This window comes from Opisthocomus hoazin, chromosome 1, assembly GCF_030867145.1.
Source record: "Opisthocomus hoazin isolate bOpiHoa1 chromosome 1, bOpiHoa1.hap1, whole genome shotgun sequence".
Classification (NCBI taxonomy): domain Eukaryota; kingdom Metazoa; phylum Chordata; class Aves; order Opisthocomiformes; family Opisthocomidae; genus Opisthocomus; species Opisthocomus hoazin.
The window spans coordinates 116,097,269-116,169,357 of record NC_134414.1 but is presented as its reverse complement, the minus strand read 5'-3'; the positions used below and the strand labels follow the sequence as shown (position 1 = coordinate 116,169,357).

Here is a 72,089-nt window from a genome sequence, read left to right as displayed (position 1 = left end):
TTAATAGTAACATTAAAGAATTCATCTGTAATTAAATGTGATATATAAATCATGCTGTTTGCTAGAGCTATTGACTGCGCTTTTCTCATTCTGCCAAACTTAATATAAAATTAATTGTTAATTTTCAAAGCTGAGCTTTTTCACCAGTGTGTGTGCTGGTTGTTTAGATCTGAGTCAGTAAGGTATTAACACCACGACATAGATTTCTTCTTCTATTGTCATAAAGACGTTCTAGTCAAAACATGACCCTTTTTAATAAAATTGACTGTATATCACGGACAACGTTAAATACTCAAAAGATTTTTACCAGTCTTGCAGTCGATATAAACTCTCTGTTTTCCTCACACTTGTCTTAGCAAACAGTGGGCCCAAATCCTCAGCAGGCACAGCCAGAGCTCACACAGCTGTACATCTTGCATCTGTGGTAGATGTAACCCGTGTCTATATATTTCCTCCTTGAATAAACTGTTGTGTATTGAGAATACTAAACATAATCCAAGTTATTCTGGGGACTAGTCAAGGTTTATCTAGTATTAACAGTTATTTGACCTTCCTGGGCAGAGCAAGAAGAAAATGCTCTTTTACATACTCTTATGCAAACGTCTTAAATATTAAATGAACTGCACACAAAACTTCTCTTGTGTGAAGGACCGATAATGCTTTGGACCTCACTCTAAATCTAGGTCATTTTGACCTTGTGTAAATGAAATCTTGCATTTCACCAATTTTTCACATGCTTGTTCTGTCCTGAACAAAACCTCAGAATCAAACAAGCACCAGCTTCAATGTAGAGGATGATTAACTTAAGGAGTTCTTGGCTTCTTCTTCAAGAAGGTTAACATGACCTTGAATGACAGGAAAATATTATGGATTTGATTGTTGAATCTTATGTGGAGTGTTGTTATAAGAAGTTCACTTGAAAACATTATTTAAAAGCCTTAACAAACAGACATTTCTCTTTCACTGCTTTCTTGAAGTTATTAGTCCATCTACAAACTGAAAATAATCATTCGGTTGGCTCTTTGCTACCTTAGTGATACTCAGCCAAATTCACGCACGTATTTCCCGTTTGCTTCAGTAAGAGTTTTATCGATGGCAGCGCTATAAATTCTACCTCTACCTTCTTTCTAATTGGTACCAACATCAACTGTTAAAAGATGTCCTTGGAAAATCAAGAGGCCAGGAAGCAAAGATACACAGCTGAACTCAGTTCTCCATTGCACATATGGCTATCTATTAATTTCTGTGAGCTTATGCCACATCAGGGCTTTCTTCTTTCCTTGTTAAAGTCAGCAGTAAAAAATATTTTAACATGGACAGGGCAAATTGAGGCACATAAGCGAAAGTGAAGTCAAGTCTTGTCTGAAGAATTCCCACTTAGGACTTACAGCCTCACACAGTGGTCACTGAAGCATTTCTAAAGGTCATTGTCTTATATGATCTTTTCATAATTGTTAGCGGAATGAAGGCATCTTTATTCTGCCCTGCTTACTGGCAATGCTTATATAAAAGTGGATTATTCACAGCTCCTTTCCTTTTGAAAATGGGCATTATTTTTTTAGGGAGAAATAAAGCACACCCAGTGCGAACCAAACTGAAAACAATCAGTGGAGGTTTACATGCTAGGCAAACAGTGCCGTGTATATTTTCCAGCTGTAATTTGTATAGAAGGTCTGCCTATTTTGAAGAGCAGTGCCATCAGTTTAGGGAAAAAAGGTCTCAGAAGTTAAATTCTATTGATAATGGAAGAGCAGGAGTCATTCCAAATCATGGTAATGCCCTTAAATATGTCAGTTGCCGTTCTAGTCACATGGTGTATACTTGCAGCTCTTTGTTGAGCAAAGACATTCTCATTGTATTGCTGCTCTAGGAAAACATGCTTCTTAATATAGCTGCATCTAAGTATGATGTCCTTTCAGTTGAAAAGTGGAAAAGCAGTCAGATTTTTTAGTCCACATCTATTTTTCTAAACCTCTGATAAGAACCTTCTTCACATTTTTCCTAACCTCATGCATACACTGCTGAATTCCTCATTAGAGAGAAAATGAAAATTTTCTTTTTGACTTTCTCAAGCTGACATTAAGAAAACAACCTCTTTGACCTGGATATATCAGAGTGTTTGACACTATTAATAGTCTGTCAACATTGTTATGGATGTTGTTGTCAAATATATTCATGTTGTGATAGTATTGATGAGCACCGGCTATAGCTGAGAGCCCCATTGTGCACTGAAAATCTATCTCAGATACTCAAAGAAGTTCTCTATTACAATCTGCCAGGGTGCATAAAAACCTCTCCTAAGAAAGTAAATACTTACACTAGGGAGAAAACACAAGTGGTAGAAGAAGGACAAATTAAATAAAGGATTAGAAGAAAGAGAAGACAGATATTGCAGTAGAGAGAGAAAAAACTGAAGTGTAAACAAAATTAATCCAATTGGTCTACAGGGAAGCAGGGAAGAGAAATAAAACCTCAGCGGTTGGCTTGTTCAGACTGGCTAAGTTTCAAGTTGGTGAATAGTTCTAGTTCTAATGAAGTCAATAACACAGCCCACATCCTCATAGCTATGCATTTACACAAGTCCATTGCGGGACTGATGAATTTTGCACGTTTCAGAAGGTGTTCTAGTGTTCTCAAAATGAATCCTTTGAAAATAAAACAGATGTGTAGATAGACCAGAGGTAGAGAGCTAGATGCATTTTTGTGTGTCTCATAATAATTTTGATGTAATCAAGCTGACTTTTCAAGTCAAAATTGTTCAAATGTTCATACACATGTTCATACATATTCCATGTAAAGAATGCATTTACAATTTTTATGTGGTGGTTACCTCATAAGAGAATATTTGATTAAAATGTGCCTGTTGAGAGGGAGGATGCTACTAGAGTCACTGTCTGAAAGTTGTTCATGTAGGTCTACTTGCAGATGTGATATATCAGGCCAGTTCTCAGGAGCAAAGTGGCTGTTTTCAGAAGCAGATTGACTGTTTTCAACAAATTTGCTTGAAACGCTTAAGAAAATAAACATTTTGGATATGAAGGCATGTTAGCAGGACTGCAATTTTGAATAATTTTTAAGAAACAACATTACCCATGTTAGCACACTCATCTCGCTATTGCCAGCCTAGTTTCTTCTCAGCCAAATGAAAAAAGTTTGGAGGCTGCAGTTTGAAATTTGGCACCTGTGACAGTATGTGTTGGAGACAGCAGGTCTTGATTCCTTCCATGTAATAGGAACGCCTAACTTTTCTGTAGCCAATATTCGTTTCATTTGCCTGCAAACTGTATAAAGATGAATCATTTGTGAACATTCCTGCACTGAAGCACCTGCTAGCAGCTTTCAGATTTGAAACCAGAAGGGGTTTTCTTTAAAAAGAATATGTGTGTTGATATGGTGCTGGACCCTGAAATATCTTCTAGATCCTTTAGGTGAATAATTCACATAGTTAAGCTGGTTAGCAGCTGCTTTTTTCACAGCCAGTAGCTGAGGCAGCAAACTGGTCTCCATCTTTTTTTGTCTGCCACCAAAGTGATGAAATAAGGCACTGCACATGCATGTGCTTACATGTGACTGTCTAAGGATGCTTCGGTTGGCTTTCATGGAATGCAATACTGAAGGTATAAGTGGATATGGGAATGGGGCCTAAAGGATTTCTGGGAGCTGTCAGCTGAATGGAAAATGTATCTTACACAATTTCTCTCTCCTGTCAGAAGTGCCAGGTTTAGACCAGACCGGCGTAAGAGTAGAATGAACTTTATAGCCTACCACCGTGGCTATGACAGGTCTTTTATGCATATGTAAAATGGTGACATTCACATCTGCTGAACAGGAAATTCATATATCTGATGTCCGGTAGTGGTACTTTTTCCCATCCTTCTGGAAGCTTTCACTCCCTTTCCTTGCTGCCCCGCTGAAGGAAGCACCAAACAGCAGCAAATGTACAAGGTCCAACAACCATTGCCCTCACTGCTGCTGAGGAGAAGAGACAGCAACTCCCTAGAGGGACAGCGAGCAGGAGGCAGCAGTGGATGTGGCTGGGAAGAGCTCAAGAAAGGGGCCATACAAGCACCAGGCTGCAGAGACTTGGGCTCTGGGTCCACTCCAGGGACACCAATGCAAACGTGACCATTGCTGTGTCACCTCTGGCAGTCCAGTCCTGGTGATCTGGGGACAGTCAGACTTCTGCAGTGAAAAGGCCTCACTAACAGTATTGATTTGCCTGAAAGGGACAGGGAGCCTGCTCTGTGAACGTCATTTACTCCAGCTCTAACACCCCACCTCCACCTGCTTTAACACCCTTGCTTTTGGTTGTTGGGGGGGCTGTAATCCAGAGTTACACAGCTGAGCACAGAACGACTTTTTCCAGAAGTGGGTTGACTTGTTTGAAAGAAACAGAAGCAGCAAAGAGATGGTGTATTAATGAATGGTACAATGGGCCACTGCTACTGCCCCACTGAAACAAAGGGCTCTTTGCAAGAATTCTGTCTGTTAGCATGTGATAGACCTTATGCCCTGGGATCACAATGGCTCCCAGACAGAAACAAGAGAAAAAGGAAAAAATAGTGTCATTTCTTTTCCCCTTGGGATAAACAACATTTTATTCTACCTTTAACCCTGGAGGGAGACACTGCCACTTAGCAAACAAATCTATATTAAGTGCACTTGCTGGAATTATTTACAGTATCATTTGTTCCAGAAAACGACACCTATAATATATCACTGAATTCAGAAAATGGAGTTTGACATGGATAAAGGCCTTCTAAGGAGTAAAAAGCATCCTCTTGCAGCAGCAAGCCTTATTAAAGAATTCCCCATTTCCAAAAGAGAAGGAAAATACCACTCTTCTCACACAATACCCTTTTGCAGCTCAAAGACAAACTACTTTTGGCACCTCGGCTTTAACCACAGATGACTCCACAGCAAGCAAGAACAATTCCCCTACACCTTAGCAATGCGTTTCTGAGACAAGCAAATGCTCCACCTCGCTGCTCAAAGACCAATTTTTCTGCAGAAATAAGGATTCCTATGCATGTCTTTTACCACTTAGACAGCTGTATAGTTGTTTACTTCTTATGGAATCATAGAATCATAGAATGGTAAGGGTTGGAAGGGACCTTAAAGATCATCTGGTTCAAACCCCCCTGCCATGAGCAGGGACATCTTCCACTACACCAGGTTGCTCAGAGCTCCATCCAACCTGGCCTTGAACACTTCCAGGGAGGGGGCATCCACAGCTTCTCTGGGCAGCCTGTTCCAGTGTTTCACCACCCTCATGGTGAAGAATTTCTTCCTAATATCTAATCTAAATCTGCCCTCTCTTAGTTTAGAGCCATTTCCCCTTGTCCTATCACTACACACCCTTGTGAAAAGTCCCTCTCCATCCTTCCTGTAGGCCCCCTTCAGGTACTGGAAGGCTGCTATAAGGTCACCCCGGAGCCTTCTCTTCTCCAGGCTGAACAGCCCCAACTCGGCCTGTATTATATATTATTATATTGTACTTTATTACATTATTATATTATATATTATTATATTATTATATACTCTCTTAGCCTATATTATATATTATTATATTATATATAAATCTGTATTATATCAAATAATATTACTTATTGACCAATTAAAAGGGAGACTGTCACATCAAAAATTAAGCAAAAATTTTTTTTTTCAGATTATCCTAAGAATTAATTTATTTTGGTTGCTTCTTCTTCCGGTTTCCAGATATGCCTGTATAACTTCACTTTCATGTAATGTGTCAGGAGTTTATTCAAGAAATAGAGATATCCTGCTGGCGAAATCTGTTTTTGTAATGGTAGCCCTGCAGGTTGTATGCTACTAGCACAGTTTTTATGCCAAGAAGTCCCTGTGTTAAACAGGGGAGGTTAAAAGTCAATCTTGCCTTGCAGCAGCTTTTAGTGAGCTTTGGCAAAGGTTCACCAGTCTGTCCATATATGTATGGTGTCATTGATATATGGGAACATTAATCGGTGTTATCTGCTTCATGATGACCACTGAATTGTCTTGCATTGTGATTTGGATGGGGACTGCAGACAGAATCACGTTTTGATTATTTCTTATGTGTTTAGTAGAGCAGCTGTAAACATTTGTTAGCTTTAGGTTTATTTCAAGAGTGAATTTCTACAGTGATTCTTTCAGCAGAGGGCAAGAAAATGACCTACTGATAATATTTCCTCTCCAGAAACTCCTTTTATAAATAGTACAATGTGATACCAATTATCTCTCTGTTTTGGAAGGTTTGGATTTTTTGTTATTTAAATAATGTCTAGCCACAGTAAGCATTCCTTAAAAAGTACAATTAAAAGGAAGTAAAATATACACTAATGCATGTGTTTTGCATATGGTAGTTATATAGAAGACTTTCAGTTTTCCCACTGTGAAATGCAGATTTTTTTTTTACAATGAAAGAAAGTCAATGGTAATTTTCAAGACTACGTAGTTGGACCAGATTGTTGTAGCTCCCTTCCAACTGAAATACTCTATGCTGTGCTATGCTATGCTATTCCATTCCATTCTAGTCCATTCCATTGCAAGAGAAATATTCTTCCTGTGTACTGTCTAACTTAAGTGCTCAGATTTACTTCAGGAAAACTCCAGTTACCTTCATTGAGTATACAGGAAGCCAGGATCCCTGAAATAGATAGTCTGAGCAGCACCTTACTTTGATATCTAAGGTGAGCCATGTGAAGGCACCTACCCAGCTGTCACTATTTTGTAAGTGAGAGGAAGAAGAAAATTTAATCAGCAATGATCTTACTATCACCTCATGTTTCTAAGAAAGCTATAGTAGAATGTCAGGTTCAGCAGAGGGCAGTGATATATTCTGAGTTTAAATGGACATGGTTTTCAGAATACTTGTAGCTGAAACCCTGTGTCCTTTGCAAGACATATCATTGCTGAGATAAAGGAATGGTAAGGGGCATTCTAATACGTAGATGGAGAAATTAGACAATCTGTTTACATTTTTGAAGAAGAGATGTACTTTTGTGCCATCTTCTGAACTCCCAGGTTCCACAAAAGCCATTTTTCACCTTTTATGGTCTGAGGTGATCAAATACAATATTGTTTTGAAGCTTAGTGCATGTCATAGCACTTGTGTGCTTGACACATATGTAGAACTTACGTGTTTATTTTCAACCATTAAAAACCCCCAACATTTTCAACACCTGTTGTTGTTGTTATTATTACTAATAATATTATTATAGATTTAATCTTGACATCTCATAAACCAGTTCTTCAGTAACCTTGGTCATGTATAAACTGATAGTTCCTGACACTAGTGACACATTCTAATTGGATCATTCCTGTCTGCTGTGTGAAAAAATTATATTTATGCTCCAACATCACCATCTTACTTTTAGCTCACCAGTAACATCCTATTAAGGACACTCCCAAAAGAATGCTGAATCATCCAATCCTCCTCAACAGCTGGTCTTGCAGCAGAACACAACTTGCGTGGTGCTAGCAGCCTGCCCTTCTTCCCACAGTATTCGAAAGGAGCTTGCAGTTTCGGCCAAACCCTGCCTCCTTTACACAAGGTGGAAACAAACAAAAACCTGTTCAACACCAAAGTGAGAACAGAGAAATCTAAGCAAGGAGGGGTTAAGTGATGAGAGACCTGACTGCAGCTGGTGGTCACTGAAAAATCTGCTTGAAGAGGAAAAAAGAGTGAGTTAGGTGAAATAACGATACAGAAGAGGTTCAGCTTGTACCTTCATCCAGTGTAAACAGTGTTCGGCCTTTACGAATGCAGAAATGAGAGGTTCTTTTATTCCAGAGACCTTTCATAAAGAAACATATGCCCTTGAAAAGAAAGTGGAACTTGCATCTGTGTCCTTCAATATCGACCTGTTTCCATTGCCAATGACAGCAAGCCCTACCTGTTTTGTGTTCTGTAACAGAACTCAATTACATGCAAGGAAAATAGGTCTGTTTTCCAAATTAAATGTATTGCCTGGAATAAGAAGCTTTCTGTGCTTTGAGGAGAGAAAGATAATAGGCTCTTCTAATGTCCTGTTCCTTGCTGAGGTTACAATTTAGTAGTGCTGTCTGGTTGGGGCTGAACAAAAGGTTAAGCCTCCCTCCGTGTCTCACTGTTCTTGCATACAGTCCAAGAATCGGTGCTGCTTTTGGATGAGAAGGTTGCAAACAAGGTGTTGTCATAGAATGGATCTTAAGCCTAAGCTCTAGAATGGAGGATCTGCTGGCCTGTTTTGCCTCCTGATAACCTGATTTATTATCTTCTTACAACAAGAGTTTATTTTTGAAAGGCTTTTCTGTCTGCTTTGTCATACTGTTTGTTCCTAATACATCATACTATTTATTCCTAATTAGTTTCATCAACCTTACCGTGAATCAGGAATTACTGTTGCATCAATTTGTGTGGTCCTAATCATAAAGACAGGACTGTGAGTACATATTTCTCTCTGTGGTGTGTATAGTGCTGTATTAAGCATCTCAGAGAAATATATTAATCTTAACTGATTGAAATGATGGCTCAGCTACCTTGGTCTATCAATGCAACTTTGGTACATTTTTAAATAAAAAAAGAGTAGCTGCTTTTAGCAGTCTTTTTGTTGGCCATGCAATCATAATGCTAATTTAAAGCTGGTTAAAAACTGTTACTGCCTTAACAGAAGCTGAACTATGCTGACCAAAAAAGGGTATGTTTTTACCTGTAGGGCTGCACTGGTCAAGAAAAGAAATAAATGGAAAGATGGATCTAGTGCAAATATTTGTTATATCCTCAGATGATGCCTTGACTTCTACTATACCAAGGTACATATGAAGGTTTCCTAACCTTCATATATACCAGTGTTTAGCAAATTAAATATTTAATCTTTCAATTGTGGAAGAACATGGGCATAGCAAGTACAAATCATGCCACTCATACTTGCTGAAAGTTATCTACTGCAAAAGATTAGCTGCTGTATTCAACAATAATGAAGCTCTTGTTTGCACATAAAGAGGTTAATTGGCTTTGTTCAAAATATGCATATACAGCACGTAGGACTATTATTGGTTATGTGAAGCTCTTTGCAAAGGAATCTACAATTGTCTTTTATTACCATTTTTGCAATAATCTGTCCTTGATCAATAAATATACTTACAGAGCCCATGTTAGTATGTCGTTACAACTGCTTAACAAGACATCTGCACCTTCAGTGATTCTGTTGTTATGCTACAAATGTGTTACCACTTTTAAGACTTGGCGTTTCTTCTTTCTTTTCTTTTTTTTGTCATTGGAGTCATGGCAGAACTGATGACTTTCCACTTGCTTAGACTGTAAGCAGAAGTGGCTATGAACCAGGTTCTGATCCTCACTGATCTCTCAAGTTTTGGCATCGGTTTAAGAAAGTGGTGGCGGTCATCATGTGTCTATGTAAAATCTAAATAAAGACACATATTATGTATCTTCCTGACAGCTGAGAAACATGCACTTGCAACTTCTCTTTAATATTTCATGGTGATACATATGTGATATAATCCTTTCAGCAAAGATTTCAACAGTTTTGACACTGAGATGGTGGTCTCTGCCTATATGTGTTATCTTTCTATCGTCGCTCCAGAGGCACATAAGCTTGTTTTGACAGAGAGTTGGCTGGCACTATTCTATATTTGTTGGAAAAGACATACTAGAATTTTTCGATAGCCAAAAATCCAACTATGTTTACAAAAATACATCTCTCTCATGCAAATTTCATCAGTGATCATGGATCTTTCTGATTCTAAATGCTCCAGTTTTATTCACATTTCTTAGGTCTGTTCCTAGTGTTGATAACGCAAAGTTTTGAGAAGTCCTAGTGTAAAAAAAAATTACTGTCTCTTGTTCCTCTATTTTTATTCCTAGTTTTCATCTTATTTCTGATGGATTTCAGGTTTACCTAATTAACATACTGCTATGTCTCATCCAACTACTTTGCTAGATCCCAGTCTTGGAGGAATACTTAGTGAGTAGTTTAGTGATGCGCTTTTTTTATTTTATTGTTTTTAATTCTGTTCAAATAATGTTAGTATGCTGATGGTAAATAATGTATGTTTTCTCAAGTTTGTCTCCAGTGCCATATGATGAATAGTAATGAACTGTTAATTTTATAACAGTAAAATACATAACAGTATTACTGGAAAAATCTCAAAAAAAGTAAAAACTCATTTAGATAGTTGAAGAATGAGCAATGTCAGAGTCCTCAGAGCATTAGATTTGTCACTGGTGATAACCATTCCTTTCTTTCATAGTTTATGAAACTTTCAGAGCCACCTCCACACATATCTTGTAAAAGTCACAGGCATTTGTGAGATTTTTCTCATCAGCAAATGTAGATTTGCCATAGCTCCATTTATGCTAATGAAGCTTTACAGCTTACAGCAGCCAAAGGTCTGGCCCATTGCTTCCAGGATGATGATATTTCACAGTTATTCTATTTTATAGAATTAGCTATTCTAATTTTAATTTGTTGTGTACCTAGATCCATCCCTCCAACAAATAAAAGAGGAAGAAAAGAAGAGATTAAAAATGTTTAAGACTTAAGTAGCGAATGCTGCAGGGCAGGCAGTAATGTTTAAAACTATCTATGTCCTGCTGATTCCATCCCAGGTTTTTAATGAAATGTGGATATACATGTTGTTGAAAACATCTGTATGAGCAGCTCACTCCCTGACTTGGTATGTGGTTGTATTTAAAGCACAACTTAGATTGTATAAACTGAGAGAGAAGGTAGCCAAAACATTTTCTTCAGTCAGTCACAGGGTGTGTGGATATGGTTTAAGCACTCTAGTTCTTCCTTCCACAAAGCTCCAGTTAGGCAGATCTCTCTCCACTGTTTAACTACAGTCAGGATCTGCGCTAGCTGATTGAAGTGTAAGATTTCTCTCTCATATCAGGCCAGAATTATTTTCACAGCATGCGTTAGTTTTTAAAACCATCTTGAAAAAAAAGAACTAGATGCAAGTTTTTTCTTCAAATGTGTCCTCTCTACAAAGACCTGGGAGTTCAATGGTACAAGGACTGAAAGACACTAGGTCATTAAAAAATATGTTAGAAAGCAACTTAACAAGCTTATTCTATAATTTAAAAACAATCTTTGCACTTAGTAAGAAGCAGATTATTTCTAAATAAATTAGAACCAGAGCACAAAAGGATATGTACAGCTACATAAAAGGTGGAACTGAACTGAAAGGGCAATACGCTGTACTAAGACTATTTGAATATATGCATTTTTAATGACAGTTCTAAACCAGCAACTGTTCAATTAAAGACAATCTGTCATGGTGGGGGAAAAGGAGGCCATTATGCTAAAGAAAGACTTTTCACTGTGAATGGTAACTTATCACTGACTTAAAACATGTGTGTGTGAGGGGTTTAAATAACATTAGACAATTACAGAAATTTAAAAATTATGAGCCTGTAAGTGGATTTTCTTTCTAGTTTTCATTCCTTTTTAGGCTGTTTCAGCAGTACAGAACACACATTTTCCTTTATTTGCCCTTTCATTTCTTGAAGAATATTTGTCTCTGGAAGTTAAGCAATAGCTATATGTGCTTACAGTTCACCAATAATTGTCAAGAAAACAGCTGAGAGCAACTCTTAAGCTGTCCCAACTCAATGCTATTCAGATATTTAGGATGTAATATTTTTTTGCTTATTCAAAACTGCAGCTGCACTGCACACTTGTACAGTATTATACTGCATAGTGTGGTAAATTTTATTCACATTTTGTTTTCAGTTAGTACCCACTGTATGAACAGTGTTTTTCCACATGAAGAAGAAGTCATAGGCATTTCACAAATGCATACCAATCTAAAAATCAACAAGCAAAGTTTAAAAAAAAAAGGTAGCAGAGGAGTCTAGGGGTAAAAATAAAAGAGAATGATGTTCCTGAGAGCTAAGGGCTTCATGTATCTTAAGGAGGGTTGCATTATAGGCACCAAAAGTTGTAAGTGATTGACATTCAATAGGAAATGGAAGCAGGGAACAGAAATCGTTTTGGGGCATATTCTTATAAGTACACAACAGTAAAAATCCATTAAAACTACTTATCATTTTTCTGCAATTTGGAATGTGTCTATCATTAGAAAAACCAGCCACCTTAATCACATTAGACCAAAGCTTTGGGGGGACATTTAAGTCTTCGTATCTCTTGAGTGTCCTGATTTAATTGGGACATCCTGAACTTTCATAGCAAATCAGAGTTCCAGCTGTCCCCAAACCAGCAGGCAAATTCTCACTTTCCCTTATTTTCCCTTTATGCTGGCGCTTTCCAGAGGGTAAACAGCAGTCTGATAACACACGGACACAGAAGTGTCGGATGTCACTCTATTTAAATACAAAGGCATTTTAAGGTTGGCTACTTGGGCAGAACTGCTTGCGCACATAAATTGCCATTTCCAGTGGATTAAAAGCAAGAAAAATACTGTTTGGATTAAGATATGTGCCATTCAATTACCCTTTCACTTTGAAACAACTCTAGGAGTTTCTGCCTTCCATGCTTAGTGCTTGGAAACAATGCTGATTTAACATGCCAAGGCCATTTAATTTTTGTTTAATTTCAGTGATCGTTTGTATGAAACTTACTGAGAATTTTTCATGGACTCTTTTCATTAGAAAGTGCACAGTCATACAAATGTGCACCAGGAGGTATCTATTTCAATGACAATTTCTTCAGGAAACATTTCTCAGTTTATGGTGGGGAAGAATATCTGGTCAAGAGTAGAAATTGAGCTTAGAGTAACCAAAAGCACACCAGAAAGTGAGGCCTTCACATGCCAAGGGTTTAGTTCTAAGATTTCTTGCGTTTTAAAAGAGGACCTCCACGCTACCGGCAGTTTTGAGGTGTTCCTGTCATTTTTCTGTGTAATATCATTGGAATACAAAGTCTTAAAGTACATGCACGCATATACATACATTCATAATTTCAAACATTTACAGGACTAGAAATCCATTCTACATGCAGCTATAGTTCTGACATGGCTTCTGAACATTTTTAGCCCTAAGATTGTCTTGTGTGTTCAGCGGAAACTCCTGGAGTCAAGTACTGTCACTTTCTTATACTACATGCCTGTCGGCAAAAAGCACTTACAAACCTGGGGCGTGGAAATATAACTTCAGTATAACACAAGCAGTAGAAAATGGGAAGTACGAAGTAGAATAGCAACAAACAGAAATAAATATAGATGTTTAATATGGAAACCTAGCCAAGGGGTTTTATCGACTGTTAATACAATGAAGATTCATCCTCTGTAAATGTTCCTTGTGACTGATCATATTTCATTTCCTTTCTGTTGTGTTACACCACATGTGTTCATTTTCAACTGCACAAGGAACCAGCGCATCTTTACTTCATGCTTTCTGTAAATAGGAAGAGCTACAGCAACGCTGAGAGCGGTGAGTCAAGCCACAGACATTGGGGGAGCGCCCACCCAGCTCAGTCAGGCTGCAGCGTTTGTACAGAGGTTCACAGCCTGGCGTCCTTTGTAGGCTGCAGAGCTAAGTCACCCAGTAGCTGCTGCTTCTTTCTCTCCATCAGCATCAGCAAAAAACGGGCATATTTTCGGGAGAGGTGTAGCCACCTGCTCAGCAGGGTGAGGCGACAGCGCGGTCACCGACCCTGGGGAGGGAGCCTGCCCTTGGCACCATTTCCAGCTGCAAGGTCCAGAGCACTCAAAGGGTGGGACGGATGACACAGGGCAGGGAGGAAAGGGGGGCACATTTTTGCTTTTACTGCTCCATTAGAGCAGTAGTTTTGAATTTAGTATTGAAACCTTGAAACCAGCTTTTTGACAGCACCACCTGACTATTCACTGCGTACCTAGGGGTAATTCTCATGCTAAGAATGCTGATCGCCATGGGGAAAGCAATAGTCGGGACTCTAAAAATCCCACCCTGAACGTGTTGGTCTCGTATGTAAGAGGCTAAAACTCCTTCGCTTAGTTTAAAATATACACTTTCTGTCTCTCAGGAAATAATTCAGCAGTGGATAAATTATTAAAGCAGCTCAGTCTAGGTGGGGATTTAGAAGACCTTCTCTAGGCAATAAAGAGTGTCCTCTTGATCTGCCTGTAGCTCCATCTGTGGAATTGCTTTTTCTTGTTTTTTTAAGTCTGCTTTTCTTCTGCCACTTTTACTCTTTTGCTAAATGCTTGTACTTGGCCATTTAACATCCCTCATAAAGCATTTTAGATTTATCTGTTCAGGATGTAAGGTTATAGCATTCCTTGTGATTTTTTATCTTCAGTTATCATCCAGGTAAATGTAATATTTGTTGTAGTTTATACTGAATATTCTCTTGCTTATCATCCTTTCTGTGCCAAATATTCACTGTAATGATGCATCCTAGTTCTTAGCTTAAAAGTAGCACAAGTATTTACCTACATTATATCCATTGTTTATGTCTCATTGTGTGATTTGTAGGTTTCCTGGTGTCCTTTACTGCTTTTTGCAATGCTGCAAAGTTTGACCCCAAATCAGTCATTCTTCTGATAACCTAAATAACAGTATTTATTAATCATTCTGCCTGTTAGGATCTAGCTGGATTCCTTCTGCACTTTGCCCTTTTAGCTTTCCAACTTTAATTTTCAGAGTTTTAAAGTTAAGTAATACAAGAAATCCTAGCAGCAAAAATGATAATTGTTATATTTGATCATGTTCTCCTTAGCTGTAGGAAAGCATTTAATATAGGGTTGCATTTTCACGGGGAAGTGAAAAAAAAAAACCCCTACATTAAAAGCTTAGTTCTTCATTTGAATCACATTTGCTTAGATATCAGTAGCTGGCCAGCAGTATTTCTGAACTGGAAAGAGTACATGTTCAAGACAGTGTGGCACATCCCTGACTATCTAGGTTATATTGTATGGCTCCACTTGCAGAGATAAGACTGTGCCGCCTGGCTCTCAGCTACACAAAATATGGTCTATATTCATACAGGAAGACAACAGAATAGAAGTTCAGGGTGTATGCTTTATGTACAAACCTTGAACTTACTGTTGAATGTAAAAGTTTAGATATACTGAGGATCGTTATAGGCAGCTACACCGTTGCCCATCGAATCTTACTAAGAAAGCTGAACCAGGTCTTAATGATCTCGTGCAGATCAATGACTGTCCTTCAAATGCAGTGGATATTAGTAGGTATTTGTCTGTCTTTAAAGAAATTGCCTTTGGTAAAGCTCCTGGCTGGATTCTGTGGAAGTCTTAAGCAAAAAATTGGTGTGATCATGGCAGTTCTTCATTCCCTGAACATGATGGCACCAGCTCCCTGTGCCTCAGTGAATCCTGCCTCTCCTCAGAGACCAATACTCATACACCTTTCAGTGGCTTAATTAGCTTCACATCATCTCAGTAAATCAGATGTTTTGCAGGATCCAGTAACATCAGTCTTCTTAATAACAAGTGCATGGTAGGGAGTATGGAGTGTTTCAGCTAGAAATCCATGATGTTTATAGAGAGAAGTGTTTTTCCTCTTTCTTGGACTCGAATCGTATCCTCACACAGTAGCTGGAATGGATTATTCTTGACCTTTCTTAAAAGCTTGATTGATTTTTCTCTATATCAGCATCATCAGGAATGTGTGTATAGCAAGAAATGGTTATTGCTACAATCTAGTTCCAAAACTGTGTTTTGGGATCAATTAGTAGGTCATGAAGAGTTTCTGGAAGAATATGGCTCAGCACAGCTTCAGAGTAAAGCATACTGTGTGTATTCCTAAGGTGTGAGTGCCCTTCTGCTCCCTAGCAATAAAATATCCCCTTCACCTGGCCTATGCCAAACAGCTGTGTATGACAGTGCCATTTTCCTTTACTAAACCTGAAACAACCGAGCTTTTCGGATTGAAAAGCCGCCTTTTCTGATTGTCATTAGCGTAAATTTACCTAGAAGGAATAAGGAATCTTTCTTGCTCTTTAATCTTTTACGAAGTTCCCAGTGTAAAAAACAAACAGCAAATATCCTGCAACTTCTTACTGCTGTTCCTTGATGAATACAGTAAGATCAGACTTTGAAAATGGATAAGAGGGGATATTACATTCCGAATTTTCTCTTCCCTTTGAAAGAAAAAAAGAAAGAGCACGTGGGTGGTTTTTTCCCCCACCAATCCAAGATTATTCGTGCAACTATGCTGAAAAATATTCAGGCAAGTCACATTATTCACAAGATAGAAGTGACACTTGTCTTGAGTACTGTAGGAAGAGTAGGCTTTCATCTGCAGCCTGCCACTTATTTCTATGATCCACACAAGAAACAGCCATCACCAAGCTCTGTGAAGAGTGCCTCGGCACTGTGTACCAGACATGCTGAAGAAGAAGCGATTGCTACTGCTTTCCCAGGGAATATGCCACCTTTTACAGGATGAAATCATGTGATACGATAATGATGCAGATTATCCGAGACAGTCCGTTTGATGGATTCTGTTCATCTCTTTGAGGTGTTAATCTCTGAATGTAATGGTGACAGTCAAGTCCTACATGCATGTTCTACAGCAAGGCTTTATTCAGAGTCCCACTTCTTGAACAAATACAAGTGAGAAAGATGCACCATGGACTTGGTACATCTTCTCAACTTCTGTCCCTTTCCCAGTTGTAAATCTCAGTTCCAGCCTTCTACTGCAAAGCTCTCAGCAAGAAGGAATGCTTTTTGGCCAGAAAGTAAAACAGAATTCAGGAAGAACAGTCCTTTTGAAAGGATTTTAAGAATTTGGAATTTGCTGCCAAATCTTGGTTTGAATCTATCAGCAGTGATATATGCGGCAGAAAAGGAGAACGGTGATCCAGATACGATCATGCGCATGGGTGCAAATGGCTGTTAGTAGACACCAACTAGAAAGCAGTAAGGATACTCTTCTGTTTTATTTTTCTCCCCTTTATATTCTTCGAGCCACACCTGCTGACAATGTAATTTCATACAGTATCATCAATGTCAATGTATCTGTACTGACTTGCACTGAGAATTATCTTTTATTTCAATAGTTTCTAGGGTTGAAGAAACAGGATTGTCTTGATCTTTTGAACAAAAGTTGGTTAGAAACCTGCAACAAAAATCCTTTTTGTAAATATTAGTTGTATCTAGGATACAATGCTTTCATGTCTCAGAATGCTTCTGTGTTAAATTAACCCAGATAGCCAAAGTTTTCATTGCTTCTGATAAGTTACTGTAGCTATCATGAGGCCTTATTTGCCTGCTTGTGTAGAGCAGTTTGCCACTCCAAGAATGCCTGAAGTGATGTGGAAGAGTTTGCTGATGATTCTGTATCACATTTGGAAAGCCATGCTATTGAATATCGCTGCGTCTACGGAGTGAATGGTTAAGACCTTTTAAAAAAACGTGTGAAAACAAACAAACAGAACCATCACATGTAGACCAGATCTGGATCTTGTTCCCCTTCTACGTTTTTCGAAGGGAAGTGAAGTGATTGGGTAAACTGAGTGCAAAATGCATGAACTGTATTTTTGCTTTGGTCTCACCTTAATTGGCTTTGTCTGTGTGCAAGATGACAGAGGAGGTTTGAGTCATTCAGAATTGTCCCTTCTATAATTAAAAGAAACTGTTACCAAAAGAGTAGATTCAGTGTTCAGGCTGGGATTGAATTACAGAGCATGTTTAATTATCAGCCCTTCTTTCTAGTTATTTTAATGCATTATTAATTCAGTTTCTCAAAATATCCTTTTCATTTACAACCGTTGATGGAATAAAATGTGACACAATTTGTTTTCTTTTCTCCTAAGTAGATGATGTACTCTAACAAGAGCAGGTCGACATGACCTTAGCTGTAGTTATATCACATGATAACTACAATAGGGCCTTATCAGAATCTCCTACTCTTTTATGTGTTTGAAAATTCCAAAAAATAAATGAATATGTCTGAGTATACCTTAACCCTTGATAGCAAAACAATAAGAAGTCAAATGTAGTTATGAATTGCTAGATAATATTTGCCTGGGATTCTTCCTAGCTGAAGTTGCACATAGGTGAAAAAAAAAAACCAACTGTCTTCAGTAAAAGGAAGATGAGAAATAAATGCAAACTGGCAGTTGTTTGAGTAATCATATGACTTTCAAACTATGTAGATGTTAGTATTTGATTATCTTGTTGCCATTCAACCTTTTTTCTTTTTTCCTTTTTTTTTCTTTGCTTTTTCTTCTTTTTTTTATGATCATGTGCTTTGAGCCGTCTTTTGAACTGTGATCAATTTCCAGTCCTTGCTGGTTTTTTGAACTTTAATATTTAGAACTGCCACAGGCAATCTTAGCATATAACTTGACTAAAATCTCATCTGGCGTAAAACAGTATGACTGTCTTACCATGAAACTTTTTTTTTTTTATTCCATCCAAAGGGTCTCAAAATAGCGATGGACACACCTAACTTGGCAATGATTTCCTGGCACCAGCCACACAGATAAAATTGCTGTCTTTAGATCTAGGGACTGACGATTTTTTGTTACCCTCTGATGCAATGGAAAGCTTCACCTTATGGAGATGTCAGCGACCATGAGTAATACCTGCTCTGAATGCAGCATTTGGGGAATTATTCACTGTTGGTTAAGCACTGACAATCTTTTCTGTGCCGTTGATAAAAATAGTAAAATAGTCTGCACCCCAAAGATTTTTCATGCAGGTGGCTGGATAATTCAAATGTCCTTGAAGACCTGGAGAATGATCTCAGCACAGGAGCTAACTCCCTGCTCTCCTCCACTGACTGTTGTTGATATTAGTCATCTCACTGAAAAAGAGTAATACACACCCACAGCACCCATAAGTCTCCTTTCTAGTTTTGATGGAGTAGTTGAACAGCTACCTACCTAATGACTCACGCTTACTTACTCACAGGGCTAGTAGAGTGTTCAGCTGATTTAGGAATGGTAAGAATAAGGTCCAGATTTGTAAAGATATAGAAATAGCTCTGCAGCAGCCACACAAATAAGCACCTCGGTAGATCAGATGTAAGCCTATAAATCTCAGGTAAAAGACACTGGTGTTAGATGGCATGCTGTGCGTTGGTTCACAGTATTTACTAAGAGCCTAGGAAACTGGTAGCATTCTTTTGGTACTTGAAACAAACTAAATCGATGTACAGCTTTTTAGTATAGTCACAAGCAATGCTCTTTGGAACCACACATGACAGCAGGTGTCTTTTACCAAGTCTCTGCCATTTTCAAGTATCCAAGCAACAAATCTGCTGCAAATGAAATGGCTTATTTTGTCATTATCCTTCATGTGGACCAGCACATATTCAGGAAGACCACTGACCTGAGGGAGAGTTATACAATGTGAGAGTTCAGAAGTCTATGCCAAAATGAGTATGGCCTGGACATTGCCAGTTTTGTAGAGCAATATTACTACTTGTTCCTAATGGTTTTGTTTTGTTTTGTTTTTAAATTAGCCTCACTGTGGTATTTACAAGCCTCACCTGTGATCAGAACTCCACTCGGGTTCTTGCTGCCTGAACACTGAGGATTAAACATAAACTTATAGCACCGCTTGAGACAAATATCCAAGACTTCCTTGCAGGACTGGCAGGTATGAGAGAGGACCTACAGGAGACTTGCATCTTTCCAGAGTGGTAGCTGGAAGCCAAGAAGGATAATACCACGAAACTCTTGGAAATTCTGGAGAGTAGTGGATTCTAATTTTCTTTTGAGACTGCAGTCTTTTATTCATCTTGTCTTTGACTACACGTTTGGGGGAGACCAAGGATCTGAAGTGACTGATTTTGCTTTCTTATCACTGAAGAAAATACTGCGATGGGTTCTTTTGTAAAGCTGCTACTAGACTCTTCCTAATACAGAGTCTAAGAATATTATTTTTTTTTAATATGCCAAGTTTGGTCTTGAAGAACTTTAAATATGGTGCTTGTAACAAAGAAAAGGAGGAGCTAGAAAAATGGGTAAGTGTTATTATGAGAATTAGTGAGGTTTTTCCTCTTTCTTCTGCCTTCTGGAGAGTGTACTCACAAGACTTTGCCATATTTCAACTGATGACCTGAAACATAGGCTTTCAGATGTGTGGAGGTACAATGGAACACGAGAAAGGATGGGAGAGAATTGCTTGGGTATAAAATATCAATCACACCTCGTCAGCGAACACCAAATCCTACAACGACTGTCCAGTGAAGCCTCACAATTTCAGGAGTCCCATGGCAGAAAGATTACTTCTATCCTGGTTTCCTGGCACTGAGGCTAGCTAGCAAGGAGTGGCCTGTCCATATTATTACACTCTGATAGTCTTCAAAGTAGGATGGCTGCATTTACACTGGTCGGTGAGATACGGCAGTCTGTCAAACAAACTGTCCCACACTAACTCTCAGAATCTGTCTGGGAATAGTCTGGGACAGCATAAGCTGTCCCAGAACAAAATCAAGCCACATTCAAACTGTTTAACTTTATAGGCAATTGAGTTTCATTGCCCAGGCAGTACTTAAATTACTAATCTTGATGTAGCCAAAGAGAATCGTTGAATCAAATTACATGCAGGTTTTTTTGCCTGTGCTTTTAAAAAATTCAAGCATTTTTTAATCTTGTGCAATACAGTACTGGTATAACTTCTCAGTAGAATACAAATCAAATTGGTCATGCTTTGTGATTTACATGCATTGAAATCCAGTACTTCTTTTGCTATAGCAATAAAAAGTAAAAAAAAGAATCCCAGTAAAACTGGCTCTATTTCAGCAAGTACATATGCTTTACATATAAGTCTACAAAAAAAAAGGCTGTCATTTCCTAATGTAAAGTCTTTGTTTTTTTTCATTATGCACCACTGAGCCTTCATTGTAGAGCAAGTAACAGATCGCCCTCAAGCCTAGGATAGCAAAGTATTTAAGATCTGAGACATCTTACAGATGATCTTGAAGACTCAGATACTTCCTTTGCATCTATCACAATTGAGAGATACTCTGCGTTGCTAGGTTATTGTTGAGCTGATGTTAATGATTTACGCAGTTCCTGACAGCATGTAAGCTATTAAACTACTTAAACAAAAAATAGGAATGATTTAATGCTTAGATTTTTTTTTGCATTGAATCCGCCTTTGAATTAGGAAGGACTGAAATGAGAAAAAGAGAGAAAAAAAAACCCTCTTGTGAAGCCCAGAAAATTTTGAATTAGAGATTCTCTTTGGGAATAAAAGAGTATTTAAAATGCTAAGTGCTGTGCCAGTTTGAACACCCAGTTTTGCTTTTGGTCTTAAGCAACTGATGTAATCAGACATACCACTGTATCCACCGAGTTAATTCAGGCAGCAATTCCTGCTTCCTTTCAGTTTGTCTGACTGTGCCTCTTGTTCTCATGCTGCCATTCGTCTGTCTTTTCTTCATCCTCCCTAGTTAATTGCAGACTGTTGATATTTAAAATAAATGTTGATTCTGTATAATTGCTACTTCATATTGAGCCCAGCCACTGACTCAGTGCCCAGACGAGGTCTAGAGACAGCCCCCCTGCAATGTGCCAGCTTATTTTCTCCATTTGTTATGTTGAAGGAAGTAGACAGTCTTCTCTGCTTTGCAAGTACATAACTGCAGAAAATATGTAGACAAAAGCTCACTTTACCAGCTTAGTTCTTTTCCTAGCTGTCCATTTCTCTGTGTACATCAAAGCACGTCAGACAGTGATGTCAATGACATGATGGACATTTCAGCAGAAGTTGTTTCTCCCATACAGAACTCAGCCACCTTATGTGTAACACTGGCAAAGTGACTGCTGCCTTCCCAAGCTGGCTGAGGTGCCGTGGTAGGATTTTCACTTGTGTCAAAGGAAAAGAGAAAAATATCTAGATTTACAGTGCCTTGTTTGTTAAAAAGGTATGGAAGCTGTGAGTGTGCTGTGCCACTGAGACCCCAGTGCAGTGTACCCACTGCACAATAAAACCTGGGGAAAGTACAGGAGGACCGTTTGGAGATGCTGATGAATGTTACAGTGTGGAAATTCAGTCATAAGAACTAATGACTGTCTCACTGTCAGTAAAATTCTGAAATTTAAGGGCATTATTTCAAGTTTATTACAGAAGATCCAAACAATAAATTATTACCCCTAGTTTTTAGAATGAGCATCTCTCTTCCTGATAAATGAATAGCTCTTTGAGGTTTATGCACCTTTTCATGCTTATCATTATAGTAGGGGTCATAAAAAGGGATTGCAGTGGCAGTGTGCTTTAGATGTTAAATATTTATTAAAAAATGCATTGTACAATTCTGCGTGTGCTCACCTTTTAAGGGAAAAAATTCTTATATGCAGCTTCACTGCCTATGTAAACTATGGATCACCTATTCTTCCAGTTCATGTGAGCCCAGTTTCCCTGACATGAAAGAGACAATTCAAACCTGTGGCAGACGAGGATCTGGCCTGGTCCATTTGATCCATGAAGTAATGAATTTCTTATTGTTCAGAGGCTGTGTTTGTTTCTGGTTTTGCATCACAATCTTTGGAACCCTCCATGTTTACCGCTGGCCTCTCTTTTGTCTTCCCTTTAGTCTCTGGCCTTTCAGTTCTGCTTCCTGTACTAATACAAGCCTTTATGTCATTGAAAATTAACAATACCAAAGCGGTGCCCTGCCAGAGCAGAGCAGATCAATGACCCAGGAGCAGCACGTTCCAGCTCAATGGTGCACAAGTCATTTTAACTTCCACTCTCCAGTGCTCAGCCTCCAAAGAAGCAACTATTTTGCCCGGTATATTGACTTCTGGAAACTCCTTGTTAATCACTGTGGCTGTAGTTCCAGCTCTGAATTTTCTCCTAAGACTTGAGTGCAGCTTCTCATCAGGCTAAAACACTTTTCTTTTGCCTTTCTTTCCATCTCTTGGTGTGCTGTCAGTGAGATTAGCAGCACTGCTCTGGTGTGCTGTACAGTGGTACTGTGATGTAGTGCTGACAGTTATATTTATCTTACGAAAACCAAATGAACTATTAGAAAATAAGAAGTCTTATGGTGAAACTGACACTGATTCACTATCAGGGCAATTCTTATATTAATTAAAAAAAAAAAAAAAAAGACAGAGGCATACAAAAACCTCCTACAAAAAGAAAAGACAGAGGCCTATAAAAACCTCCAAAATATGGAGAAAACCTCCAAAACATGGCCTCCAAAACATGGAGAAAAATAGTATCATGATAGAGAATAGTATTGTCAAAATTTTATTTGTTGTCCTTCCTAGAAAGACTATAGTCTTCAAATATAATGTTAGAAGGATGGTGTATCTAAAGATAGTAAATAAAATTCTGCATGCAGACCTGCAATAGAGTTTATTGATGGGGTTAAGATCAGAGTGATCCCTGGACTTAGAGGGTGCAGGATCTTCCCATGACTTTGGAATTACCACATAGCATCTTGGCACATGGGTTCAGGGGACTCTTGGTTTGGAGCGGTGCCCTCCTTCGCGGTTATGCCCAGGGTCTGCCTCCTTTCACCAGGCAATTCACAGAGGTGTGGGGCGTGAATGCAGAAGCAGTTTAACAACTGAGACAGGAACTTTTCAGCTTGGAGATTTAAAATTGTATTTTGCTTACAGAAAAGCAAGTTATTATGGATTCGGTCCAAGGAGATGTTTCAACCTTCTTCTCAACGAAAAATTTCTTTATGTGATACTGGTGGGATTTATCATCGCTAAGAAGTAACAGCTGGGGCTCTAGAGAAAGACGTAATGCTGTTTCATGGAGGATTTGGGTATTTTGAAATTTGATCTTGCTCCAAGTCAGAAGGAAACCAAGAGTATTTAAGTTTTCATCAAAGAAAAGGGAAACCTAATGCCAGGAGAGTCTGATAAAGCTCTGGCATCCTCCTTCTGAACCTGGCCTGCAGGAAATGGGATGGCTTTCCACCATGTCTTTGCTGAGCTGGGATATTTGTCTGAAGCATTAGCAAAACAACAAGATAAGAGAATTCCAAGGGGGGAAAGTTGTCTATAGGAATTTATTGACCACAGTGAGAACACAGCTTTTCACTGAAATCACAAGATACTAACTCTTCTCCTCAAGGGAAATTAGAGCTTTTCACACATTCTTCATCGGGGTGCTGAAGGAGACAGGAGAAACAGAGGACTATCACATTTATAAATAGCTGAATTGAAAAAAATAACCCTTAACACCACATAGTTTAGAGGCATGTTATCTTTCTTCCACGTCAGTGGCCTCATCTGCAGCCACGGGTGCTTGGCCGGAGTGGCCAGGCGGCACAGGCGTAGCGTGGGGCAGGAGGCCCTGCTTGTCGCCCTGCTCCTCGCCAGCCTCCCTGTCCCGGGAAAACTCAGTCAAATTTATTGCCGTGTTGTTTTACCAGGATGTGGAACTTTTACAGTAGATTTCTGTCAAGATCTCCTCCCGTTTGGTAACAGCAAAGGTCCAGCTTGGAGGTTGCTGTGGGGCCTCAGGGCGGGGCGGTGCCCTCCCTCCCCTGCCAGCCCCGACCTGCAGCACCCAGCCGGGGGGGACCATGACTAGGGCTGGCCGAAGCTGGGCCATCCCCTGGCCTGGGGAAGGGCTGCAGCAGGGCTGGGGCCATCGATGAGCCTGCAGCCACCACCGCAGGACTGTCTCCCTGGGCACCGTGGGGCGAAGGGCCCGGACGAAGGCAATGGCCTGGCGTCGTTGCAGTACTCCTCCTTTCAGCCGCCAGACCGGCTCTAAAGGGGGTCTTAAATCCCCGGGTGACCATCGACAGGGTGGAGCGGGGAGGTCTCCCTTCCCAAGGCCATATCACTGACATAGCCAGGCAGGTGTCACAGCAGGGGTGGCTCATGGGAGCTTCCACTGACGTGGTGCGTGCCAGGCTCCCTGCAGCAGGCCCAGGCAGCAGCCCTGTCCCAGCCTGGCAGTGGTGAGCCGGTGAGAGCAGGGGCCATTTGGGCACCCCGGGGGTGGCCCACCGGCTGGAGTGGGGGGTCTGTGGGGCCTGTTGGCCGGCAGCTGGGGAAGGGCACCGGCTTTGACCTGCCCTGGGGAGAGTCTTCCCATGCCCCTGGAAACACCACCACCCATGGCGGTTCCTGTGGAGAAACCACAAAACCAAGTGAGGACAAAGAAATCCATCATTAGCTCCAGACTGAGAATAAATAATACTAATAATATGTAAAGAGCATCAGCTGGATATGGAAAAGAATTGTCACTTCACTGTGAAGGATGCTCTTGCATATACAAGAACATAATTCACAACAATATCCTTAAAAAGATAGCAAGACTTTAAATGCGTGTGTATACTTAGGTATTTAATGCACCATGCAGGCATCATATTTCTTTCGTATTCTAAACACAAATCATAGCATCTTCTTTAATGAGCAGAGATCCCTGGCAATGATGAATTTTTATGGCAAATAGCACTACTGTGCCATGCTTCTTCATTAAAGCCCTGATTCAGCAAAGCATTTAAGCATATGCGTAACTTTAGACATCCAAGTAATCCCCAAACTTTCTGGTGCCGTGCACATGCTTAATATTCTCTAGATCCATAAGGAATTTGCTTGAATTGGGTCATACATACCAAATATAACAAATCTGTGTATACAGGGTATCCTGCATAAAACCACTGGTTGAAATGTTAGATACTTCGTTAGCTCTGCATTGGTAATTTTAATTTTCACTGCCTCTTTGATTTGTGAAGAATGCATGTGTATGCACACATGAACTCAAGACCTGAAAAGATGATGAAGGTAAAAAAAAAATAAAGGGACATTGTGGGTTCAGGACATCTATAATAAACCTGAGCTTCATCAGCATTTCTGAGTTTTTTAACCAAGAAATATTGATTCGTGTTTATTATATTTTATGGCACTTTACAACAATTTATAACACTTACATTAAGGAATAGATGGGCCGGGATAAAAGCCAATATGGGTATGAAAAAGATGAAGTGCTGTCAGGAATAGCAACTTTCAAGTATCAGGTACAGCCCTTGTTTTTACACTTTATCTCACCTATTTAATATATGATGGAAAGGTTTCATGGTTAATTTTAAAATACAAATTCTAGAAAAATACATGCTGTCGAATGGCCACCTGAAGAACATCTTAGCAATGATATTGTTTCAATATAAAGCCGAAAGTAAAATGTCCTCAAGGCATCTGTAACTAAAGAATTAAGCTGTAATAATTATTGTGCAGAACTACTGTCGAAGATGTTCAAGAAACAACAAGCTTCAGTTTCAAACATGAATGAAAGAATTAAAACATTCAAAATTTTTTTCTACCTGAGCTGATCTTCTTAGAAATCAAATTAGTTAGAAAACCAGTTTTGTGCACAAAATTTTTTGTTGTTATGTTACAATAGATATTTATACGAGACAGTCTCCCAGTGTGAGTCAAAACCTGTTCATGTAAATATTCATAACCCAGGTAAAGCAAGGAAGACATTAGGAATATATGGAGTCTTCACCAGGTGTTTCCTTTGGTCCGTACAATTGTCTAGTCCAGCTGCTTTATGACCAGCAGTCAGACCCATTCATTTCTGAGCTAAATGATGGCAATTTCTTCTGCCACCTCAGCTGGCAGATGTGGTCCAGGCTCTCAGCAGTTCTGGAAGGGCTGAAGGGTCCTGTGAAACTGAAATACAGACTGACTCTGCTTTGTAAGTCTGCCCACAGCACAACAAATTGAAGAAATTGCGAGGTATAGGCAACACTTTGAAAATGGGTGTAGTACATCGCTGTCCTATTTTGTGTGCTTCTGCTATCCATCGTTCTTAAACAGAGAATTCACTCTCTGTGGGAGAGGCACTGTGATAATCCCAAGGTAATTAGGCAGCAAAGGAACGTATTTGCTGTTACAGTTTGGAGTAGTAGCTTGGTTACTGCAGATGTTAGAAAAAGCTTGTAAATTGGAAGCGCCTGAATCTGTAGTATGTGATATCTGTTCCTAATTTCCCAAGGTTGCTAAATTACTTCGATATTCCTTGGTTTGCTCTTTCTAGGGTCTAGGGACACTGGATCTTTCCTTTGAGCTGTACCCATTTGTTTGTCCCTTTTCTGTGGCCACCTTGTGCCCTTTCTTCATCCTTGCACACCTTTCTGGAGGCCCATAGGGAAAAAGATATGAATGTCAGGCGTTTTCCAATTTGGCAAATGCTAAACAAACCGGCGCCTTACAGGCTGGTTACCCTATGAAGACAGCCTATGCTTTACATAAATGTATAATGAAATGATAAAGAAATTGTGTACATTTGGCTCAGGTGATTCATTAGTTTGGCAGCATATATTCTAGGAATCTTCTATATTTTCAGCGTCATCAGACATGAAACAACAGTGTGCTTTGAGGTAACGCATTATATTGGTAGAGTGATAGAAAATCAGTTGAACACAACAACTGTAAAACAGAAGACAGGGGATCTAGTAAAAGAGAAGTCATGACATCCACTAACAGCCATCTGACATGGGGAGCCATGTGGATTGTCTTTTGATGGAAGCTGAACAGTGACCTTTTTGTTGCTACCATGCCTGGCTTTCTGTTTCCTCACTTTCCTGTCGTCCTTCTAGTCAGCACTGCAATAAGTTTAGCTAGGGAGGGTATTTCGTATCATCTAAGTCATGATGATGGCTGGGACCTACTGTTTCGCAGGGTGTATGAGCAAACATCTATCATACAATCTATAACAGCTCAAAGTGTATCTTAAGCAGAGACATCTCACACATTTTACACGATCAATCAGCAGCATATAAACACCAGTGTATAAATTCTAGCTTATATGCTTGGAAGTATTGCCAAAAGCTGGCTTTAAAATTATGATTGCAGTGCAAGTTTGGGTCCTAGTCCTACAGCCTTACCGTTATACCCAGGAGTCTTGCATCTATTCACAGATATGTATTCTTTTTTCTCAGTCACAGCAGTTCAGTGGTCCACCTACACAGAGCAGAATGCAAGACTGGGGCCCAGATTTATGCACCATCTGCCCTTGGTCACGCATGCCAACTTTTATAAAAATCAATCACTTTATCTCTCTGAAGAGCTCCCACATGAAAAATGTCCCCATGTAAGTTTGGAACTTACAATACAACATTAATTTTTAAATTATCTTGTTTTACTGGTTTGGTTTTTTTCTTGTGCTAATATTCAGTATGATATTATTTTGGGTGGAAGATGGCAACTCAGCCTGAGGCATGACAGAATAGCCAGAAACACACCTGCTGTGCCCCATTGCTTTAATATTGTAGTGTTTAATAAGAAAATGACCCCAAGTGCTTGGATGACAACTCCAAAATGGGCCATAAATATTCTGTATGTAAGGAAAAGCTGAAAGCTAAAGTACACTGCATAATATTGCTATGGTACAAAAGGGAAGAGGAATACATTCAATTTGCCTAAGTATCTAGTAGTGACAGCCACTAACATTTGTTTAGGAGAAACACCAAGTGGATGTCTGTTTGTTAATAAATGAATGAAAAGAAATATGGATTACTGTGCAAATGGACATTGGAGGAGCACAGATTTTGGATTGATGTATAAGACACATAAAGAACCCAATCCTGGGCACTGCTAAGTGATTCTTGCAAAATGCTGAGCCCCTGCTAATTTCAGTGGGAGTTAAGCAAACTCAGCACCTGGCAAGGATGGGTCTATCTATATTTAAATACAGAACAAACACTCATCCAAGTGGATTCACTTATGATAAACTGATGCAGCCTAGAAATTACATGTTTGGTTAAATTGGGGTAATCACAAAGAGGGATACGCTCAAATAAGCAGTGATAATTGGTACAACAATGTCTGTTTCCTCCTTCTGATCTTGGGTTGTTCCTGAGGATTCTCTCCTAGCCTGCATTAATTAAGAGAAAGGATGTGACATTTCTTGGAGCCTTTGACACCAGTATGACCTTTCCCTAGGTTGCTCATGAACTCCTGCTGACATCAAAGATGCTTTTTACTGTACAGGACCCTTTATCCACCAGACATTCACAAACAATACTGAATAATATTCCTGACCAATTATTAAAATGCACAAAAAAAGTTATGCTGTTATGACAGATGACTGAATAGTTCATAGGGAATAATTTGTTTGACAAGCAGGAGCTTTTATTTTGGAGATCCAAGCACTTTTTAAAACAAGTATTCCTCACTTGAAATCACGTGTTCAGTTGCTGCAATTAAGTATTGGTCGTTAGATTGTTCTCAAGAGTTCTGTCATGAGCGTGTGACATTTGAACCTGCTGGGCAGAAGGGCCAGGGGTCCGGGTTTTGCTTCCTGAGTGGATACGTGTAACTCTTTTGAATGTAGCTCAATGTGTGAAAGTAGGTTCCCTTTACTATCCTTCATACTTTCTAAAATTTTCGCAAAAACATTAAAAATAAGAATTTCATGTTTTGCTGAGCTGTTAGGGAACTTGTCTCCTAGAGCATTAAGGGAAATTACATACAGAAAAAGCACAGCTGTAGTCAAGACAGATGGCACATTTATCTTTTTTCCCTAATATCCACAGAGCAATTGCTGACGTGTTCGCCTCTGTTTAATCAGTCACGTTCTCAACATTTTATTATTTTGAGAGTTTGAAACAGCATGGTGTTGCACATCAGGAGATATTCCCGGAAATTTAAACTCCCACCAAAATTAGAGGTGGAATTTCCCTTATATGGCAAAAAAAACCCCCAAAAAAACAGCACCTGAGCAAAAGCGAATCCGTACGTAACGGCGTACCTACTGGCTCCCTCGGCGTACCAGTGTAGCCAGCAAACGCAAGGCACTGGTGTCTGCTGTGGGAACAGGAAGCCTGAGCGCAGGCACATTGTGATGAGCCGCGCGCGGCCAAAGTTCATGCTGCTTGTGCTGGTGGCTCTCTGCGGGACGCCTTGACTCCAGGTTATCTCTGAAAGGTACGCATGCTGTTTGGCACATGTTCTTAGTATGCCAGAGATTAAAAGTGTGGTGAGAGACGTGTGAGAGAGGCAACGTTGAGCTACCCTCAAGTACATCCTCCTCTCAAATGTATGTCTTCTGGCTCTATGTAGAAAATGTCCTGCTCGGTAATGGGTGGCACCACAGACAGAAGCAACACTGAATATCTGTTGATAAAACAGGAATAAAAGCAGCCATTTAAGACATTGCCACTTCTGACTGACTTTGCTTTTAATTCTGTACATGCTGGCCCTGCAACAAACAGCTTTCCATAAACTGTAGTTTGTTATCCTGCTGACATTCCTCCCTACAGTGATTTGCAGTGCATTTACAGTGCAATTAACCTCCCCTGTCAGTCTTGTTTGTGCTAGTTGAGTGTGTCAAGTCAGTTTGAAGTAAAGCCAGCAAAGAACTTGAGGAAGGCTGGAGTCAGTTCCATTTCCCAGGGATCTTCCCCATACCCGCTGAGCCCGGTCTTGGAGCCATCCTCGGTGTGGTTCCTGCAGCGCTGTGGCGCAGAGCCTCCCGGTGAGAGATCTGCATGCCACTCTGTTGCGGGGAGGAGCAGGTATGTTAAACTCTGCACAAATAGACAAGTGTAGGAACGTCCTGCTGTCAAAGGACAGAGGTCCCAGCTGCAACATGAGGTAGCCCTGGGTCACAGTCTGGACTCTTGCCCTCGCAAGCCATGCTGCTGAAAAAGGCATGAGTCCATGTAGCTGTGGGGTCCCAGGTAGAGCAGCGGCACCCAAAACTCCTAAAGAAAATATCCCCTGTGATCATTTCTACCTGTGTTTGTTTAGATTTTGTTCCATACCGTATCTTTTCCAAAAGAATTTCCCTATCACAGTCTCTGATGTTTGATTTTATGTTTCTGGTACTGTAAATACTTTCTGGCATATCAGTTAGGCTGCTGTATGGGTAAGTCACTGTAACAAAAGGACCATGTCGCAGGGAGCTGCTATCCCTCTTACAGTGTATTGCCGTTCCAGCAAATGCACCAGCAGGAGAAATGTGTGTGGGTGGTGTCCGCATTGCTCTTTTACCTCTGTTTTCTCCTCTGTGGCTTCGTGCCTGATCTACGGCATTCCAGCTGTGGGCATCATTCTTCCTCGCTGCACGCCTGCTTGCGTGAATGTAGCTGCTTTATTTTAGCATCCTTTGTACGGATTCTCACCTGCTCCCCATTCAGCTTGCCTCTAACAGCTCCAGTACGTGCAGACTTGGGTCGGTGCCTTTTATCCTAAACAACTCCACCTTCTTGGTTGTTGGTTTGGTTTTGCCTTTTTTTTCCTCTTAGCAGGACATGGCAGATCACTGGTATTAGGAGAGAACTCCTCTGCTTCTATTAGTACATGGTAAAAAGCCTGTCCAACAATCACTTGCTAGATTTGAACATAGATAGCTGGTATCTACGTCTTTGTTGGAAATCAACTGACACAAACAAATTCTCAAAGGAAGATGTTAATGAGATTTGAGCTGAAAGGCTCTTCTTTGGACCTATGCACATTTGTTAGTACGTATTGCCACAAAAGCTGTATGGTCACAAAGAGCCATTGATGAGCCTGGTGCAGCCATTTTATCACCTATTTTACTATTATCTTCGTTCTCGGGGATTAAAAAACACACTGACTTGGCCATTTAAAAATTACTCCGGTACGAAAAAGTATATGCTGAGTGGTTTAAAAGCATTCTTTTTAAATCATATATAAATTAAAAGCTGCTTAATTTAAAAATGTGTCTTTGGCTGAGGTACTTAATGTTGAAAAGTCGTTACTCAGCATGTAAAGTACTATAAGTACTTTTCATTAGAATTTTTATGACATAACAAATTTTGTAAAATGGTTATTTACACAATAGTTCCTGATGGCTTGCCATTATAGTTTATCAGATCAATAATCAATGTTCTTAAAAGTCACTTAATTCAAATTTATGTAACCAACATTATAAAAAAAGATCAGGTAATGTATATTTACATCAGAAAGCTTAATAGCTCCTCTAAAACTGTTAAGATCCTCTAGCTGCAGTCTTGAGCACTTCTGTGAAGGATTTTTCCATTATTTAAATCCCTTAAAACCCAAAGAAATTAATGCCACCCGACTTCACTGTGGTGGTGACAAGTCACCTCTGACGACAAGCACTTTTGAGAAGTTTTTGAATGGCGGGGGCTGGGAGGGGCAAGGTGTGACACAGATTTACCTTTAAGAAAATATCAGATTGAAAGACATAGCTTTATAGCTTTTTTGGTCTCCTCTGACTCCTCTGTACTGGAGTGCTGGGTCACAGTTGCTGGGTTTTCAGTTGTATGGTTTCATGGGCTGTGCTTTGTTCTTCAGCTGCATTTTAATTCATGGCAAGAATGCCTACTGTCCAACCAGGTATTCTTTGAAGCTTTAAATTAAAATACCTTAGATATTTGGCTTAATAACAGTTCACTGCCTTAAAATTACAGACTTCATGTTTATACTACATGAGCTACTTCATGTTTATCCTACATGACTACTCTGTCATGCTACAATTGAATATGTCTATTAGCATGAGTGGAGCAGGATCTTCCTTCAAGAGAGATTCTTTTCCCACTAAGGGCTTGATCCCGAAATCTGCAGTCATGAGAGAGCAATCCTATTTGATTTTAGTGGGTTTGAGTAGGTGTCTAGTGATACTTGTGGGGACAATGAAGGATCAGGTCTTATTTTGGTTGCTGTTTAAAAGTCAGCACTTGTCAACAGTTATCACAGCAGTGTTAGGGACCTGTAATTCTTTTTTCCTTACAATAAGGATACCATATATTACACATGACGATGGTTAGCAAATGTTGACTTCTGCTCTAGCCTTTGAAAGTTTCTTGAGGTCTGAGACTGTAGGCACCTAACAGTTTATTTAAATGTGCAGCACTCACTGCTGTGCCAATTTGATGTTTGCTAACATCGTGCTGTCGAATTTCCAAATGTACACAAATGAAGAAGGAAAAACAGGACAAAAAGCATGATTTTTTTTTTTTTCCCCCAACAGTAACTGTAATTGCCACTGTGGACAAGTCTATAGTGAAGATGTTGAGGCGCATAGTGAGAAGCAGATCTTACACAGCCTCAGCATGGTTTTCTGTTCAATTTAAGCTGAAACCAAGCATGCGGAAAGAGGAAGAGTTGCCTCGCCTCAGCCCAGGCCCTGTGTCACCACAGCTCACACGGTTCCAGGAATGCTTTGGCCACAAAATGTGTTTGGTCAGCTGATCTGACTGCAAACTGACTAGGGAAAGAAATGTGTGCAAACGGCGAGACAAGTCAAAAGTGGGAAATGCTTTTGTAACAAAGATGCCCTTTTTGGGGACTGCTGAGCCGAGACAGTAGAAGAAAGTGAGAAGGGAACAGACACTGCTTGATCTATGGGGGAAGCTGAGTGTAAGAAAGAGACCTTAAGTTGCTGTTGATTCAGATTTGGGGATTACTGAAGAAGGGTTAGGAAATTTAATCAGTAATATGCACAAGTGCAATACTTTTACATGTTTGTATGTTTCTTGAGTCAATTAAGGCAAACTGATGTAAGAGACACTTGGAGTTTAGGACCCTTCAAAGGTCATATTTCTGTTTGTTTCTGTTGCCACATATCCCAGAAGAATGGACTATAATCCTAGTTTACCCTGGGTAAACACAGAGCCTAAAAATATATAAGCCCTGTAGTCCAGCTTTCTGCAGGCCTGTATTAAGAATCACACCAACGAAGTGAAGGAGAAAGAGGGTGAGGATGTCAATAGAGGGTGAAAGAGAGTGGTGCCAATGACTCAGGTTCAGAGCATCTGAATCCCTTGCTCTGAGACTATAGGTGGGGTGTACACCCCAGTTGAAATCATCCCAGGGAAGTGACTGGAGCTTTAAGAGACAAAAAAAAAACAACAAATCCCTGGCTTGAGGAAAGCTGTCTCCAAGTAGTGCTCGACACTGCTTGGATCCCACACTCTATAGAGAGCAACTGTTTCCCCCATAGTCATTTATATAATTATAACCTTGCTTCTCCTTTCACCTTCAGAGTGGGAGGTTTTGTAATTCTTGAAAATTTCAGACAGATCTCCCACTGTTGCCTGACGAATGCTTTATATAACACAAGTATTTCTGTGTGGCTAATGTTTCTAAAGCTGTGTTTGAAGTTTTCATGGATAACAGGATATTTTATTTCCTTCAGTAGCTGAAATTATACCAAAGATTTTGTGCTGCTCACAGTTTAAAAATTTGGCCATTTCAGGCAGCAGATGTTACAGGGCTGGGGCCTGGTAGGAGTTTTGCTGGTGGCTTTGTTTAAGTTGACGTTGGCTGGGTGGTCAGTGCTTGAACCGGTGAATCATTAAGCAGACCTCTGTTCCAACAAAGATAGTGGGACCTGAGCGACAGTCACCCTGTGTGCAGTGGTATGCAGCAGCTTAGTCTGGAGATATCCAGGTTAGTTCAAACACCAGGGAAGTACAAGCGAATCAGCACACTCTCCTGACATTTCTGGGATAACACTCAGCTAAGATGCACGAGGTGTCCACAGCAACTCAGGTATCTCTACATACTGCATCATCTAAACTCTCCCTCAGGTTCAAGCAGGGCATGCTCAGCAAAGTCAGGCTACAAGTACGTATATATGTTTTCACTGTAAAAACAAAGCATAAGTGCTGACAGTTGTCAACTTTTACTTCTTTATTGCAATCAGACTGTGGTTTCTTGCCTAGCTCTTTCCTTCTCCAGCAATGCTTTAAATCTTTCGTTTGTCTTCACTGCTTTGGCTCCACTTTATCAGTGTTTGAATGAAGATGACATCCAGGAAATCCTTCTCTTGTGCTGCCAGTTTGCCAGGAGCTGAAACCAGCTTTCTGGTATGATATCAACAAAACCTCTAATTGGAGAAAAGGTACCGAAAATGACATTTTTACACTTTATGAACAAAAGAAGAAATGAAGAGGTAGGCAGAAAACAGTCAAGTGCACTATGAATCACTGCAGGGGTGCAAACAAAATTCCTTGATGACAGAGTTCTCACTGACAAGTCCTGTTTGTTTTTGCCTCTAGAGTTGTCTGTGCTAATGACAAGCAACTCTGTTTGGAACTTATTTACATAAAGTATTGTACAGTGCACACTGTGCACGAGATAGAGAAAGTGAGGCCACCCTGAGACTGTATCCCCATGACAACCCCATTTAGTAAATTAGTAAGAACCAACAGAATAATGAACAAAAAGTCCGTTCTGGTACAGCTAGTGGAATACCAGTGTGGACATTGTCAAGTGGCGCTACTATGGTCAGCGGGGAAGAAAGATTTGAAGACAGACCCAAGGATGGGATTAGTCTGATTAAATGTAGATATCTACCTCCGAGTTAATCAACTTTGGCTCCACTTAGCCGTGGGAAAAACATGAGTCTTCGTTTGGCCAGATTAATTTCATTAAAGAAAATTGTAAGGGGAATCTTTAGTAATTGGTTCGGATTTAAGCTTTTACACTGGAGACACCTGAAATAAGGTGAGATAAATATCGTCTTACTCCCCACTGTGTATTCTCTGCTATATTGGAAAATAACTACCCAAAAATTAAGAGATAAAAAAGCTGTTTTGAACAAAAGCAGGCACAAAAAAGTGTCATACCACATCAGTGGAATTCCTACAGTAAATCAGATCCTCCTTTCCCTCAGACTGTTGAAAACCCAAGTGAGAAAAGTTTCACCGCTATAAAACAATTCATGTGAAGGCCCAGAAAATGAGAATGTCTATTTCTTTTTGATTAATTGGCCTGTTACTGATTCACAACCAGCTGTGAGTTGAGATGTATTTATTTAATTGCTTAATCATTTTAATCGTTACTTTTACTTCAGATTGCAAATCTAATTCAGTGTCCATGTTACACTTCAAAATCAAAAGTAACTGGTCGCAATGTTTTGTTCTAACTCCTGACAGGTCAGATTCCCCAAGATGTTTGTACAAGTAGCTCTGCTGAGGCAGGTGGGCATGCTGAAAATATTAGAAGCAAAGCTGGGCCTGGTATGTAGTTATTTAAATGACACTCAGTTGCTTAATGACTTGACAGGCTCTGTCTAAACTGTGGGACGTGGAGCTGGCATCTTGCTGTGTCTGGAGTCCACATCAAGATGAAATCCAGGCATGCACTTTCCTGCCTCAGTCTGAACGGCACCCTGATGTCTGTTGGAAGAGGAGACGGAAAGGCGGAAGCTGCGATGCTCTCTAACAGGTCCCCAGTGTAAATGACTTGGGGATGTGGACAGAAAGATGCATCACCTTGCAGGTTTCACAGAGTCATAGGAGTCATGCCTGATGTGTTCAGTCTCCGTTCATGGTCATGTGGTAAAAACTAAGTTGGTTTCATTCGATAGCTGAATATGTAAAAGTGGTTAGATTTAAAGTTTGGAGTATTTTTTCAGATAGGCTAGAATCTGTAGCACATACATACACAAACAAGTCACTGCAGCAAGAGCATCTGAGAAAACATGCAAGTATTTCACAAGTCATGAGTATTAACTTCTCCCATAGACATGCCCTGCTTGGTCTGGAGAAGGCTTGGAGTGCAGGAGGGGAGAAACAAAGGAAAAGTTTGTGCTGCTTGTGGGTTGCATGTTTAAAGGAAGCATCTTAGTATTCAGGACTAGGGCTGCCGGTTTCTTTAAATGCTAAGTTAATAAGAAAAGGTTTTGACTTTCTTTTTTTAAAGAGTACTATAAGCCAGTAAGTCGCAGAGCAATAATTGGTCCATAGTCAGCAGGATTTTGCAGTTGTACTAAATCTCTATCAGCATAAATCAAAACAAGTAACCACAAGCATAATGCAAAGATTCCCCAACGTGGTGTTCATCCAGCACCTGCAAATGGAGTTCTGCATTTCCAGACTCCCTTTGCCTTCAGTCCATCCAGTACCCCATCTTACAAGAGAGCTTCTCCCCTAAGCACCCGTGTTGAGAGAGGGGAAAATGAAACTGGTGTTAACCCCTCATATTTAGGGGATTAGGCAGTTTGTTCCTGTGCAACTAGTCTGGAAGCTATCATGCTGAAATACTGTTTATGAACTCTAAAGGAACTTATTTCAGTTGGATAATGGTTAATTTACAGCCAGAGTTTAAAAGGGCAGAAAAAGATAGCAGCACAATTGGGTTCAGTGCATGATGGGGAAAAATAAATATCTCACAGAAATAGATATCTGAAATTCAGATCACATTGAGATGCAAAGAAAGCAGTGAAAAGCAGTAGGAGGGTGATTGTATTCCAATTAGATTTCTTCTGCTCATATAAAACAGTCTTGGACTGAAAGTTAATCATCTGATTTATGGATCTTGGGAGGAGTGAAATCCTGTGAGCTCCTGAACAATGAGACGCAAATGAGACAGAGTGGAAGAAAAACAGAGTATTTCTGAGACTGTGCTTCTGGGGAAAAACAAAGACAGTAAAGTCTAAACTTGCTCTTTGTTTAAAAATTTACCTTAGTGTTATCCTCTTACACTCCTCTTCTTGCCATACAAACAAGTTGTCTTTCTTGGCCAAAGCAGTCAAAAACAGCTCATGACTTTGTGTGTCACAGCCTTTTGAGCACTTGATAAGTACATTTCTACAAGGTTTCTGCAAGACCTTCCAGAGTTCTGTTGCCGTGGTGGGTTAGTTCATTTACATGATTGGTCATAAGCAGCAATGTGACATCTGATCTGGGCTTGGGTCATATGTAAAAGTGCATCTATTCCTTAGCCAAATCCTTTTAAAAGCATTCCATGTGCGAGTTATACAAAAATTGCTGTCAGCCAAAGGGCAACAGCAGGATTCATGTAACAGCCCTGCTTGGTGACAGGGCTTGGAGCACTGTCAGGTCAGTGACTGGAGAACTGCCTGGCACCAGCTAGGACCCACTTACATACTCTTATTTTTTCTTCAATTAATCCATCAGTAGCTAGCCCTCAGAAATGCAATACCAGGAGCGCTTGTGAAATGACAACGGAATAGATGTAATGTATCATAGATGCCATTTCTTCCTGCCATTCTTGGGCTTCAGCCTTCGGCCCAGACCTGCTGCTGGGACTGACGCAGCAAAGCTGTGCAAGCGGGACAGAGACGATACTGGTAAACTGGGGACAGCACTCTCAAGCATTTTCTTTTAGATGAAGACATATACCTACAACTAGTAAGTCACATCCATAGTTAGGCCGCTTACATAGAAGTATCTGTACGTAGCATTTTCTACCAAAACTGGTAAAACACTTTTCTTAATCAAATTATGCTAACTCTTCTATTTCAACCCAAAGCCAGGATAGATTTTCAGTCTCTAATCTAAATCTAGAGCCCCCTTTCCACCACGCTGCAGTCCTGTAGGTGTCAGCCTGAACATTTAATAGCTTATTTAGCTCGGTTACAATTCAGGATGAATGTCTGGCCTTAGCACCCAGATGTCCAGATCAAACCTCAAAGTTTGCAAGTTGACATCTGGGCATCAGTTATTAATACCTTTTACACTTTTAGTGGACATATTCCAACATGAAGTTCTTTACAAACTCCAGGTGATGGGGGATGCTCTCTCTTCACTGGTGAAGGCTGTTACTAGGACTTTTCCTCTAGTTTCTGCATTAGTTTGCACAGAGTGCTGAGACAAGGACAAAATCTTGATCCTGATTTTCAATACATTTCCTGGTCTGCATACCAAATAGTTAAAAACTTTTCTAAGGAGCTGTTGAAAATCTTCTATCTTAACCTTCATATCCAGTGCAGCTTCCCATCTTTCAGCTGGAAAGGGCCTGCTATCTCATTTCCCAGCCAGAAACATACACTGACATACGTATTAACATTTTCTTCTGCTGCTCTGCTCCTGTGCAACAGGAAGCTGAGCTTAGTCCCTAATTGATTATTTCTATATTCTTAACAGGCACTATTTATAGTCAGAAATTGTCTTTAACAGCCATCTGTTCCTTATGCCACTCCATACATGCCCTCATCCCTGACCTGAAGTAACCATCCTTTCTTCAAGGAAAGGAGGTTTAAGTATTCTTGCTGGCTAGGTCTTGAATAAACTCTTCATTGGTATCATAATCTCCCCCACAAAAGTGGTTTGTTCCTCCTTTAGACTTTCAGCATTTGAAATATTTACTATAGTCAATGAAGGCATGTCTCACCTCACAGGACATAAAATCTACTTCTTGAATAAAATCTCATGCATTCAGGCTTGCATTTCTGAAGAACGCTGAAACTTCCACCATTTGAAATGCGAAAAGTGTCTTACCCAAGAAAGCACTGTTAGCATGTTAGACTAATACTGCATTTCTTGTAACTGTGACTGTTTCTATTGTGGTCACAACCGGGAAGGTTTAGAAATCTCGGTGGTGGGAAAGCTGCAGTCACTCCTATTTGGAATTCCTAAGGCTACTTAGTCATCCATTCTTTCAGATGACTGAGACCTGAGGACTTGAATCAGTAGCTCATGTACCATTTCAGATGTCCGAAGGTAGGTATGCAGCCTGGGACTCAGCTGCCACTCCAGAAGACCACAAGTGTTTGACCATACCTGCCAGACTTGTGAAGATGCTCCCAACACCGAAACTGAACTGAACCATGAACCCTGAACCCTCTTCCCCCAGCTGCACCACCTCATCTTCCACTCCTCAAATGAAGCAACAAATACAAAAGCTAAAATGTTGGTGCAATTCATGAGCTTCGTTCTTCAAAAGAAATTGTACACCCCACCACCTAGTCATAACAATCTGCTGAACAAGCACCTAGTGTAGACCAATAAATGAAAGGAAACTGAGAGGTCAGTCCAGGTCATTATTTTCACATACCTTTGAATAATGAGGGCATCACATGTCAGCCAGAGGAGAACAAAATGTCACATTCTCTAGCTAAAGGTCATCAGCGGTCATAGGTCATGGAAGGGAGGCCAGGAAATAACCTATGAGGTTAGGATGAGTGCACAAAGAAAGGGCAACAAATGTCAATGAAAGCATGCAGCTGTTGTGAGATGAAACAACTGAGGCACCCTTTTGTGCTGACACAGGCTTAAAAAATGTCTTTGCTGACATTTTTTTTCTAGCTGGCTCTTTTATAGGACATTGACATTAATGTACCCAACCCTGAATTAGCCTTTTCTGAAAGCAACAGTTTGGAAGTTAAGTGCAGCGTTTTCCAAAGAATCATAAGCATGACATTTTTATTTCAAGTGATTGATGTTACAGTGGACTTCTAGCACCAAATTCAAGTTTCATTCTCAATCATGGCATCTATGCAGTGTGATAGCAATCAGAAACAAATGGAGATGGCAGTCTGCATTGCAGTAAGGTCTTCCAGAAATTCTTTTTGCCTTTAGAAACAGTCAGATATGTCATTTCATGTTTAATACATGGCATTGCATTTATCTGATTTATTTTTTTTTTAATTCATGGATTTCAGAAAAGTTGATTTCAGGGTTGCTCCTGTAGTGATGACAAACACTTGCAGGGCAATCATACATTAAAATGATAATGAACAGTTTAGGAATATGTGGAAATATATCCAAACTGAGAGACACCTGCAATTTCTGATGAGCGAGCTGTGTCTTTTGCTTTCTCCCCGATCAGCAGCACAATACCATCTTCTCTTGTCATTGTGGGTATAAACCTGACAGTCTTACCTCATGAAATAACACGATGATGCCAGGAATGCAGGTTAGATGAAGGACCGCTACATCTCCCACACCTATCCTGCTGGACAACACATGCAAAGAGACTGTCAAAAAAACCCCAAAAAGTTTTGCACTGATATCTCCATTGTGGTTGGGCAGCTTTTCAGGATGAATGCTATAAAAAATGGCTTAATTGATGATGAAATGCCCATTGTGAAAGTATTGTGTATATACATTACATTACAGAAAACAGAAAGAGTGCGATCGAGATATAGGAGTATGGTAAACTGGAATTGAGGATTCTTGCCTCTTATTTTAAACTCTTCCACTTGGTTATCTTATGACATACAACTGAGATAAAGACCCTCTCTGTGCTTCAGTTTTGCTTCCTGAACAAAGAACATTGACATCTGGTATGGTCTGTTTGGAAATTCTCAGGTGATACTAACTTCAAAATTATTCCTGTTGCTGACTTGAAAGTCAATCTTTTTTTCAGAGGTGGTACCTGAATAATCAGTTTCCCAGTTCACTTTACGTTTACAAAATTGGTTAAAAATAAAACAAGAAATTATCCATACTGGAGGGTTCCAAGAAAAAAACAATCTTCTTCTTTTTACTTATCATTGGCTGCGTATTTCTAATCTGAATTCCACCCCCCATGACCCTTTTTTTCTGATAACTTTCAAAAAACTATGGGTTTTTATTGTTTTTCTTATGAGGTTGGCTTTAGTTTTGCAAAAATGCAAACACCTGCTCAGATTTGCATACCACTAATATTCCTAGTGAAGCCACAGATCTGACTCGAGGCACTCCCTCCAAAATGCTAAGGTCAATGCTTTTGTCTCTCTCTGTAACAGGGCAGGATTCTTCCCTGTAAATTTCAGCAGAAGTAGAATGAGTAAGAACTAATCACCTATGCAAATCATAACGTGGGGCACAGGCTGCATAATCTTTTCATGAGACTGTATTCTAACTGGGCTTATTTTTAAGCTGTATTTATTTTAATTATGTTTTCTACCTATTCACTCACCCTTATTTTGGGTGTGCAATTGGCCATCTAAGAAATATGCCATTCTTTTGGCTGCCAAGTTGACTGTCTGATTTATAAGCAGAGAAAACACTTCTCAGGCAGGTTTGAATGAAGTGTGTTTGCAAGAGTCTTTGAGTTTAGAATACCCTTTCTCCAACATTTCTTTAAACAAAAGCCACTCTGAATAACGTTAGCACAGAAGAGTCTGAAACACGTTTGAATGTGGCTGAATTGGAGATTCAGAGTTTGCAAACACTCCTACAAAGTATTTACCCATTACTCTTTCCATCTACGTGGAATTCTACTCTCAGTAAGCTCAAAGGTTCTAGGGATTTCTTATTCTGAGTGTGTGCAAAGCAATGTCCAAGAAATCTCCTTTTCTGTCACAGTTCTGTGTTTTCAATACTCTGCTTAAACAGGTCAGTTAAATTACAAGCAATGAACCCCATTTAGGGTTTCTGAAGTTAATAGTCTATGCATCAGAAATTTACATTTTTTTATTATTTAAGACCAAAATGTGTTAAATTTGGATAGAAATATTTTGGAAAAATACTCTCCAAATCCCAGAGAGTTCTTAATTCTCTTGTTTTTGAAGAATAGGTTTGGCAAGCCTAATTCTGATTCATCAGAATCAATAAATAAAGAAGATTGTCGTTACGTTGCAAAAAGCCGCGATCAGTATGCTGCTGTGACCCATCGAACAACCAAAGGGCACTGGCCAATTCTGTCCCATTTCATTGTCATTACTGGTATTATGGTGATTCTGGGCTACACCCAAGGAAGGTGAGTCAGAACTCTACAATAAATATTGTAGATCAAATGCTGAAGAGGCTTTGCCCTTACAAGTACATTACATAATACTAAATATATATACGCAAGTGCTGAGTTAAAAAGAAGTCAGTGACTTTAACATGTCATATCTATATGGAGGTGATTGAACCTTCTTTGAAAAGTCATTTTTTTCTAATGCCATCTGCTTTTCTCATGATTCTTGCCCCCCTCAACTCATATAAAATGGATGTGTATTCAATCTTGAACTAAGCATGCTTGCAATGATTGAGAAATGTCTAAGGTCAGAGCTTACAAAAAATTCATAATGGAAGCAGCAGGCATAAAAGAGAGGAGATTTTTTTAAGAGAGTTCATGAGCCTCTGTATGAATTGGGCATGACATATTCATGTTACTGACTTCATTTATTTAATGTGGCTCCAAATAATTGATACCAGTACAGTGATAAAAGTACAGAGACTTCACTGCCAGAATTGCGATAATGAAGAGCCTCCCTGTTGATTTCATTCATCAGGCTGTTAGTCTGCTGGGAAAGACCTCTGATGAAAACTGGGCTGCAGCAAAGGCCATAAAATAATCAAAGGCACAAAGACCTTTACCTGAGGGGAGCCCGGTCAGGGAGTGAGTCAGGGCGGCAGAGGGAAAAGAAGCAAAAATGCGTTAGCTGATAAACCAGGCACAGCTTTTAAAAAAACCTGATCCAAATTGTGAGGTTTGTGATATACACGGAAATCTGCCACATCTTTGGAACAGATTCCAATTATGTGGCTCCAACCGCTAGTTAACTGGTATATCAACAGTGCTTCTTACCTTGCTGAATGTAGTTCAAACTTCACCCTCATCTACCAGCCATTTGTTCTCTCTGTCTTGGAGTGTGGGCTCTCAGAAAGAGCAGCTGTCTTTTTATTACATGCTTTGCACAATGGACTCCCTATTTGGGCTACAGAAAATAATCATGTAGGCTCAAGACAGCCATACAAGTGCCTAAACACAGTTGATGTTAAGAGTCCTAGAGAGGAACTGAATATTAATATGAATCTAAAATCCTTTCTAAGCAAAAATCTCATTTGTCAGCTCTGCTCATTTGTTTCACTTTATGTAAGTGTGTCAATGGTTGATTAAAATTCATAAATGTGCAGCAGAGTTACTGGATAAACACTGAGTTATTGTTTACATATCAGAGTGCACTGAAGGCAGGAGCCTAGATGTGGAAAATTGTGTCAAGAGGAAAGGACCACGGTATGAGTCACTGCCAGGACAGACTCACCAAACAATCCACAATGTCCCTGTGTAAACTCTGCTAGTGATTAATGATCTGTTACAATACAATAAAATAAATAAAATAAAATGCCTCTTACTTACAGCCCATGTTTACCTAGCTTCAGCTTCCAGTGACTGTGTGCCTTGATGAATTTTTTTTCCTACTAGAACGAAGGGCTTCTACTGTCAGAAATCTCTTCCTTGTGTGGGTGATTGTGAATTATGATCAAATTGCCTCAATTCCCCTTGCTGTGCCATCTCTTCATGACATCTATGTTACCTAGCTGCCTTTATGTCTTTGGTACTTCAGATTCAAAATCTGTGTCATAGCACTTTGCGTCCTTCTTCCAGTCTTGAAGTTACTATGCAGTGTTTGAGGATAACTCCATCCCATGTCTTCAGCTACTCTTCCAAAGCTGCTATGTCAGCAGCTCCAGTAAAAACTTATTATGAATAACGCCTTATTCATCTTAAAATAAAACACACTTCAGCTGAGTTCACAGGCACCTACAACTCCTTCTTCTGCAAACGGACTGTTAGGATGTGCCTAAGCAAGGTCACAGCTGTAGTGTATAATTATGGGTCACACCTATTGAGGTGGATGAAGAATTAGAAAAGGCATTCTGCTAGTGGAGTTTAACTTGATTTTTTGATTAGGTACATTTGGTATGCGGCATTCTTTAAATTGGACAGACAAGCAATTGCTGAATAGTGCTATATCTATGCTTGCAACAGAGTCTGAATATGGTGCGAAAAGGAGTAGGTGCTGGGATGAAAAAGATGGAGATACTGCGAATGTTGCTCAGAAATGCCACTGTTCTTTGAGAAAAGGGTGCAGAAAGAGCTGTTTGCAGTGCTGTACACAACACAATCTCAGTATGGGACAGAAGAAGTGCAGCAAACATGGAGACACCTTCCCACGACTAATTGAGAATAAAAACATCAACACAAATAGGCAACAGTGAACACTCTGTGCCAAACAAATATTGCCACTAACACTGTGCTGGCTGCCTTTCTGTTGACGGAGCTTTCTAATACAGACTAAGAAAAACTGGGGAATAAAGGCACAGTGTGATGCACATGTAGTCATACAGCTGCCTTCATCTCTATTCTTTAAGCGAAAAGGAAGAAATTTAGACACTTCTTCCCACTAATTAAACTGTCACACTTCCTAACACCCAGGCCTTGCCCAGATTACAGGATTTATATAGCTGAGTAAAAGAGGGCCAGGGAGCAGCTAAGCACAAGCCTCCAGACTGGTGACACTGCTGAACTGTTAGTTCACATCTGTCCCTGTCTGGGACACCTCCAGCGAGCTCTGCCTGGGGGACAGATTGGATTTGCTTTGGCAGGTAGCTCACAGCCATGGTCTCAGCTAACAGACAGCAAGGACCACACAGCACTGAGTCTGACTTCTCCCATCCTACACAGCCCGCTTCCGCACCTTACACACTGCTGGGCACCAGCTGTGTGACGTGCAAAGCACCCTCCCAGCTCCAGGCTAAAAACAGCCCTCCGGTAGTCTGCAGCACTATTTAATATGCTTTGAACTCGTGTCCTCAACCCCAAATACTCGCAGGCACGAGAGGCACCCCACAGGGCAGGAGACAGGGGACCATGGACTGTGTAGTGATGGAACAGCCAGTCTGCTCTGGTGGGCCAGTAGCCCCCATGAGTTTAGAAGAGAGCCAGTCGGTGCCGCTCAGCCTGTTGTGCCAGGTACTGTCCCCTGGCTCTCCTTTTCTTGGGTGTGCTGAAGCATCCGAACGGTTGGAAGGCCAAACTCAAAAGTCCACGGCTATTCAGTGAGAAGACCTGTGTTAAATGAGTACATCTGAGGTTAGGCACTTACCTGAGAGCAAGAATGTTTTTAAGGAGAAGAAAGTAATCTTCATGTTGCGATAGATATACCTACTCCTGATCCGGCCAGTAGAACTCTAATGGTTAATTTGCAGTGATGTTAGAATGGGGTGAAAGTTTTCATTAAAGCTATTTTAACTTGGCAAATTTAGTTGTGACAAATTATATGAATAGATAATAAAAAATAAATTATGTTATTTGAATAAATAACAATAATATAATAGCAACAATATCAATTGAAAAGACAGAAAACATGATAGCAAAGCAATGTTTTGTTTTTGACCCATTATGCACAAAAAGTTTCACTTTATTTAAAAAACAGCTGCTATTTGAAATAGAAAATAAAAGGATCCAAGGAAGGATCCAAATGTCAACAGCATATTTGGATTAAATATTTTGGGCAAATTAATTATTTTCAGAATTTAGTTTTGCACAATGTTTGGATTATTTTTTGGGTTTGTCCCCACTTAATTCAATATGAATACTTAATATGATCTTTTATATGTCAAAATTTTTCAATCCTGACATTTTTAATGGAATGGAAAATCCATTTGACCATCGACTTTAATTTGTATGCTTTTGAATTGTTGTATCAGCTTTTGGCTTTCTGTTCATAATGTCACTTAGTGGTGGCACTCTTCGTTCTTGAAAGAACAACTATCACAAATACACAATACTTTTAAAATACCAGAGGGTAGGTAAGCACCATCTGCGTTCCCTTACATAAACCATCTACAGAAAGAAGATACAGGGCAGAAGCAAAACCAGAACACCGGCTAGAAGGCTTCTCCACGGCAAGGGCTTGTCCATTTGGACTTGTTCTGCTCACCTCTTGAATAGTATCAGTTGACAGAAGTCAGCCTCCTAGGAAATTACTATCGGTATCAGGCTGGCTAACATCAAACCGGTACAATACAGATTAAGAGCCTGATGCAATTTCATCTCGAAAATGACTAAGTCAGGACTTGGAGTGATTGCTCTGGAAAGCAGAGGTTCAGCTAAAACTAGCTACAGTTGCCAGTAATGTATTGATTTAGTATGCCAGCTATAACATTGATTATCTTCTGTCTGATTCAGCCCTCTGATTTCTATCTACTGGAAGTGCAGAAAAGCCTCTCCCGTGAAAAATATTTTGACTCTTCTGCATCCTGCCACCCAATAAGCCCCCTGCACGTTTAAGAAATGCTTCACCATAGTCAGAGCCACTTCAGACAACCAGAGCTTAATGTTTCTGAAATAAGGTTTCCAGCAAGGGTTGCACATATTAATAAGGTCAATTGAGGGCACACCTGCAAATGCAAGGGTGTTGACTACAGGCAAGTTAACCTCTCTGGGCATGATCTAACCCGTCTAATCCACTGCCCTTTTCCCCTTCAGTAATAAGGCAGCTGAACTCCTAAAGGAATTTGTTTTAATTTCTTTTGCATTATGGACTTTTACCTCCTGATGTTACTATATGTTAGATTTGCTAAACATGACTGTAGTGGTTAGATCATTTTCAAAAGCTAATTGTATTTCTCGTGCTAATGAATTATTCATAGTATAATCATATAAATCCACTCTCCACATTGATGTTTTACTTTGCATACTAATCTGAACATTTTGCATTTTCCAGGTTTTGATCTACAGATGATCTCTGATATTGACCTATTCACGCATATAGGGTTTATGTTGCCCTCAGTGTTCTGTTTTTTTTAAAATGCAGCCAAATAGTGCATACTTTTCCTTATATATGAGACAGCCTTTGTCTCATGACTTCTTCTCTAACAAACCCTCCAATTGTTACTTATCAAGGGCTTCCAAGAGATTTTCTAAGAACTGGTGTAGATATCTCTGTAGGCTAGCTACTATACCTGTATACCCAGACTTCACAACCTAAGTCCTCCTCTGCAGTTTTCTCTACTAATTTCAGTTGCTCTTTTTGCTAGAACAGCCAGAGAAATGCATCTAGAAGTCCCAGGAAACTAATAGGGAGGGAAGGATATTACCTTCATCTAAAGAACAAAGCGTTGGCAGTTGTATAATGCTAGAGGCATTATTGAACATCATCATGTGGTTGAGGCAATGCATGTAATCATTATGTCCAAGATCTGGCCCCTCCTATGCCAGAAATAGTTTATGTTTTCAAGGTTCTCATAAGCTTCACTCAGCAGAATGGCTTAAAATTCAGATGGTGAACAATCGTTGTTGTTTAATTATGTTTTTCTTAGGATTTAGTACTGTATGAGAGTGAGCTAAAGTTGTGTTGAGGGGGAAAGAGGGAAGCGATTCCTTAGAAATTTGACAAGTCAGCCCTTTTTTGCAGCATTTTTGTTATTTACAAACTGTGATCACAGCAAGCTTTGTTCACATCCATGAGGATTCCTACTGAAACTGCTTAATATTATCAAGCTGATGGTTAAAAGGTACTCAAAAAATTGCACCATAGCTTATACATTTGCACTGTGATCTCATACCTCTTTGAAAGAAGAGTAATATAGGAATAAGAGGTTTTTAATAAGAAAAATTAGTCATGAAGAATGGTGAGACTATAGTCCAATAAGGCCTTACTGAACCAAGGAGACTTCCTAAAGGAAATCTTCTGTCATCCTGAGAAGCTGAGATATATATTGTCAATGAGACGGAGAAACAGAAGGTGAGCTTTCCCTGAAGCAACCTGTGAAATCCTGCCCTGGTGTTCTTGATAGGAGGCTGTTACTGACTTCTGCAAATGAAAACCTGACTCTGTATAGGATGACAGCTTTGCTTCTTATGAAAGCATAATCAGCCCAGAAAGCACAAATTTTTAGATGAATAGGAACATTTGACAGGCTTTCAGCCCAGTCATTTGAGATCTGACCATTCTCGCGTTCAGCACTGAAGTCTCCCACCTCTCAGAAACCTCAGGAACGACTGTGCAGAGGTAGAAAATCACCGCTACGCAGCTGGCTAGGTGAACAGTATCTGATGCAACTTCTGCTAACATGCACAGATTTTATGATCATGCCTGCAACCAGGGGGCTGAAGGGAAATGTTAATTAATCTGAAGGAAAAAAATACTGCCAGAGGCCAGCTGCCGTCTGAATTGATAGAGTAGCTCCAACACTGTAATTTCCAAACGGTAGATCAGGCGAGACCACTCTTTGCAGTATCATCTCCCAGGTGCCTCAGGAGTACTTTAACTGTGATCAGGGAAAAGTTCAGTTCCAGTATTACCTTTCTTGGTTAAGAGGCTGGATAGAGTAAGGATCTCTCTGCAATGTGGTTGTAAACTGGCTTGGGATGTAGGCTTCCTCTCAGTGATGCTATGAACTGTGTGCTATTAGCAAATACCCTATGAACTTGTGTCAGGGTTTGGAATTCAGTCCCAAACCCTTGCTCTCATTCATCATCCCCAGAAACAACAGGTGTTAAGGAGAAAAGAGGGAATGCAGTAGTGATAGTAAGACTGCTCCTCCGTAATGTAGAGGTCTGTTTTGATTAAAGAACTTCCTCTGCAGAAGGTGAAGAAAAGAGCCTACCATGACTTTCAGGTCCCTCAGGAGTACTGCTGAAGAGATATAGCTTGTCAGTGAAGTTTGTCTTTATCCAGACTGTAAATATAGTTTGATTGCAGGTTTGAGCATTTTCTTTCAGCAAAGAGTTCCGTTCTAATTCCTAAACTTTTTGTTGTTAATTCTGCTCTTTGAGTAGTTGTGTCACATGCAGCACTAAACAATTGACTCGCTATTTTAATAATACAGTCTCTCTAATCACTGAAACAAATAAACCAAAGTAACTTTGGATTTAATTTTGATTCTTATCTTTCAGCTTGCTTGAACTTTCTAATCCTGTGCCATTCCAACATCAACAGCTCTATGCCTAAAGGGACTAAAATTCATAGACCTATCTGGATCGGAGGAGCTTATCTCCTTAGCATTATACCTGTCATATTAGTAAGCCTAAAGTTATACATACTTAGATAAGTATACATTTTATAGACAAATTTTAAAACATTTGAAAATTAATCAAATAAAGTCTTTTTCTGATAATTTATCCCCTGATCTTATATGATGAACTGTTGGAAAGAGCTAAATATGTGGTAATTAGTGTAGTATCTAATCTACTATGGCATCATTATTTTAATATGTGATAAGAGTTGCATGTCGAATTTTCTTCCGGCATTTCAGAGGGGCTTGTTTATAGGATTTACAGAAGGACAATGAAAGGCCATGCAATCAATGGCTTTGTAGCTGAGAGAGAGTCACCATGAGGTCACTGTTCGACAGATAAATGATGAATTTTTAAGGGTGATGCTTTATTCTGTAACCTTTTGACTTTTAGAATTGCCCTTGTAACAGACAGCCGTGAGCTTCAGCAAATAAGTGAAATCTGAAAAACAGAAAACAAGGCTTATTATTTGACCTGCTTGTTAGGAAAATCTTCTTTTGTGTGTAGACTGAGCCTAAGTAAATCCTTGAATTGGGATTGTTGTTTTCTAACTAGCATCAGAAAATAAAGCTCGCATCATGTCAAACTCATCCTAATGACTACGATTCTTCACATTCGTGTAAAAGATACACAGTTTGATCAGGACCATGAGATAATGTACAGTAAATAGAGGATGATGCTAGAGAAAAGATCTTGCTGACAGGAATAATGTGATTCAGCCTCCAATGACTCAGGGTTTTAAGAAGTGTTTTGGAGTAGAGTTCAATTTACAATACTCCTTTGAATTGCACTTGCTTGTCGTTAAACCCTCCCAGCTGAAAGACTCTCTCTTACACCTCTGAAAAGGATGGAATCTTACCAGGAAGAAATGTGGATGATGTTTTGCTCAGAGCGATAAATATTGACACACATATAATAACGTCCCAAATGCCAGAGATGGCCTCTCTGTTGTAGTGCCTCAGGCAACCCTAGGCCACCCAAGGTGATGGCCAGCCCCTTCTCCTATAGTCCTGCCAGGTGCTGAGCCCCTCACATCCTTGGAACAGGGGTCCATCTGGCTATTTTTTTTGGCGTTTGTAAACTTTGGTCATTTTCAAAAACAGTCCCTGGTTTCAGTGTGTCCCCAGTTTTCCTGCCCAAATCTGAGGATTACTCTGTCTTGAGTCTCTCTTCTAGAAACAGGGAAAGCTGATGGCTACTAAGGAGGCTAACGGGGCTTCCCTGTTTTTGTCGTCAGTCCTTCCAATCTCAGCACTTGTATTCCCAGTGCAGCCTTGGGTCCTCTCTGGCCTCTCAGTCCTGTCTTTCACGTCGGTGTCATGCACATCTCTGAGGGGTGAAATAGGAAATCCTAGTGATTTTGCTTGGTATTTTTTGTGTCCAGCATTTTCACTGTCTTGTATTTTCAGAAGTCAGTAATTGCATAGAGAAAGAAAGCAGTGAGCCAAGATCTCCCTAAAGGCTGAGCAGCAACAGGGAAGAGAAGACTGAAATGGAACATTTCTGTTCTGCAAAGCAGTTCTGAGATTTCAAAACTTTTTGTCCGTCACTGGAAAAAAACTTACACACACTGAACTGCACTGCAGAAAATGTATTTCCACTCCTCACCAAATAATTAAGAAAACCTAAAGTAAATGTTTCCTAACTAGCTAACTGAATATTTCCTAAGTCTTGTTTTCATTTCATCCTACTGAGCTGCTCCTAGAAGACCAAAAGCCTTGCAAGTTTAAGTTACGCCTTTTCATTCTTCTACATGTTAGCTTGACCTCTCCAAGCTTCTGGAAAAGCGGAAAATTGAGATAATGAATAAGTTCTGCTGCAGTCTGAGTTTCTGGGCTCCCAGCAATGCTGCAGGAATCTTAAAACTTTGTGGCCTGCTAAGTCTGTGGTAGTTTATACAGAGGGACCACCCCAGAAATCTTGACCCTGGAAATCTGGATTCCTTAGGAGCCTGTAGGCAGAAAGGAAAGTGGTTTCCAGTGGCCACCTTTTTTTTAGCAGAGGCTCATGTAAATTTATGTATTTCTGCTAAACATTATGCTATTAACAATTTTACATGCTTAATAGAAAAGATAACTGAAATCAATTTTGTTTGGAAACTCTCAGACATCTTTATACATTGCCTGGTTCAGGATGGAAAACAACTACCAATGCCTGCAAAATCAGAGATCAATTTTTGAAATCTTGCTCATGAAAATAATGCCTTAGTTTCCCTATCCGTTAATTGGGAATAAATCTTCTTAGATGAACATTGCATCTCTCAATCTCATTAATATCTGGGGAGCACTTAAGAGTCACTAGATGTGCAAAGAACATCTCTTCTCATGCCTGCAATGGGTCATGTGTTGCTTGTGATGCTTTGTGAATCTCCAGACCTCCCCTGTCTGACTTGAGACTGCAGTTGGGCTGCTTTGATGTCTTAGGGAGATAGCCTAAACTCTCCAAAGTAGAAAATCAAGTTGAAACTTATTTCTTTCATGTGGTGTTTTATGAATAGGTGCTGTGGGTGTTACATTTAAGAATATGAGGCTTGTACTTTTGGAAAATACCTTTAACACAGTCTGTGTGGGTGAGAATTATTTCACTGCAATCTTTGATTCTCTTCTTTTTCTCAACCAATTATGGTTTTCTAAGAAGGGACTGTGTCAATGGGCATTTGTGAAATTTGGGAAAGTTAATGTTCTGTGCTCAAGAGGGATGTGATTCCCTCTGTTCTGTCCTTAAGGGTTAAGTGGTTACTCAGTTGACTCAGATTTTGCAGGAAAAGACCTCAATTACAATCAATTTTCCCTCCATCAAAAAGTAAAATTTGCTAATCTGTCAGCTGCATTGATTCAAAACATGTATGGTTCACTCCTAAACAGCGCGGAGATAAAGAAAGGTAAAAGCAGCACTCCTGTAATACGTCTAGTTAGCAAATTCTCTGCAATTTCTCCAACGTGCGAATTTCTTTAAATGTGATGGGAAGAAGCTCTTCCTCTCTGCCTGTCTGTATATTCAGGTTGTAAATACAAGAGAAGGATTGCACCTTTTCCTTTTATGCAAACTCATCTCCCTCTCAGTTTATTTCTCTTCCCAGGGGCATTGGCCCCATGAAACATTATGAGTTCTGAAAATTTTACTTCACAATAACTCTGCTACCAGTTCCACCTCTCTTTATTATACAGCAGCTGAACATTGCATTCCTCCTCAGGGATGCTGAAGTTTTCTCATGCTTTCCTAAGGCATGTTTTTCTGGAGTCACATGGACTTTTTTTTCTAACTACAGGATATAAACATACAAGTGCCAACAGACTAAATGCCAAGTATTTGACATTTGACCAAAGTGCGCAAACTATCTTAAAAAACTGTTATAATGAAGTTTGTAGTTATGTGGAGCTCTGTTTCAGTGTACAGTCAACCAAGTCAGGCAGACTTACCACAGAAAGACTTTTGCTTCAAAAAACAAAGGCTGCTTACTCAGTAATGAAGAACTTTCATGTCGCCACTTGAGCCTTTGAGACTATTGAATGACTCCAATTTCTTCTGGGTAGGAGACAGTGGTGCTGCACTCACCTTTGCAAGCTTGAGACAGTTTTACTGCAAGGAGGGCAATGAATGCTGTAGTCCTTGCTGCAGACTTGTTCAGAAGTTATGGCTTTAAATAAACTCAGCGGGCCACTGTTTTCTGGCATGCCTCATAAATCTGCCTATATAAGTCTCAGTACATTCTGCCATCTATTACTCATGTCCATATTAGAGATAAAGTAATTCGCTTTGATCTTCCACCGCTGCCAAAAAGCAGCACATCATAATGCAGAACAAATACTTCTTCACGTTATATCCCCTTTATTTTTGTGTTTGACCCTTGTGTTATGCGGTGGGAAGAAGTTTGCAACTTCTTTTGGTTTTGGGATGGCTTCTGCAAACTTTTTGCAACTAAGTGGAAGGGGAAGAAACTGACTTTGCAACACTTCCTGAAGTGAGTAATATCTTTAGAATAAAGTTTTGGAACAATTCTTGCTCTTTTGTTACACACCCTGGAGTGAATGTGTGGCCACTTAAAATCAATGATGAGCTGCATTTGTGGGTGAACTAAAAAAATTGGGTTGCTTGCAAAAGCTTTAAATGAGGCCTTGCATCTTTGATACAAAACCTCACTTCTCGAGAGACTTTGGAATAACCTTCCCATGAAAGATCTTGTCTGGAAAGTTTCTTACTTCATTTCAGATTTCCTTTATTCCTTGCAGTTTGAGGACACCTCTCCTTTTCTCCAAGACCAGTAGCCTCCAGACAGAGGCTGTAGATGGACGTAAGAAAAGCAGACACTGCTGTTCAGGTACTGAAAATTTAATCTGTTCACTTTTGGGATCCATTTTAGACGACTAGGCAAAGCTTCAGACATTTCCCTTGCTTGGGCCAGTGTGCTTTCTCTAATTAGAGAGGTAGGTTAACTTATCTTCTCATTGCTGCAATTAACACTTGCAGTGACTGCCAGACAATTTTGTAATGATTCAGGAAGAGCATCCAACTTCAGAGAAAGCTGTAGTGTTCCAGTACTTCTTTGTCAGAGATGAAAGTTCACGTTTCAGCTAGGAACAAGCTGCTCCAGGATGCCATTAGACCATCCTTGCACATAGTGCATAGCATGCTGTATATTAATGTTCTTGCTATAAATAAAACATTGAGTTTACCCATACATCTGATTATCACATCTAAGTATACCTTATACAGCCTTGGGTTACAGTTGGGCATGCAGACAAAAAGCATCATAGCAAAGGCAGACAGCAGACTACTCTGCTTAATTGTGTGTAAATGAATCTTTCCTGTAGCAGTTTGCTGCAGTGAAATTCACCCATTTGGCTGCCCTATGAACACTGAGACTGCGTGTAGCAATGCTAATGAATAGTTTCAGGCACTTATTTACAGAACCTAACTGGGGAAAAAAAAAGTTTGTACCATTGTCATTTTTATTGTATTTGAATGCTAGACAGCTTCCAGTATCCTGTAGTCTCACAAGTGACTCTTAGAGTCAAAAGACAGAAGCAGAGGTGCATTTCTTCGACACCCTTGGAATGAACATGGTTGATAATCCATTTGGTGTTTCATGTTACTCTTCCTTTCAAGAGATTTTAGAGGAATCATTTCAGATACAGATAGCAGATGTCCTATTTCTCAATGGATTGCCTTTTTTAGCTTTTATCTTCACTCACTGTATGTCAGAGTATACTTCACCTCAAGTGTTTCATGTTTTAGAAGAGGTGTGAACCATAATTAGGTGTATGTGGCAGTAGCCTGCTGTTCAGCTATGTTTACACATAAACTTTCAAAAACACAACTGCATAGCATGATTTTTATACCAGGACAATAGGCTGCATCACTTTTTATTTTCATTTATTTCAGTGAGGCTTAGGACTACCAGGAATCAGCCTGAACTAAAGTTAAAAAAAAAAATAAACTTAAATAAGAGTTCAAATACGTACTTGTATTGGTTTATCTGGATTGTTTAAAAGTCTTACAACTCTCCATCATGGTCAAGGTTTCTGTTAATCCTGTACAATCTCACTGAACGCTGTAGACATAAGTGAGAGCTGAATGTGGCCTATGACATTATACTGGCAAAAACATCTATTTGAGAAAAGGATTGTTTCAAACAAATTCTACTGAAACAAGTCATCTTTTAGTAGACACTGTTCTGGAAAAGATTAGCCCCCAAAGTGACGAGTAAGTAAAGAGAGGATGGTAATGGAATCATAACCAATGCTGCTGCAAGTTGACAAATATATAGCGTATAATAATATGAAGTGACAGCAGTCTTGAATTCTAATGCTTTAAAGCCATCCACATTCAGAAACAGATTGAAAAATAACAGCGCAAATTGATATGATTCATGTAAAATTCTACTGGTCAGTCTGGTAAGAGTACCCTGTTAAAGAAATATCATTAAAAGCCCCCAGCTAAGAAGCAGCCAGTGTCTAACCACGTTTTAAAACTACATCCTCTACTTAGAATGGAAGTCAGTGAATGTTGTTAATTCATGAGTGTTGCACTGCATATTCCTAAATAGCTAGACTGTGTCCCTAATGCAAACAACGGAGGGCAGACAGAAGAGCTGCGGTAGTCAAGTCAGACAAACACAATATGGATTAAAGTTTTAGCAAGTGGGCTAGAAAGAGCATAGGTCTCAGCCCAGCTAGATTCCAAAGACAGTAGTAAGACACTTTAATTACATGATTGATGTGGGCTTCAAAAGAAAGCACTGAATCCACAATGACCCCAAGGTCACAAGCATTATCTGAGGGATAAAAGAACTACCACAAATGGAAACTACCACAGATGACACCCGAGACCTCTGCGCCAGTGAACTAATCAATAGCAACTCAGTTTTGTCTGTGTTAAGTTTAACAAAATTTGAAGTTACCCGTGATTAAATATCACAGAGGCAATTACACAAAACATCAAACTTCTTTGTAGGCTCTGCAGGGACTGAGAGGATATCCGAATATTGTCTGCATACAAATGACACAGCAAACGGAGCAACTGAATAATGTTAACTAAGGGAAGTGTATAAATAGGAATCAAAATTGAAACCATAAGAGAATCACAGTCTTCCTAAAGAATGAATTCCCTCCAGCAGAAGTGAATTTTGTCAATACATATGAAACAGCAAAGACAAACTAGTCCAAGCTCTCAAATGGAATTAAAGAAAAGCCTGATAAATAGTCACTGGAAAGTCAACATCTAGTAAAATATATGAGCTGTTAAGTAATTTAAATACTTTATTCACCTTCATTAATACTTCTGGAATCAGGAAGTCCCAGTGAAGTCAGTGGCTCTATTTCACTTAAAAGGAATAGCTTAAGCTGTGTAGATGTTATTAGTGATGTGCTCAGCCCTTCTCTGCAGACATCAGTAGTATTGTTGAATTGCGATAATGCACTAATATGGGAAGACAATTGCTGATCAATGAGATTGTCTCTTGAACGACAGTGCTGCAACGACCTCCAACATCTCATCTACCTTTGGAATTAGAAAAAAAGGGCAAGCACAGACAGAAGTGGAGCTAGGTCATCGTTCAAGAAGTGAGAGTGACTTTGTGTGTACATTCAAGCCAGATGAAAGCTCAGCTTGACGGGGAAAACATCAGGACAGGAGTAAGAACAAGCAAAGGTCCACAAGTGGGAGAACTTCCAGACAAACTGCAGCAATGGCCAAAAAAGTCTAGGCCATTTCCAAAAATTAATGTGGGAATTAATAAAGATTTATGACTGTAAAACCGACATTCATTAGAGCAAGTTTAGCAGTATCCTTATCACTTAGATTTGCTGCTATTACAGCTAGCTGGAAAGAGCATACAAATTACCCAGAAAAGGGCTTTAACTCCCCTATGGGATTTTTTTTTCCTATCGTGTTTGCATTTCCTGACCATGTTAGTGCAGGATCTGAGCCAAAAGCAGTCACAATGGAATATGGATGGGGGATGAAAACTTACTAAATCCTAGAAAGATTGCAAGGAAGGAGAGTAGCAGAGTTCAGCAGAAGGCAATGTCAGAGACTACAGAATATCAGCTACCTGAACAGAAACCTGCGTATAAAGGTTTGCTGGTTTTTAAAGTTGTTGGGTTTTTTTAAGAGATCTAAATGATCTCAAATACCAAATACAGAGAAAATAAATGCAAAGACAGTTGTTCCCAGAAATCAATTCTTGGTTTCTCATAAATCAGGACAGGGAGGACAGATCAACCATGGACCATATGTTTCCTCCGCCACCTTGATTTAGTGGCAAAAATTGACCTTTGCTCTTCAGTTCAAAAGTCCAGACCTTCTGCGAGCTCACATAATTAGATGTCAGCTGTAAGGCAATAACATAATGGAACTCAGGTGTGGATTTAGCAGGACAGCCGAGGGGGATGTGACCTCCTTCTCCCCCCCGCTTCTGCCCCCTCTCTGCGGTTCCACTTGGAACAGGCTGCCTAGGGAAGTGGTGGAGTCACCATCCCTGGACGTGTTCAAAAAACATGTAGATGTGACACTTCAGGACATGGTTTAGCAGGCATGGTGGTGTTGGGTTGACTTAATGATCTTAGAGATCTTAGTTGTTCTATGGTTCTATGATTTTATGCTGCCTGCCAGTGCTCTGCAGCCCGTCCCCATCCTCACGCCAGCAATGGGGCCACCTGCTACCGGGTCTGCATGGTCCAGCTATGGGTTCTGTAAGGAGGCAGGAGTGGCCCCAACTCGGCAGGAGGAGCCGTGACCCAAGGCTTAGCTGTCCTGTTTAGATCAGGTAGTGCCTGCCCTTGAAACAGTGCTATCAGCTCCTGCTGTCTGCGGGGCTCCCAACCGAGATTAGGTGCAAGAATGGGCTCAGAGAGCCCAGTGGGACCCAGAAATACTCCCCAGCTCCAGGCACTCATCGCAGCCATGTTCCTAGTATTGGGGGAAACGTTGAGTGTTTGCTTCCCATCTCTGCCCCATGGCCCCATGCCCATGGATAGGAAACTCCAGAAGGGGCACAGGCTACAGGGGGCCTCAGCTTGCTCAGGTCAGGTCCCAGATCTGGACAATCAGTGCTTGTGGAGATTCAGTCATGGTGGGCTAAAACTTCAGTATGTGATCCCACTTGAGTAACATAAAAATCAAAACCAAGAATAAGTAACTCCACCAAAAATTGTCTATGTTTTGCACGTAAAATGGAGTGGTTTGAACAGTAAAGACTGAGAGAAACCCACTCTATATTCTCCTAGTTAGAAACTCCTGCACAGAAGAAGAAGAAAATCCTAGTTCTACTACCTGCTTGCAAAAGAATCTAAATCTGCATCACCTCTAGACTGGGGAACAGCCTAACTGCATGCATACATGGTTAGAAATATATCCTTATTATAACTATTGTAACTAGTTACAAAGATTACGACTGCTTCCTCAAGTTTTTTACAGAATTCTCCCTTGGTTTTCAGTTTTGGATTTGGTGGGTTTTGGTTGTTTTTTTTACTTTAGGATTTTTTTTTTTATATAGCAACATCAGAAATGCAATTACAATATTTTTGTTTGAATTTTAAAAAAGGTACATAATTTGATTGGAAATGAATAATTTTAGATCTACAAAAGACTTAAGAGGAAAATGACTATGAAGCAAACACAACCTGTCAAGCAATCCAGACAGCTCCAAGCACAAGCAACAAAAAAGAAATTCACCTGTCCACCTTGGCAGGGATTTTTTTAACTCCTTAACTACTTTTCCTTGAGAAAAAGAGCTCTTAACTCTTTCCTGAAAGCTTTGCCAGGCCACTAACTCTTTTATAACATATCAGGCTTTCTACAAGGCATAACTTGTAAAGCAGAGGTTAGTATTTCACATTGTCTCATTATCACCAGTATTACAAGGACAAAATCCATCATGGCCCCAGAATGATCTTCTCGCTAGTACTACTTGGTATTGCCCTGCTTTATGGTTAAGTATTGATTCAGACCAGAAATAAGAAATACAAATACTGGTATTCATACAACTTTTCTAAACTTTTCGATCAGCACTTTCACATCCCTAATTCGGGAATTCCCAGACATTTACACTTCAGAAAGTTGAGAATTAAGCTGCTCTGTTCTGTAAATCTGGGATAAACACTCTCTGCTTGTTTTCAGCAATATCAATATACTTATATCCCTATTAATAGTCTACATGTGTATCTTTGATCCTATAGTCAGGATTGGTGAGTTGATTACTCTTCAGTGGGAGCAGCTGATTTGGAGCACTTCTTACTTCTCTTTTTTCTAGGTTTTCATAATTGTAGGAACAAATCCACATAAGAGATTCCTTAAAACACTGTACTGCTTGAGCGGAAGTCACACAGGTGACCTCTGCCAGGTCCAGCTGCAGCAGCCTGAGACACAGCAGCCCAGCTGTGCCCCTCGGCTGCAGACAACTTCTCATTTACAGCACCGGATGCAAAGGCAAGTATTTGCAAAGTGTCCATTGGCAGCAGTTCACAGTCCAGCACACAGAAGGCAAGCGGCATTGAGCATTGGCAGCTCAATGACAGCTATGGTTCCCCAAAGTTATAAATCCAGTTTTAGGTTTTCTACTACCATATCAAAAATTATATAAAGAAAGGACTTATCTTGCACAAACTTGTCCTGGCAGGACTGGTGTGCTGAAAAGACACTGGCGTCCTACCTTTCTCTATCAGCATGGCCATAAACAGGGTGGCAAGCTTTTTTGCCCCTCCATCCTTATCCATTTTTCACCCAAAGTTCTTACCTACCCTTCAGTGCAGGCTCCAGAGCCCTGTAGCATCTCTTTCTTTTTGGACTCCGGCATCATGCAGCAATTACAGCAGATGCCATTGCAGTTCGCCAGAGCCAATCCCCAGGCCAAAACCAGCTGTATTGGACACTTGCACACATCAGCTCTGCTGGGAAAAGCTGAACATTTCCCTTCCTTGCCTTGGAGAAGTTCTTGCAGAACACACCTGCATGTGCTGCAACTATTTCATTGGTCCATGCTTCCCATTTCTTGTCTCTTGCCTCCTGCCTTCTCTGTGCAGCCCACCGTGAACGGGAAGCCGATGCCAAGCCTGGATGCAGCCTCATCGTTCGCCTGTTTCCGCCAGGCATGGATACACGCCGTTTCTGCTATTTCTGTTGCTGAAGGGAGAGGCAAAAATAGCGCGTGGTACTTGTATTGCCAAGATTCCCGAGGCATTTTGGCCTGCCAGTGGCATGGCACTTTTTATGAAGCTGTTTCCTGGGTCACCAGTTGACCTTGGAAATGGAAAGCTGGCCCTGCCTAAGGGAACTGCCCCGAAATATTCCTGCTGTGTGGCAGGGCTGGTGTCCTGGTCCGCACAGGGCAGACAAGCAGGGAGCTGTCTAGGATACTGGTGACACATGCTGGCAGAAAATCCCCACTGCACGCTTGCGCTAATTTGGCTATGCCTCGTGCTGATTTCTAGATTGGCTTCAGCCTGCCTTGGCTTTTGGTCCAGCAGGTTGAGGCTCTGATACTCATATCGTGAGGCCACTGCAAGAGTTCCCAGGGGCTCCTCCTCCCAGCAGAACAGACACCCCGACTTTTACAAGCTTGCAGTAATTTTTTCATCAGTGTAATACGTATACTAGGCTGCTATTCTTTCTTCAAGAAACACAGGTATCTTTCACAGGACTATTATAGAGAAACTGGTATCCTCTCTAATATTTAGGTTAGTTCATACCCTCCACGATAAATGGAATCTTGTGATTTTTCCGTTACGAATCTGTCACAGCTTCACTGTTTGCAGTAAGGCTTTGATATGTCACAAAAGAAACACCCTCAAGCTTCAGAAATGTTTTTTCTCTAAAACTCTCCTCTGCTACAGCTGAACAAAGACTGTTAAAGAAGTTAATCCATTTTCTTTTCTTGCGCATATACATCACATATAAAAACTATGATTAATTTTAACCTTACCTTAAAATATTCCGAAGAAATAATACATCCAAATTATACAATTTCACTATAATTAAAATTAAAGCTGCAAAGTAAAGTACTCAAAAGTTGGAAAATGACACAATCAAGGTTGGCTGTGCAATCATAGTTTGCCACTAGTGCATAGACATTTTGGTACTCTTTGAAAAAAAGCTGCTGAAAATTGTTGATCTCTCTTCTGACAGCAGGATCCTCTGCACCGTGTAGCTCACAGATCAAAATAGAATTTGCTTGGGAAACAGTGATTCTATCATCTTGTAATCTTCAAGTCTGGTTCTGTAGGACTGGGGGGGTGGAGGTGGACAGACACATTAGGACAAGAAGGCTTTGAGTTTTTGTTTACTTGTTTTATACGTAATATTAAATACTCTGCTGGGAGATAGAGTAATATTGCTTTCAAACATGTTGGTGCTGTGGACCAACAGGTTCCAATCTCAGCCTTGTCTGCCCACAGACTATAAGTTCTATCTTGACAGCTGCATACCCATCCTTTAGGCAAAATTTTAAACCAAAAAAACCCCAAATTCTGGCCCTGTAGACCTGTTTTCCACTGATCTTAGAAACCACATAACATTTCATTAGAAATTTTCCTGTGATCCTTGGCCAAAGCATATCATCTTTATTCCATGTTTTTCTACCACTGACTACCCATATTGGCTGTTTTACTTTAAAAGCTTTGTATGCACCTACCATCATGGTATTTGGATGCATGACAGTACTATTCTCAGCTAGAAGAGAATCCAAATAGGACCAAAGGGAATATGATGGAGCAGCCAAGACAAATTTCTATGTTTTAAATTTGTTACTTTTGTAGATTTTTTGTTAGGGTGATGGTCTTTTAAGCCAGGCTTGCTGGCAAAATGTACAATAGCCATACAAAATTGTAAAGCCTGGCAAAAGTGCTTCCAAACTAAAGAGTTTGAAATCAGCAGAAAATAAACATAGATCACTTTTAAATCCTTAAAACAACTGCGGTCACAGAAACAAACCCAGGCATACCTTTAAATCCTAAGTCTTTTTTTTTCTCATTAAACATTAAGGACTATTGTTGCTTATTAGAAAATAATGGTTTACTGAATGCATTCTGAACAGCTTGGATGCATTACACCCACCAAACCAATGTTAGAAATGCAGGCCTTGTCACATTTTCAGGATATAAAAAACGGGTACCTCTGTGTTGACAGTTTCAGGCATATGAAAATTACCCCACAAATGAGAGCTTGTAAAAAAAACCATAATAAAGATAAGGAATGTCTGCAGCAGCTGACTTGGGACCTGACAGCAACATGTGCGTGTTTCTCAATGATGTGAAACATTTGTACTTTCTGCACTCAGCTGGATGTGCTTGTGCCATGAATTTGAGGCACCCAAGGGCTCTGATTCCCATGACCTACTAACAGTCATGCAAAGCAAAGAACTTGTACAGCACAACAAATTCCTGTGTTCGCATTTCCCCCTGACAGCAGGGCCAGGGACTTACAGCTCTTGTGCCGCTTACAGGGCTTTTCATGCAGGGGTTGTTCTCAATGGGTTGTTTCCATAAAGTCTAAGATCCTTTTAGGTAGAAGAGTGATTGAAAAAAAAAGCCTTATCACAATTACGAATCAGGTTCGTTGTGTACCTCGTAGAATACAAGACACCCTGGTATTTAAGAATTAAAGGTAGGAACAAATTTGTGTATTAAACTTTGAGCATGGCTGTGTTCCAGGAATGAAAAATGACTATTAATAGTCAGAATGAAAATAAAGTGATGACCATGAGTGAAAAAAGATCAGCATGACTCATAAATTGTTGGCCAAATGCAATGTAATAAGGACATCTTTGTTACGAAAGATGATATGCAAGAATGTTGAAAAATCTGTTCATTAGTCCAAACAGGAAAATCTTTATTGTTCTATAATTGTTATCAAACGTTACTTGGCATTTGAATCTCTTCACTGGGTTTTTCCAACAAGCACCAAGACAATTTAATACTAACAGCATCAGTTGGTTTCAGCTACTGCTTTATAACCAAAAACCAGAACTGGTTCTCATGTTGTAGTTAATTGCACTATTCTATGGGTATGGAAAAGGATTTTTGTAGGTTTATACCCCCCCCCCAAAAAAAGGCAAAAATTTACTTTATGGGGCAAACAGTTTATGGCAATTATCTGACAACAGAGGCAAGAGAGAACAAGGAAATCATGTTAAGCAATGGTCATAGCATATTAATAATCTAAGGACTAAGGAGGTAATGTTAATGGCAAGAGAGAGCTTAGATATGGACATGAAGTACAACAGAGGATATTAAATAGACAAGAATTATAGAAGTAGTGTGTCTGGATTTAGGAATGTATTGGCTGCGGTACTTATGAATTCCTAACAAAGTATCTCATGTTGGCATGAAGTGTGATCATATGGAGACAAATCTGGCAGAAGAAACCTAAAGTGGTAAATAACTACAGTCATAAAGATTCTGAGCAAAGGAGTTGCCAGTTTTGATCAGCTAGGTCAAGTTGGCCTACTGGTAATGAAGAAAAAGTCAGAAGCACAACCCTCTAATTCATGCAAGACCACTCTTGAGGTTAAAGAGTTTGGCTTTCCATCCTGTACACAGACACATCTGAGGGGGTATGACATCAGCTGGGACTTTGTGAAGCTGCATGCATGAGCCCCATGCTTCACTCTGGCAAGAAAAGGGCACTTGGTCAGCAGTGGATTTGAGAAGTCAGAAATGCGCATCTACAAAATATCAGCAGGAAAACGGATTTTTGTGGTTGGAGATTCTTGGAAAGCAATCTACTGAGAGAGAAATGGAAAGAACAATGTGGGACAGAGATTTTTTCAGTGTGTTTTCAATAGACTTGAAGGTTTAAACAGTTGCGAACTAGAAGCTTATTCAAAATGCTGCAGAAGCCCATAGCAAGTTCCAGTTTTTGAGTATTATTTGTACACTGCTGACTGACCTATAGGGCCTAGCCTATTTTTCGCTTCTGACTGTATTAGGGCCAGCAGCCACTCGCACACAAGTGGATCTCTGTGCGTCTCAGCCACGCTGAACTTCCACTGATTTTCACTATAGACTCCAATTAGCAGGCATGGGGCAAAGCAGCTCAGTGACAGGATCATCCACCAGCAGCCTGCGAACCCAGCCATATGAGATCCACCCAAGGAAAAGGCCATTAATAGTGAATAATCAACTCATTTCTCCCTTAAGTTGGACAAGGCCAGCTATGGAAGGAAAAAAAGAAATAGGAGAGGTTGTGTAGCTGGGTGTCAGTGGTTTAGTTTCACATGTTGGACCAATGCACTTCAAGGTTGTCTTTGGTCTGGGTGAAGTCCAGCCCACTCTTACTTTGCTTTCTCCAGTGTGCAGCTTCTTGGTACAGGTACCTTGCATGAGTAGAGTCTCATGAAGCAGTGCTAAACCTAGGACTGCCCTTTCCCAAATCTCCAGCCACATGAGCAATTTGAGTTTGCTTTAGCCTCTCTGTGGCTACATAGAACTTCAAGCTCATAAGACAAAGGCCTTTCAACGAGATTCTAGACTGATTGTTCTTTGTTTTAGTACCATGAAAGACAGACAATAAATCAAGATAAAATAATGCAGGTCCTCTATGAATCCCCATGCTTCCATTTCCTCATTTTCTGGAGCACCCTTTAGGCTGAGGCCCAAATTTGCCAGGTTCTTTGCTTTCTTCTCCCCAGCTTGCATATGGCTCTTCTCCAGCCTGTGGAATCTCCTTTTGTTTGGGAAACTAGCTTGTTATTATTTCTGTTTCAGCTCTCTAAAATGGCTTCTCAGAGTTTATTTGGTGGCTGCCAGCCTCTTTTGTATTGGTAGGCTGACTCCTGATAAGGTTTATCATCTAAACATCGCTTCCTGGAAATTGATCCACAGACTAGTAGCAAGCTCCCCTGAATAATTTTTACGGGCCAACACTATTTACAGTAGCATTTCATACAAAATGGGCATCTTTGAGGGTGAAAAGAGAGAGGAAAGAGATGAAAGAGCATGGGAGTAGAGATGGAATAAGCAGTATCTGGTGAGAAGTTACAAGAGAGCAAGAGAAAGAGAAAAAATAGAGAAAATGAGTGCTGCTTTCTGCTTATTGCATTGCATTTATTTGCTTTTTATAGTTTATGTTCTCACATTGGTATTTTGGAGGAGAATGGACCTATGTGTTGTGATTAAAAGCACATTGAGCTGAAGAATCAGCAGCATCCCCACTAAGCAGCATCCCGTTGTGAAGGCGTAAACATGATGATGACAGCGCATTGTACCATACCACAGCCTGGGGCTCCTGGAACCTCCTGGGACCAGGAGAGGCTCCGCGTAGGAGTGCATGGGGCTACCAGCAGCGGGTTACAATGCATTTTTTGCTAGGGGATTAACGTACATCAATGTGTGTAACTTTGTGCTGCGGAGTGGGCATGGCTGTGGATAGCTGGTGAAGCTGTGGATTCAGAGCATGGTCGTATGGGAAGTGCTTGTGGAAAAGAGGGTGGAGGAGAATCAGCAGACTGCACTAATCAGTATTTCTGTTTGCACTGAGGGGGATCTCCAGACAGTTAAAGGCTGGAAAGCCTAGTCCTCTGCACTGCCTTCTTTGAGGATGCATATTCTTATTAATTACTAATTACTCATGCTAATGAAGGGAACGAAGATATGCTTCCAAGTATGATTAGAAAATCAGTGCTTGGGAGCTAACTCAATGGACCTGCAATGACCTCCCTGGCTTCCTAGTAGGAAACTGGATACCTCTTGTCACTTTTTTACAGTGCGCTTCTCAAGAATTTATGAGAGGTAAAATAGAATAAAATATTAACCTTACAGAGAAAAAAAGTTATAGTTAAACAATCATATAAAAGATATGTATGAACTGCCTGCTTTTATGTGGAAGCTTCATTCTAGAACATGTATTTATCTAGAGGTTTTAACCATAATGCCATTTATTTGCTATATGAATCCTAAATAATATTTACTTGTTCTTCCTCTAAATGCAAGGAGTAAAATAAAAGAAAGATAGGGAAAATAAAAAGGAAACACATGACTTCAGGAAAGGCAGCTGCAATTTATACCATGTTTACTGTTTTCACCATATCTCATTACTACAACCATTTTCCTTAGCCCATAAGAGAGGTGCCCATGTTAGGGATTAACTGCTTGACCAGCGTTTCTTCTGTAGTCAACATACGCTGTCTAGAGATTTCCAAAGAAGAACTGAGAAGCTGGACTAGCTGCACTTCTAAGCCAATGGAAAAATTTATACAGACTGGTTTAGTTTCTAAAATTCTTTTGTGATCTTTCAGATATCAAGCAATAGATTTGAATGTTTGATCTTTGAAAAAATCTGCAGCAGGAGTCGTTGACAGGAAAAAACCCTAAAATGAAGTTTGCTGTTGTGCCCGCAGCAAGCACTCTCAGCTTTCAGCCAGGCGTGTTTCACGCGTGTAGCTGAACGGTGAGGTGGCCGCAGCCTTGCTCAGGCTGGCAGCGCCTGGTGCACTTCTGGCCACGGAAAGGGAGCAGAGGGAACGCTTACTCATCACGTTGCTTGATCTGGCGCCCACGAAGAGCGGACAACATCAGAAATGGTGAGATACTTGCTTTTAATGCTTGGCTATGAACCGCACTTCAGTTGTTGAGGTATTTTTGTCACCCTTTTCTCCCTTCTGCTGCTTTTTTTCTGTTAAGGCTCTTAGATCATAGCTGTGAGACACAGACAATCAGTTACGGTGTATCTTTACAATGTCTATTACAATGATATTCTGAATATAGCCTAATATTTCATTTACTAAAGTATAAATTATACTACTGTAACAAATTTTGGGACTATAAAGAAACATCCATTATTTCTTTGTTATCTCAACTAAAATTCTTGTGCTGCATTATACCATGTTTCTCATCCCTGTTATTTAAAATATTTTACAACAAATGTGATGTGAAACTTCAGAGAAATCCCAAGCAATGCATTTTATGTTGACTGACAGCAAAGAATTGCATTAATTTTAACATCCAAATAACATCATCTGCTCCTAGTGCATATAAAGCTCAAACAAATGCTCTTCTTCATACAAAAAAAAAAAAATAATAAAAGGTGGCTAAATCTTCTCCTTTAACATGAAGGAGGGTCTGCTGATCTAAAAAACTTCAGTCATAGCGTGTCCATGCTGACCACTTGCCGTTCCTGTAGAAGCAGTTGAGCTCAGCCTTCAGCAGCATGCAAAAAGACAAGCCATCAGTGCCTCAGCATGACCGAGGTGATTAGCTCCGTAGTCAATGGAAACACTCGCACACCTCAGCAAAGGCCTCAGAGAGCTGGACTGCTTTCTCTGTCCTTCTGCTGGATGTGTTGGCCATATATGCATCATTTGAAGAATTCAAGCCCAACCTCTGCCCATTCAATTGCTAAGGGAAATGAGAAAATCCGGTGTGTGGATCAGCTTTTTGCATTTTTGTAGTACTTACAGATAGACACAGTGGGGTAATCCTGTCAAAAACAGATATCACTGATGCAGGAAGAACAAATAACTAGAGCTACAGAAGAGTTAAGGGTGTTTGTTCCCATGCTTGGTTGAAGTAGATGAAGTGTGGGTATCTCATAAAATATGCTCGTGCACTTTGATTTTTTCATCCTGCACTCACTCCTCTGCAATCTGCTTACCATGACAAAAGTCACCAGAGACACAAAGTGCTGTGATAATGAGAGAACTGTAGGTAACTTCCAATCAGTCCCCTGGGGCATATTTGGAGTTTACTACCCATAGGATATAACAGTTTCTCCGTGCAATTGCAGCTGACTCCACATTTCTCCTTCAGTAAATATATGCAACCATTGAAAAATAAAATTCAGGTTTACCTTACAAGAGTGCTGAGCACATCTCTCTTTGTATGCCTCATGTTTATCCATCTACAATCTTGTAATCTTGGGAAATCAGAGTATTGGCTTTTGTTATAGTCATCTCACTGCTGGAAGCAACCATCATTTGGCTATTGTAAGTTTTATGTAATTAGTAATTTATGGCCCCTAATTTTCTCAGACACTTTTTGCAGCTGAAGCTGCAATTTACTTTATGCCAAATATTAAACCTCTGGAGGCAATGTATGTAGCCTTTCAAAGACCAAAATCATACCTCTTAAGGAGGTTTACTCCTCTAACAAATGTTTATTAAGAAAGGTTTTTTTGCATGTAAAGTGCTGGCATAAATCACAATGTAGGAAGTGTAATAATAAATGATATTTGTTTCATTATATTACTTTGATCGCCATTATATTTTCATCAATTCATGAATGTGTTACTGAACTACCAGCTTTACTCCTCCTAGATATGCATCTGAAATTACTTTGTAGGGTAAAGTACACATATGACTCCTTTTAAAATATGTGTTACATGTTTCTTTTTTTCAGCTGCTGTTTGCAAGTTGCCCAGGCTACCTCCAGTAACACTCTACGCAAGACAGAGACATGAAACCCTTTCACCCATCTCATGACATTAGCATTAAATTATCGTTCCAGTTTTCAAGAGAAAGAGCAATGCGTTTAACATTTTCTTTCATTTTGTTCTGCTTTTAAATATCCCTAACACTGTGCCAGAATTAAAGTCAAAAGTTAACACTATACTAATGGGGTTAATGTGTGGTCAAAGTCTGCATTTTTTTCTGCCAGAAGAGCATTTGACATTATTCTTGTTGAATAAAGAGTCAGCAGCGATACGTTACAAGCTCTGAAAGGAAAACCAGGCTGTTTACACAAAACTGGACTGCCGTATGTTTTCGTTCGGAGCAGGTCGTGCTGTGCAGAGAGGTGGGCTTTACTGGGACTTGCAAGCATGATGCTGCTGCTTTGCAGTGCGAGGAGCGCTGTCTACGTGCAAGGGTCTCAAGTAGAAGTATAACAACGTGACTGTTTATGTTGGTCCACGGCAGCTCTAATCCAGCTTCACCCCAGCTGGTTTCCGTGGTGGTATATCGCCCTCGGCCAGGTAGCAGCGCGGTGGTGGATCGGGCATTCCTTTCTGCAGCTCCTGGTGCACAACAGTGAATTTTCTAGGCAGCCTGTTCAGAGACCTCTGTGTTCCCTTATGCTGTGAGACAGATGAGGCTGAATGGCAGCCAAAAGGAATGCTAAAATCTCAGAGAGAAGCCATCTGCCCTCTTTTTACCTCCTCATGAAGGTCTCCTGGTCGTGATATTGCGTGCTCCAAACCTGGCTAGAAAGGGCAAGTTGAGTTTAAGAAGGAAACATTTTGCAGTGCTTGGTTCCCTGCTAGGAACCCAGTACAAAAGGGAGTCAGAATTGGTGCTGTTTCTCTAGTTTGCTTTCTGTCCTGGCTTCTGCCCAGGGGGAGAATTGGGAGAGATGAAGCTGCAGCCGTGGCACGGGGAATCAAGGAGAGGATCGATGTCCGTGGCCTCGAGGACATGAAAATGGGGAGTGAGGGTACCTGTGCAGCTCCTCAGAAGTTCCCATGGCTCTAGGAAGCCCTAAGGCCAACTGCTTTGATTTTTGCTGCGTTCCAAGGGCTGGTGAGTGTCACCTACAGCACTGACAGCTGCTCGCTCTTTGCAGCATGGGCTGAGACTCCTTCGCAGGTCGTGCAGTCAGTCTTTTACCTCCGTACCCACTTTTTTGGCAAATATTATTCACAGGGAGCATTAGCTATAGAAGAGGTTTCCAGCAGCTAAAGCTGCATGCTTCTTACACCTTCAGCCTCAGTTTGTCCTTCAAGCAAAAGTTATTAGCTTGTGAATGAAATCACAGTATCACAGAATCACAGAATCACAGAATGTTCGGGGTTGGAAGGGACCTCTGTGGGTCATCTAGTCCAACCCCCCTGCCAAAGCAGGGTCACCTACAGCAGGCTGCACAGGACCTTGTCCAGGCGGGTCTTGAATATCTCCAGAGAAGGAGACTCCACAACCTCCCCGGGCAACCTGTTCCAGTGCTCCGTCACCCTCAGAGGGAAGAAGTTCTTCCTCATGTTCAGACGGAACTTCCTGTGCTTCAGTTTGTGCCCATCCTGTCACTGGGCACCGAATCAGACATATGAGGGCTCACTCTGTGGAAGGCATTGCCCTGGGGCTGTGGAGCTGGAGGGGGAGGCAGCACCATGGCACCTAGGCAAGGCCGGGGGCCACGGGGCAGCAGGGCGGTGCGGTTCCCTCCCTCCCCAGCCAGCCCCGTTCTGCAGACCCCAATGAGACGAGATGGGATGGGGACCATGGTCAGCCCCAGCCTGGCCATCTGCAGGCAGCCTGGGGCCCAGCCCGGCCAGGAAGGCAGTCCCTGGGGTGGGGTGGGGTGGCGTGGATTGTGGAGGGGGTGGGAATGGGGACAAGGTCAGGACAGCACTGGGCTCAGCGGAGACCAGGGTCAGGCAAGGATGGGGCTGCAGCACCCGGTCTGCATATCGAGGCAGTTCTCATTACTAAATGAAACAGTATGTTTTGGTTAATCCAGTGGAGAAGGGGTACTTAATTAATTTCTACCGAGGTCTGCTGGGAAATTCTTCTAAGGTCTGTTAATTCTTACCGAGATCTGATCAGCAGGAAGCGATGTGCTGCCTTTGCTCTGCCTTCGCCACTTGCAGCCGCTTTCTGAGAGAGCAGGGTAACGGTAAGAAATACCAGATTGCCTGCAGGTAAGGTGAGGTCTGGGTAAAATGTGCTCATGAGCTAGAGGAGAGACTGCTATTTGAATAGCAGGACAGTGTTACATCTTTGGAGATGTAAATTCAAGTTACCGTGAGACCACAAGTAAAAAGGAATGGTTTGTTCCACATTATAATTTCTCCAACAGAAAAGCCAGCTTAACAGGTTCCTAGTCTCTCCCTTGTCTCACACTCACACTGTTGACAACCACCACAATTTACCAGCCCCTCAGCCAAGCTGCTGCAACTCTTTGTGGAGACGCACTCTGAACGCAGTTATTAAAATCATCCATTTTATTGAAAGAATCAGAAAAAAAGGAAAAATTTCAAGTGTGGCCACATATGGAGAACAACTGAGCACTTAAAAAAACGGCTCAAGCGAAGCAGAAGAGAGCAAGCAGCTGGAAAACCCTTCCATGAGCCTCACTCTTGGAGCAACGTAGAACAGAAACACCCAAATGACAAGGAGCCCCGACAGAAATTCCTCCAGATCATTGTGTCATCTTGGGTGCCACACGCTTTCCATTATAAACCCCAACATTGTGTTGTTTTTCAGAATCACAGAATCATAGGTTGGAAAAGACCTCTAAGATCATCAAATCAAACCATCCACCAAACACCACCATGCCTACTAAACCATATCCTGAAGTGCCACATATGCATGTTTTTTGAACACCTCCAGGGGTGGGGACTCCACCACCTCCCTGGGCAGCCTGTTCTGATGTCTGAACACTCTTTCAGTAAAGAAATTTTTCCTAATATCCAACCTAAACCTCCCTTGATGCAACTTGAGGCTATTGCCTCTCATCCTATCGCTAGTTACCTGGGAGAAGAGACCAACACCTGCCTCACTACAACCTCCTTTCAGGTAGTTGTAGAGAGCAATAAGGTCCCCCCTCAGCCTCCTCTTCTCCAGACTAATCAACCCCAGTTCTCTCAGTCGCTCCTCATAAGACTTGTTCTCCAGACACCTCACCAGCCTCGCTGCCCTTCTCTGGACATTCTCCAGCACCTCAATGTCCTTCTTGTAGTGAGGGGCCCAAAACTGAACACAGCACTCCAGCTGCGGCCTCACTACTGCCGAGTAAAGGGGCACCATCACCTCCCTGCTCCTGCTGGCCACACTATTCCTGATGCAAGCCAGAGTGCCGTTGGCCTTCTTGGCCACCTGGGCACACTGCTTGCTCATGTTCAGCCGGCTGTCGACCAGCACCCCACGATCCTTCTCTGCCAGGCAGCTTTCCAGCCACTCCTCCCCAAGTCTGTAGTATTGCGTGGGGTTGTTGTGACCCAAGTGCAGGACCCGGCACTTGGCCTTGTTGAACCTCATACAGTTGGCCTCAGCCCATTGATCCAGTCTGTCCAGATCCCTCTGCAGAGCCTTCCTACCCTCCAGCAGATCGACACTCCCACCCAGCTTGGTGTCATCTGCAGACTTACTGAGGGAGCACTCAATCCCCTCATCCAGATCATTGATGAAGATGTTAAACAAGACCGGACCCAAAACTGAGCCCTGGGGAACACCACTTGTGACCGGCTACCAGCTGGATTTAACTGCATTCTCCACCACTCTCTGCGCTTCGCCATTCAGCCAGTTCTTTATCCAGCGAAGAGTTTCAATATCGCCAAGCTTCCACCAAGCAGGGCCAGAACTGCAGGTGCTGGAAGTATGCCTCTTCTGAAATGATTAATCTAAAATAAGGCAGGTGTCTCCAAACACAAGGGAGAAGGGGGATGGCAATGCATTGTTTTAAACCTGTAAAACTG

At 40.6% G+C, this 72,089-nt stretch overlaps 1 long non-coding RNA gene across 1 annotated transcript; it reads left to right on the top strand.

The window, feature by feature from the left end:
• Positions 1-29,703: 29,703 nt before the first annotated feature.
• Positions 29,704-68,281, top strand: LOC142365751 (uncharacterized). Its single transcript, XR_012766623.1, has 4 exons — positions 29,704-29,777; positions 53,483-53,571; positions 66,085-66,267; positions 68,081-68,281. It is a non-coding gene; the product is annotated as an uncharacterized LOC142365751 (long non-coding RNA).
• Positions 68,282-72,089: the final 3,808 nt, after the last annotated feature.